This window comes from Schistocerca nitens, chromosome 6, assembly GCF_023898315.1.
Source record: "Schistocerca nitens isolate TAMUIC-IGC-003100 chromosome 6, iqSchNite1.1, whole genome shotgun sequence".
Lineage (NCBI taxonomy): Eukaryota > Metazoa > Arthropoda > Insecta > Orthoptera > Acrididae > Schistocerca > Schistocerca nitens.
In genome coordinates this window covers 715,553,135-715,625,223 of record NC_064619.1, presented here as the reverse complement: position 1 = coordinate 715,625,223, position 72,089 = coordinate 715,553,135, and the positions used below count along the sequence as shown (strand labels likewise).

General features: G+C 43.1%; 1 protein-coding gene across 1 annotated transcript; it reads left to right on the top strand.

The window, feature by feature from the left end:
* Positions 1-34,747: 34,747 nt before the first annotated feature.
* LOC126263587 (transcription factor MafA-like) lies at positions 34,748-63,865 on the top strand. Its single transcript, XM_049960680.1, has 3 exons — positions 34,748-34,835; positions 34,959-35,880; positions 63,760-63,865. The coding sequence occupies exons 1-3, from the start codon at positions 34,748-34,750 to the stop codon at positions 63,863-63,865; spliced, it is 1,116 nt and encodes a 371-aa protein (XP_049816637.1).
* The last annotated feature ends 8,224 nt before the right edge of the window (positions 63,866-72,089 follow it).

Sequence of the window (72,089 nt, the reverse complement as noted above, 5' to 3'; positions counted from 1 at the left end):
TGTTGTATAGCATTCTGAGAACGCACCATCCCTTAGGCACCCTATACGCGACGAGTGGACAGGAACCCACACAACTTTGGAGCACCGTTAACCTGAGAAACACTACAGCTGCTCGACGGTGGCATGAGCCCCCTCTCATATTTCTATCTTACTCTGAGTAATTTGATTTTCCTCTCTAATTGCATGCGGTGAAAAGTTGCTATTCCTTCTCACGCGGACTTCCCACACAGCGTCTCTCGCCACCCGGGTTGTCCGGTGACAGGCAGGTTCTGCTGATCTTGAAAGAGTTAAGCCAACAGGTGTGAGGGAGTCGATTGGATGCTTTCCAGACATTGTCATAAGAGCTGCGGCGACACGCCCACAGGGGCCTGACGGAGCGGCTGGGCTAGAGATTCAGTTACTTCGCAGAAACATAGTGGAAACACTTTCTGGCGGGCTACCAGCGAGGCGTGGGAATGACTTGTGTTCCCAGGCAGTCTTGGCGGTCAAATTCTCGCGTTTTCTGCAAAACCATAACTGTGATTGGCTTGCTTAGAGAACAGCTCCGTGACGTAGCGAAATCGGCGCAGAAATTGGCGCCAAGAATCTCCATTGGTGGAATGGTAGTGCTACGGCAATAGAGGGGAATTTTCCGCCGGTTTTCGAGTTGCTGATTGGAGCGTTTAACCACGACCACTGTCGTGGGGGCGGGAATGTTCTGTGTTCGGCTTGTACAGGTGCTCTTGAGTCGGCTCTCGGCTTTTCGGTCGGAGTAGGTTACAAGACTGAGCTCTCGCTGCTTTGGACACCTTGCATTCCGTTGGCTGTCTAATATACTTTCATTTAATTGTAACTGTTTGACGAAGTTGGTGAAGTTTCGACTTTAACGTAACTTTCCGAGTACAGTTGGCAATTGAGCGTTCTGCGTACAAGCAGCCTATGTTGTCCGCATTGAGCAGTTTTGGCTGAAGTTGACTGTACCGGAGTTACTGTGTGACTTCTCTTGTTAAAATCACTCACTGTACCGTCGCTGATAGTGTAACGAGCCTTCTTCGTCTCCCTCAGAGGCGTATTTGTGTTGCTACTAAGTCTTTAGTCTGGAACAACCAGACCAGGAGAATTTGTTTCGGGCTATACTCACGACATTATCATCACCACGACGGAACGTCAAAGCAACCAGCCATCGCCTCCGGTATGCCAGATCGTGTCCATGCAGTTAAGAAGACAGCTTGGTAATGTACGTCCGCAGCACCGGCAAATCAGCAAATTGTGCTAGGTGATAACCATAGATCAGCAGAGCGCGCCTGTTTGTCTTTTATAACTTTGTTCTGTCTTGGGTGTTCATTGTTTGAGTTATCACCACTGTAGCAGCAATTAATGTTGGGTTGGCTGGATGTTTCTACTAAGATTTGAGTTGCAAGGAATTGGCTCCACATACCACTTGGTCATAAATGTCACAATCTAGTTTATGGACAACTTCACCTTCACAGCATTTATTTGAGTATCCAATTTGATGTACTGTAAATGTTTCATGCGTTTTGTTTATTATTTTGAGTTTAGTCATAGTAAATCAAATTGTTATTTTGGACAGAACTTTCATTCCGTTAATCGGTAGAGCAACCCTTTCATTTCTCACTGCGTTAATGAAACTTTCCTTTATCTAATTAATTTATATCCAATTAAATTATTACAGGTGCCAAACTCTTTTCTCCTCCACTTGCAGGGTCGATTACAGTCAGTTCGCGTTTCCTCTTAATGCATGTGCAACAGCAAAAGTCGGAGTTAGAAAAGGGGGGGGGGGGGTTAGAGCATTATTTCCATATGAAGAATGGAGAAGAATTTAGTGCTAAATACACTGCTAGCCCCGGCACCTCGCAATGTTTCCAGGAGAAGTGTGTGCCATCCCACATGCATTACAGCCCTCACTGATGGAGAGATATGGAATCTGCGGCCAGATTTTCGTCCTGAAAAAGTCCACAGGTGCCATGTACTCTTTGTGGAACCCTGAGCGAACGAAGGTGAAGGTGAACCCCATACACAGTCTCACTGGAGTCAGCTGTGCCTATAGCTCAAATGCAGTGACTGCGAGTGACAGATTGTGCGGCAGGAGTCCATGTTGTCGGCATACAGGTGGAAAGTCTTGACAAGACTCTTTCGTCTTCAGTACCTACAAAACAGGCATCACAGAGAGAACGTGGCGCTCAAGGAAGAATTACAAGGTATGGTGGATGGCGCCTACCACTCGACCCACTGAAAAGTCAATCACAAAGTGCAAGTGGTCACTCGCTATCTTAGAAGCACGTCGCGAACTAAAACGTCCACATAGTCTGTTGTCCTTGAGAAATAACAATAAGGACAACAGTACGTATTACGCTCGTCTTCGCACTCTCCTGCTGAAATAAGCACGTTCATTTGTTACAGATGATATACGGTGGGCCCTAAAAGCAAAACAACGAAAGAAATAGCGTCCGTGAACTGTACACGAAAGAAGTTTCACTTTGCAGAGAAATTAAGAGGTAGAGATTATGACCCGAAACGTTTCAGACGTGAAAATCTGTGGAATTCCTTTATACTTCACAGAACTGGCAAAAAAGAAGAGAAGAATGTGATTTGTTGAAACGTTCAGTAGGCTTGAAATGCATTTTCAATCAGCGCAGGTGGCGGCGCATTGATCTGAGACGGCAGAGCACCGGATTCGAGCGTCGGTCAGGTCACAGTTTTAACTTCTCACTTACAAATATTTTTTGCCGAATCAGCGGATGGTGTGATTTTTTATATCTGCGCTGAAAATAAGTGACACTCTCTGTTTTCACCGCAGATGCTGAAGTACGGTAAAAGCTAAAGCTCCGTCTAGTGACTCTGTCACGGCATTTAATACCGCCGGCCGCCGTGTTCTCCTCTGCCACTGACGTCATTCGGAGCCGGTACGGAGGGACGCGTGGCTAGCGCACCGCCCTTTCACCCTTTGACAACTTCTCCGAACTTGGGACCGCTGTGTATCATCAGTTGGCCTCAATTCGCCACTGCTCCTACTAAGCCAAATTGCCTGACAGTACTGAAAATTTAACGCGGGACCTCCGCATAGCACAGAAGGACAATGATACCTTCCAAAATGTATGAAACGTACCTAAGGACAACTGTTGCTAAACCTCCGTAAGAGATCTCAGATTTTAACGTCACCCTCACTTTGTCAGATAGACGTGGGCAGATGTAGCAGCGTCCATGACTCTCATGGCAATTTACGCTCTCGTAATTTATACACAGCCTATTAATTGATTCTTCCGTCGCTTCTTGCTAGAACAACATAACTATAAATGAAAAGCACAATGTTGTTTGTGTTCTACGGGAAGAATTACCTGTGACATCATTGCAGTGAGACACTCTTGCACTCACTCAATAAACCTGCGATGACAAGTGCATTAAACGAACCTGCGACGAAACCTCGAACATTTCTTAAAACCTATTCTCTCTTCACTATTTAGACTGAAATGCGTCAGCCACTAATGTGACGACGTGTTTCATATTGTGACCCACATTCAGTCCCCATACCCTATGAAGGTAGTCGAGAGCTACATAAATGAGGAAATGACTGGTGTTTGATGGACTCGATGACGTGTTTCCCATTCTTCTTCATCTATCAATCTCGTAATAATGGTTGATTTCCTCGTTCAGCGACTTCTAGTAATCCTGCGAAGTCTTTCGAATGACCTGTGCAGTATATGTCTGCACGGACAAATCTGTGGACAGCGAAGTCTGAGAAACTTTAAAAGCTTTATCCTACCGAGGTTGGCAATAAACTGCAACATTAAAACTCTGTGTGGGCGGAAACGGACAGCGGAGGGGAAGAGAGCGCTCCAGCGGTCAAGTGTCACTTGTTTTCTAGCACAGTCTGGAAAGGACATATGGGGGTCAGGCCAGCAGAGGTATACATGAGAATCCGTGTGTCGTTGGCAGGTATGCTCTATACTTATATATTCCGTAACGATTTCTGAATATTTTAACGAGATCGTCGTTTCCTTCATGCACTGCAAGAGTGTTTTCCCTAACATTTTTCTCTAACTTAGCGATTTAGTTATCCGATATCATACACTTATTTGTGCACTGAACCACATGGCTGCAGATAATTTTAGTCATGCTATAAGACGAGCAATGGTTCCATAGTGCTCGTTTCACTGCTTAAGGGTATACGGAACGCACTATGCTTACAATGTTAAATTGAGCTAAAAGTTAGGAACATTTTCTCATTTGTTATTTGGACGATACTCTTGATTTTTTCACAGAACGCAGAGATATGTTCTGCTTTTATGCTGAATTATTAATTTTGAAAAAATATGTATAGTTTTTCAGATATTTTATTTTTTGTAAATGTTAAAAAAGTTATACATTTTAACAAGTATTTTAAAATTTACATCTATTAATACAAAATAATTCCACATATCTTTTAATTCAGATATATTAGAAGGTCTTAAGGAACAACTACAGAAAATTTCATCTTTCTACTATAAATAGGCCCTAAAAACTAAAACTAAAGTTACGGGAAATTAGCTTCAAAGTTTTTACTTCTGTACAAGCCTGCTCCATAGCTTGTATCATCAGAATCGTCCAACAGCTTCCTCTTGATGGCTCTGCTATGCTGTCTAGCCATCTTTGAATATACTTTTATGGCATTATCTGAAGACCTGAGCCGTTCCTTGTCCAAACTAAGCATAGCTGCGGCAGTTCGTAGTCCTACACAGAGCCCCAACTTCTGCAGAACTTTGCACTTTGTTACATTGCCCTGATTGAATGATGAAACAGCATCATAAACGCCAAAGTGAAGTGTGTTTATACCCACAAACACAGTTTTAGGTAGTCTATTCCATATCACATGGTTCACACACTCATTTGGATTTTGAGTCTGGCCATGAAGACATTTCTTTAGTAGACTAATATCTGCGAGGTCTCGGAATATTGGTTTTATTTCATCCATTATGGCAGGTGGCAGGTGATAAGGGTGATTGTATTGTTTCTTAGTTACCTTGCCTCTGTTGTACTTGCACCAACTATAGTCTCCTTTTGGACATAGCCCATGTTGGGGATTCTCATTGTTTGAAGCTGTATGAAAAAAACAGAGCCCAGACTGCTCTTCTCGTTAATTCTGCATCTGCTGTATTCTGTCTTATTGCTAGACCATACCACTTTTGATTATGATCTATTGTAGCATCTGTCAGTCTATTTGTCCCATCTAAAGTTTTTCCATCGCTCAATTTCTTGCCTTTCATGCTAGCCGCCGGCCGCGGTGGTCTCGCGGTTCTAGGCGCGCAGTCCGGAACCGCGCGACTGCTACGGTCGCAGGTTCGAATCCTGCCTCGGGCATGGATGTGTGTGATGTCCTTCGGTTAGTTAGGTTTAAGTAGTTCTAAGTTCTAGGGGACTGATGACCACAGCAGTTGAGTCCCATAGTGCTCAGAGCCATTTGAACCATTTTTTTTTTTTGCTAGCCTTGAGCCGTCGAAGTCTTGATCCCATCGTTTTCTGAACATGGCCAACACACTCCAGTTTGGAAATTTTCACATCGTTACCATAGGGTCTCAGTTCCTCAATTTCTTTGAAAGCCTTTGAGTCACCATCTCCAAGATAATTTATGTATCTAACGTTGTACCATTTTACTGAGCGTTGATAAATTCTTCTTACAACAGCAACTTCCATACCACCACTTGACCCATAGTAATTTGCCATGCACTCCTCTTCATGTTTATTTTTCATTTTCTTCTTGCATCTGCAATGCTTGGAAAGTATTGCCACATCAACTACCTTACCAGTGTCCACACTTGTAGCTGTTACTACACCATTCAGAGATGTGTGGCCTCTCTTCTGCCAGCTTCCATCAAAACCTATGGACAAATCTCTGCTATTATTATTTTCAACAACTGCTTCCTCAACAGCATCTTTCATGTTTCCCTGTACCACATCTTCTACAGCAGAGCCTATTGCAATTATGTGTTTGTTAAATTTTGAAGGTGGAGGAGGGAGGTTCATCACACCACACAACATGGCACCTGCAGCCCTGCCCTTTCCTATACACCGTAATCCATAAACCAGTCTAATGTTTATATCGTATAGTTTACCTGTCTCTGCAGTAACATGTGAGGAATTGAAGAAAGTAACACTGTGTTTGCAATAACTGCACATCAACTCTAATTCACAAGCAAGTCCTACATGTAAGTTTGTTTTCAATGAAACACCACATTTTCCACATTGTTTGCAGCACACATTGTTCTCCAAAACGTCTGATAATAAAGAGACGTTAATTACCTCATATGTTGTAGTCCCAGCATTTAGTTTCTTGTATTCTTCTTCAATTCCAGCTAGTTGGACATCAGATACTGATGAAGATGAGTCAGACGAATTTTTAGTACACTTTACTTTCTTGCGCCAATGTAGACGCTATCTAAATACCTTCAGACTAGGTCTTGGCATGTTGAAGGAAAGAAAACTCAATGACTTCTCCACATACGACTTTCACAACAATGACATGGATGTACTCACAAAGGAAACAATACAAATGGTGCAGAATCTATTGTCAACTGTCTAGCAGTGTAGCCAACAGAAAAGCTAACTCTCTTGTGCTCAATTATATCTCCGGCAAGGCTGACTATATCAGGTATATTTCGCGTCTCATATACAAGGTGCGGAACATCGTGTGTCGAAATTATTTTAAAAAATTACTTAAAATAGTTCTATTCATGTCATCCAAATATTTTATAAATGGTATTAAACGGGAGAGTCTAAATTTTTCGAAAATGCATTTACCCAAAAATCGATTTTTTTCATCGAAAAACTCATTCCGTATACCCTTAAAAAGTCACGAAGTGTTTGTCTATTGTTTTCCTACAAATTATTGGTTTAACAGTGGGCTTTCATTTCACTTTCTCTGTGTGCTCAACCACGTGGCCACAGGTTAATTTGGTTGTGTTACGGCGTAATTAAAGATTTTCGTAACCGCTGTGAAATACATTAACGCACTGTACTTATGGGTAATATGAAGTGTTCTGAACCGTCAATTTGGTGTAAATGGTGTGTTTATTAATTTTTTCAACATATATAGTATTATTAATTTCATGTTCCTTGTTTAATGCACCACAACATCAAAATATGGTGTGCGAGTTACCCATAGAATAAATGTTATTATAATCTTCAATGCTTTACTCGTTAACCAGTCACTACGGCACCATCCTGACAATGCTTAGGTGATCGGTTCTGATGAGGAACGAGATAATCAAAGGGATGAAATATACGAGGCGCGTTCAGTAAGTAATGCAGCACGTGTTTTTTCTCGGTCAGTTTCGGTTGTAAACACACGGAATTCATTGCAGGACACCGTGGAAAACTGATACTTCAGCCTCTGTAGTTTCAGAAGTTCCGATAGGCGGCTGCGCTATACGTAGCCTCCAAAATGGCGTCCGTAAAACAGTTTCTTTTGGCGGAAAACCAGAGAGGCGCAGATATTAATAGGCTCTTGCAGAAGATCAGTGGAGCCATGGCAGTGAACAAAAGCCCTGGTGAGTCATTGGGCGAGGCGTCTGTCATCTTCGCAATAAGGTCGCGCAGAACTGTCCGATCTTTTCCGCGTTCTAGCTGACCGTACACAGCTGTGAACCCTGTAATGTTCCAACGTGCAGGCACTCTCAGTCGAGGTGGTAGACGAATCACAATCAAACACCTCGTTGCTCAACTGGACGCCTCTGTTAGTACTGCTGGTACATTCGTCCACCAGTTGGCGTACTCAAAGGTGTGCCCCGGCTGGCTTTCCCGCCACCTAACAGAAGACCACAAGGAGCAACGAAGGCCATCTGTGCGGAATAGAAGGCTGATCGTGACAGTTTTTTGCTGTAAATCACATTCGATGGAACATGAGTTCATCACTTCGAGGCGGGAACAATACCTAACCCATGGAGGAAAGCCACATCATCACTCCTCCGAAGGAAAATGTTCATAGCCGCTCCCTCAGCCGCAAAAGTCATGGTGACTGTTTTCTGGGTCTCTGGAGGTTATTCTGTTCGATATACCCCTCATGGTGCAACCATTAACTCTGAAGTGTAACGTGCTACCTTCAGGTAATTGAAAAAACGACGGCAGCTTTTTCGTCGTCGCAAAAATTCAAACCAACGTCGCCCCTTTAACATCGCAAGGCCTCACACAAGTCTGCACATCTGAAAGGAACTCACAAAACTTCATTGGACTGTCCTTACTCGTCCACCGAACAGCCTGGATCTCGCACCTTTCGACTTCCATCCGTTTCGCCCAATGAAGGAAGCAGTCCGCGGGAAGCAATAACTGGATGATGGGGAGGCTATTGATGCAGCAAGGCGTTGGATCCGACGTCGACCAGTAGAGTGGTGCCATGCGGGCATGCAGGCCTTCTCAATCAGGTGGCTTAAGGCCGTCGTATTGAATGGAAATTATGTTGAAAATAGGGCTTTGTAGCCAGAAGAATGGGGAATAACATGGTGTATAGGAATCTTGAATAAAACCAACCTGCTTTCAGAAAAAAAAAATTGTTGCTTCACTTGTTGAACGCCCTCGTACTTGCTGTTAGCTCCATGCTTTAATTTAGAATTTATGTAGCGATCTCCCCTCCCCCCCCCCCAACCCCCCAACGTTGGAAAGTTTGTTTCAGTTAGCTGAATCGATAAGTGGCTTGCTTATCATCGCTGTTTGTCAAAACCTTCGCTAGTTAAATCAGCCTACTTGCAAGTCTATCTCTACATGGTTTCAGAAGGACACGCAGTTTTCAAGAATGGGACTGTCGATAGTTTCTGAAGCTATTTGATTAATGTGTGTGCTAAATTTCATTCTTACAGTAAATCTCAGTATGCCGTCTGCGTTTCTTACAACTATTTTTATATGTTCGCACCAGTAAGCACGGAACCTTATCCTTAGAAATACACTGCTGTAAATGTTCTCACTGATCAGTCGTCAATTTTGTAGTCATACGATTATGAGTATTTCGCTAATTTTCAAGCAATAGTTACATCTGTTTGAGCTGAGTGTCACTTACATATCACGTATCAGACGTTGACACTCTGCATTGTTCTAGCATTTCTTCTGTTGTTGATTTGTTTTCTAATCATCAATATTCCTACTGGTTTGATTCTGCTCACCACTCTTTCCTATATTGTGTCGACCTCTTCATGTCTCCATGACTGAACACGCGACATACTCTATAATCTCTTTTACCCACTCTTGTCTTTGTCTGCCCCTACTTCTCCATCTAGAGCCAAGGTAAGTACTCCTCAGTGCAGCAGCAGACGCCTCATAACTGATTCGTTCTTGCGATAACTGTTTTCAGTATCACTATGCTCTACCAGTAGAGTTTTATTGGAGAAAGCTCCCTTCACCTGTCGCTTCCTTGCTTCCGCCCTCCCGTGTAATCTTGCTTCCCACACACGATAAATCTTCAATTTCATCCACTACTGTGTCGTTCCAAATATTGATGTTAAGCACGTCGTTATCCTCCTTTCTACCACTCTTCATCACCTTCGCCTTTCCTCTGTTTGCCGTCTCAATTCCGTACTAAGGACATTTATATTTTCTTTCGGCGGGTCTAATCAGTCTCCCTCATCCCCAGCGAGAAGGGTCATGTCGTCTGCTAACCTCAGTATTGGTATCTGTTCCCCGCTACACGTTTATTCCCCTTCGTAATTTTCTTTCGGATTGTTAATTGCTCCTTGGATGTACAAGCTGAGTAACACTGGTGATAAGGTGCATCCCTACCGTACAACCTCCTTAACACGAACTTCTCTTTCTTCAGCTTGCAAGCCTTCTCCCTTCTTTACACTTTAAGCTGTTAGTTCATAAGAGATGTGACTCTGGTTTTTAATGCCCTGAAACATTACTCATTTAAATAAAATGTGGCTCATATGTGAATAAATACATTGGTGTTAAGTTTGTTAGTGGCAAGAACTTTCGGATAAGGTAACGGAATAGTTAAAGAGCGCTTTACCAACAAATAAACCTGCACTAAATCGAAACTATAACCCTTACAAGAGACCTCATGCAGCTACTCACCGTACACGTGTTCCAATTACATTTCACAGATGTACACTCCTGGCCATTAAAATTGCTACACCAAGAAGAAATGCAGATGATAAAAGAGTATTCATTGGACAAATATAATATACTAGAACTGAAATGTGATTAAATTGTCACGCAATTTGGGTCCATAGATCCTGAGAAATCAGTACCCAGAACAACCACGTCTGGCTCTAATAACGGCCTTGATACGTCTGGGCAATGAGTCTAACAGAGCTTGGATGGCGTGTACAGGTACAGCTGCCCATGCAGCTTCAACACGATACCACAGTTCTTCAAGAGTAGTGACTGGCGTATTGTGACGAGCCAGTTGCTCGGACACCATTGACCAGACGTTTTCAGTTGGTGAGAGATCTGGAGAATGTGCTGGCCAGAGTAGCAGTCGAACATTTTCTTTAGCCAGAAAGGCCCGTACAGGACCTGCAACATGCGGTCGTGCATTATCCTGCTGAAATGTAGGGTTTCGGAGGGATCAAATGAAGGGTATAGCCACGGGTCGTAATGCATCTGAAATGTAACGTCCACTGTTCAAAGTGCCGTCAATGCGAACAAGAGGTGACCGAGACGTGTAACCAGTGGCACCCCATACCATCACGCCAGGTGATACGCCAGTATGGCGATGACGAATACACGCTTCCAAAGTGCGTTCACCGCGGTGTCGCCAAACACGGATGCGAGCATCATGATGCTGTAAACAGAACATGGATACATCCGAAAAAATGACTTTTGCCATTCGTGCACCCAGGTTCGTCGTTGAGTACACCATCGCAGGCGCTCCTATCTGTGATGCAGCGTCAAGGGTAACCGCAGCGACGGTCGCCGAGCTGATAGTCCATGCTGCTGCAAACGTCGTCGAACTGTTCGTGCAGATGGTTATTGTCTTGCAAACGTCCCTATCTGTTGACTCAGGGATCGAGACGTGGCTGCACGATCCGTTACAGCCATGCGGATAAGATGCACTTGTCTTGATTTTCAGCAGCTACACGAACTTACCTACATACCAGAAAACTTCATTTAAAATAAAATGTCACACTGCTGAAGGCAGCTTATTCCCCCAGAGCTTTTAAATACCGCTAAAGCGAATGTAGTCCATTCCAGAACGTAGTTATCAAGTGAAGGCATGTGGAGATACGGAAAACGTGAAAAGTTAACATAAACAAAGACCAAACAAACTGAAAAATACATTTGAAAGAATCCCAAATGATATTCTCTCTCACGTGTCAGATACAAATTCCATTCAACGTACCAAGTGTCTCTACATGATCATCCATTAAGAATAGGCAAAACAAAATCACCAGATATTAACATTACCTTCCCCCCCCCCCCCCCTCGCCTTCCCCGAAATATTATTTGATGAATGGAAGACAAGTGAAATAAGCCACTTGTAGTCTGGGGCATCAAAGATATTGCATTAATTCTCTGTTAGCATAGGACGCTCTCGGACGAAATAGGAGCTGCGAGTACACCCACAGAAGCAGATGGACACACAACGGGAAGAGGGCTGACGCTGTGGCTCAATAAATCAGCTTGCATTACCAGACCGAAGTGTGCAGCAAGAAGATGTGTTAAAGATGGATCAATCAAAGGAAATTCATTTTTAATTTCTGGAGAATGAATAATCAGACAGATAAACCAAAACAAAGCGAAATAGATATAAAGAGACGGTGAGAAACGACGCAGGCTGTGATGGCGTGTAAATACTGCAGATCGATACACGCCAAAGTCTGTGGCGGGGCCTAAGTGGTATGCGAAACTTGTAAAAGTCCTTAACCGTGGTTCTCAATGGATAAAACTACAGAAACAGTGTAGAAAACAAATTTCTGCAAATGTTCGTACAGGCACAAGTGCTGTTGAAGTAAATGTGATTTCTGCATTCGAAAAATTAACAACGACTGGGTCAACACACTCGCAGATTCCCACAATTAATAGTCCACGGAGCTTAAGTTTAATTTGGAGGAATCGTCTGACGTGAACAGAAATAAAGGTCGGCAATAATTGCTAAAGAAGTTGCGTTTCTTCGATGTAATTGGAAAACATTAAACTATGTATTAGTTTACTTTAGATTTCATCACCACGTGTTTGTTTGTTAGCAAAGCCATACAATGAAGGCTTTCACGCGCGCTTGTCTTAGTAGCTGGCGAATTTTCGGAGTTCTACGGCGGTGGTCCGTGAAATTTCTTCGTTTCTTAAGTTTCGTCCAGTTCTGCATTGGGCATCTTCAAATGTTCTCCTGGCAAGACTCAGCGGAACCAGGAACATGTCTGAAGTTGTCCAACGCAGCACTGGAGGAAACTTCAGAAACGAAGAAATTTCATGGGCCACGACCGTACAGACCGGATGATTCACCAGGTCACTGTTACCAGCGCACTGTTATTATAAGTACTTTCTAGAATTTAATTACAGTTGTGACAATCTGTGGAAATTTACAAAGACTAGAGCGTTACCAAGATTCGTAACAGCCCGAGTCTGGCTACCAGAGTAAATATAGTATAAACACATAGGTTAAGGTTAAGACTCGAAATATTTCTGAGGCAGAAATTAAACTTTGAACTTGTGCTGAATAGAAGCAACTATGGGGTATTTAGATGGGGTTTACGATTCTTCATTTAGCTGGTGTGAAACGTCCCTTTCGTACTCTCTTGCAGCTTCCAAGTTGTCGCGAAAATCTCGACTCGTTACCGGAACCAAAATTCACACTTTCTGTTTCGCACTGTGCGGCCCGCAAGACAAACTGCGCGTTGGACATTGTAAGGAGCCGGGGGCAGGCGGTGTAATAACTGTTAGTGGTGACATAGTCCAGTACAGCAGCTACGTCTCGGAATATTTCTGTAGGCCGGTAACTAGAGTGCTTTATCTTCCGCTGCGGTGTCCGGCCATTAAACCCTCTCGGCCTCCGGCCAGCACTGCGCTTCTTGTCTACCAGCAAGCCAAATCCCTACTGGCTATCCCGCAATCACGCTAGGCCATGAAATTATTCTCCCAGCGCTACCAGTACCGCATATTACGTCACTAAATATTTGCATCTGTGTCTGCGCTCCTCAAACAACCTTTCAGTATGTGGTGGAGGGTATTTAGTGTGCCACTGTCACTTTCCCCCTCTCTTGTTCCACTCGCCAATGGTTCGCAGAAGGTCGATTGTTGGTAAGCCTCCATGTAAGCTTTCCAATACGTTGAATTTTACCTTCGCGGCCGTTTCACGATATGTATGTAGCAGGAGGCAATAAGTTGGTTGATTGATCTAGAAACATACCCTCTCGGCATTTTCACAGTAAACCACACTGTGTCCACAAGGTTCTGTCCAGGGGCCACCCTTTTGGGACGTTAACACAGAGCCTCTTGTAGACAACTTGAAGATTAGTGAGGATGTGATAGAGGCCATAATCTACGCAGACGACGTCCTCCTCCTGGTTGGCGGTCGTAGCCGCGTGGACCTTGAGTCAATAGTGGAAAGGGCTCCGTCAATATTGACAGCATGGTGCCGCGAAGCAAAGATGGCGGTAGCACCTAGCAAGTCCATCTATTTACTCCTGGGAGGGCTACTCACCAGAAATCCAACGGTAAGAATAGACGGTGCACCTGTCCCTCGCCGCGAGGCCCTATACTTGGGAGTAGTCGTCGACCAGAATTGGAGCTATGAGACGCATATCGACGCCATGACCCAGAGGTCGCTGGAAACACTCAACAATTTGATCGAAATTGGACACAGGCGTTTCCACCTACGAGCAGACCTGGTAAAGGTATACCACAACAGCGTCTTAACATCCATGTAGCGTACGGTTCGGGAGTCTGGGCACACAGGCTCACGAGGGTCACGGCTGCCATGGCCGCGAGAATGGTGAAGCTGTACATGCTCCTGTGCTCAGTAGGGGCATACAGAACGACTCCTGGGGGGAGGGGACTCTGTCAGTGTCAATGGAACTATGTCCTTTCGATATTAAGTATAGTACTGGTTAAAGAAAGACAACGGAGAGAAAATAATTGAAATGATGGGTGTCCAGGCAGGGGATAAAGCTGCAATGAGAAGAAGGGGTGAGGAAAAATGGCAGGAGCAGTGGGAAGGGGATGAAAATGGGTTCAGAACTCATGAGGCTCTGCAAAATATCAGGGAGTGCCTACAGCTGAGGTACTTCAAAACAACCAGAGAACTGCTACACTTTCTCACCGAACATGGACCGTATCCGGCATGTCTGTGCCGATTCGGGGAGCGGGCTACACCGTCGTGTGATTGTGGCGCCATGCGTTGTTCGAGTGCCCCTTTTTTGACGTTGCAGCATCTCGACTTAGGTAACCGTTAATAACTACACGCACCTCCTGCTCAAGTAACAAGACACATTCAAGATTCTCAACGAATTTGCAAATGAGACATCAAACAAAGTGTTAAAAGAGTTTCTAAGGAACAACCACGATTAGAATAATACACCGACCAGACAGAACGCACCCGTCCTGTACCGCCGGGGAGTGGACACGGCTAGCCGCCTTACCGCTGGGATCCACCACGTCTCGGAGTTCATAAGGAGGAGGGTGCATAAATCACTGACCAGACAACGCACTGATTTTGATAGTAGTATTAAGAATTTTACGTTAGACGTAAAGGTAGGATAAGCTAATAGTAAGTAACAGCAGCGAATTTCAAGATCTTGTGCCAGCCCGGTGCCAGGGCATGCCTATTGGGATTAGCTCAGAGGGTACGTCCAACAACGTGGGTTTCTATCACACCGGCACACCTGGAACGCTGCAGGTAGTGTAGACTAATTTCTTAAGTACTTGTGGAACGTAGCATATGATCAGATAATAGATACTAGCGCACCAACCATGTAGATAGCTTAGGAGTAAATGTAACAAGTAGAGTGAAGAACGAAGGACAAAACAAGAAATACGCTTAGTGGAACAATAACATAATAAGAATACACATCATGTAGTAAACATAAAGTAGCTGCAGTAATTGTAAACGTAGATCTAAAGCTAGAACCCACTAATGGGTGAGGTAGTAGGATGTTATGTACGACATTGTTGTTTGAAATAAAGAATTTAAAAAAAAAATAAGAGAAAAAAGACCCTGGTATTCACAACGCCACTCTTTTAGCGCCTGAAACTGAAGTTTGACGCAATATTTTATCGCTTATCGTCTTCTCAGTGTTCTCATGTGGCCCGCCACGAGTTCTCCTCTTGTGCCGCACTCTTCATCTCAGAGTACAATTTACATCCTACGTCCTCAGTTATTTGCTGGTTGTATGCCAGTCTCTGTCTTGGCCTGCAGTTTTAACCCTCTACACTTCCTCTAACAGCATACTAATTATTCCCTGATGTTTAACACATGTCCTATCATCCTGCCTCTACTTCTTCCCAGTGTTTTCCATACCGTCCTTTCTCTGCCGATTCTGAGGAAAACCTCAACATTCTTTATATTATCAATCCATCTAATTTTCAAAATCCTGTTACAGCACCACATCTGAGACGCTTCGATTCTTTCCTTTTCCGGTTTTCCCACTGTCCATGATTCACTAACATAGAATGCTGAGCTCCATGCTTACGTTCCCAGATATTTCTTCCTTAGATAAAGTCGCATGCTTACACCAGTAACTATCTACATACGTACACCGCAATCCACCATATGTTTCGTGACGCAGGGTACCTTCGCTGTTCCACTCGGAGATAGAGCGACTGCCTACATGTTTCACTACGAACCCTAATTTCTCTTTTCTTCGTGGTCCATAAGCAGCAGAAGAGTCTTTTAATAGATGCTTCAGATGCCAGTCCTCTAAATTTTCTCAATAGTGTCCCTCCAGGGATTTCCATTTGAGTTTCCGAAGCATCTGCGTACTATTCGTGTGTCGCTCAAACCTACCGGTAACAAATCTAAATTGCTTCGACGTATTTCTGTAATCGGACCTGGTAGGGATCCCAAACATTCGAGCAGTACTCAAGAATAGGTCGCACTATTCTACTACACGCGGTCACCCTTACAGATGAACCACATTTTCCTAAAACTGTTCCAAATGGTTCAGATGGCTCTAAGCACTATGGAACTTAACATCTGAGGTCATCAGTCCCCTAGGCTTAGAACTACGTAAACCTAACTAAGGACATCACACACATCCATGCCCGAGGCAGGATTTGAACCTGCGGCCGGAGCGGTCGCGTGGTTCCAGACTGAAGTGCCTAGATCCACTCTGCCACAACGGTCGGCTGACAAAAGTGTTCAATAAACCACAGTTGTACAGAAACTTCATGGGTTCCCTAAGAGACACGTAACAAAAAGGCAAAGGTTACCGTCATAAATATAATTTGTATTTAATCTTTAAATGACGGCAAACAGTTATGGACACCCTGTATTTAGTCAGTCAGGCAGAACTGTGGCATTTAGATCGCCGGAGCATCAGGGAGGCTAGAGACTATAAAAAAGGATTGATTCAACCTTTGCGCAACATCTTTTAACAGGAAGCCTCCTATATGACGCACAGTGAGACATTTTACATGCTCTTAAGGTAAGTAGAAAGTTCGCACAATTGGAAATACTTGACGTCTATAAACATATGACAATGAACGACAGGTTAATTTTAAATTGCCGATCACAATTTCCGTTTTTTTTTTTTTTGTTCTGTTCGATTAATTTTCCGTTTTGCAACCATGAACTCGACTTAATTACTTTTTTTTTTAATGTGAGAGTCCATTCACAGTCCAAAACAGTAAATACTTCATTTTGTGAACACCCTGTGACCGTATCAACAATGTCTCTGCAAGTTGCTCGTCGTTTTATCTGCGTTGCGACATTCAGCTGCCATCTTATGAAAATTCCAAGATGCTACTGCAGGCGGGTGTAAAGTGAATGTGCCCAATGGAAAATACTGAACGCGAAAATGAAGACTTGGCCCTGTCTGACTACCCCCTGAAGCAGATCTTATGATCTCTTAATGGTGATATTATTTCCTCCTTCTTACTCTTTAACACATAAATTACAACATAAAACATAAATGAATGATTAAGGGAACTAGTAACTATAAAATGACAAATGTTGTTTCAGCTTATACATTTATTGTAGATTAAAAACCCCTTATATATCACAAATGTTTTTATATCAATGTCCAATGGAAGCCGGCCGGAGTGGCCGAGCGGTTCTAGGCGCTACAGTCTGGAGCCGCGCGATCGCTACGGTCGCAGGTTCGAATCCTGCATCGGGCATGGATGTGTGTGATGTTCTTAGGTTAGTTAGGTTTAAGTAGTTCTAAGTTCTAGGAGACTGATGACCTCAGCAGTTAAGTCCCATAGTGCTCAGAGCCATTTGAACCATTTTTTGTCCAATGGACATAAGGAGATAGAAATGAATTTCCTAATATTACTGATCAATTGCCCAAATCTGCTCTATTTATGGCTACGCGATCTAATATAAATAACGCGAGATTACTGACATCACCTAGGTACCAAAAACTAGAAGACACTATTTTCAAAGATTATCTACAGTGGTGTGCAATCACAGTGGAAAATTGAACTTCTGTGTTTAGCAGCACTTCCAGTTGATTTCTATATCCCCATGAATATTTGCAAAACGTTGGTTTAAAATAAGCCAAAATCGTAATTAAGTAAACGTGTTTTGAAATGGTTTTCTTGGGAACTGTAGGTTACTTTACAGAATGTGTTACTTTTTTCACTGACGCCATATCAGTTGTGCACATCTTCCCATTTTGCCAATATAATTCGTTTTACGTTTTTTTGTCCTCGATTTTCTTTCTACTCATTAGTTTCACAGTATTTATACGATTTACCTAGATGTGTCTATAAAGGCGTTTTCAAAAGCGGAACTACTTAGTGCCAAAATTAGATTATATGAAATGACAACAGACTTGAGTATAACTGTATTAATTTCTCCTGAACATTTAAATTAAAACGACCTTGTAACATTACAGTAGGTACGTATGTCGTTCTGTTTAGAAGTTAAAAAATTTAATAATGCGTATAATTATTTCGTAAATAACTCAAAAAGCACAAAATAGAGCGCGTTATATAGCGACCATTACTATGAACTTCCCAACAACTCAACTTCTGTAGCAGAAGCTTCAAAATACTAATCTGAGGGTGTTTTTGTATTACTTCTTAATATGAATGGCAACTCCGGCTTCCACTTTACCTCTCGGACTAGTACGTGGTTACTGCTTAACAACGAGCTAGGTGGCGCAGTGGTTAGCACACTGGACACGCATTCGGAAGGACGACGGTTAAAACCCTCATCCGGCCACCCTGATTCAGGTTTTACGCATTTCGCTAAATTACTTTCGAAGATCGGGTGCTGATTTTCTTCCTCATCCTTCCCTAATTTCATGGGACCGACAACCTCGGTGTTTGGTCGGTGCACCCACAAATTAACCAACCAACGAACCTTGCGTAACTATAATTTCAATTGTAACTTTCTTACTCAAAATGTGCAAAGCGTAACGAAAAAGGACTGCACAACCACTCTTACTAAATACCGAAATGAGTCCAGCCACACCTCTATTAACCAGCCACGCAGCCATATTGCGTGCACGAATCGCTTGCTATCCATCAGATTGCCTGGGATTTCCCTGTGACCAGCAGTCAGTTACCGATCGCTGCAGTCGATTTACTCACGTACGTGAAATATCCGAAGCGATCGGTCGCCCATGTGGCGTCTCGCTGCGATCGGTCGCTCATATGTGTGGCCCTTGTATAGTTGCAAAACGAGCACGCTTAATGTTTTTCAGAAGTTTCTGGGCTGACCTAAACGGCAGAGGGTTTCTCACGATCTCAGTGGGAACTTTTCTGGACGCTGTTAAAAAAAAAAAAAAACGTTAAGAAGACGTACTGACAAAAATGCAGCAGTAATTAGTTTATTGCCGGATTCTGCAGAGCTGAAAGTCTTAAATGGTGACTCGTTTTTCATAATTAAAGATATAAATTCTTAAAAAAAAAAAAAAAAAAAAGAACACTCAAAAAACTTGCCACTACTGAAGGAAAGCATCATCCGCGTCTCACATTATATTAGTTATCGAAACACTGTTTACTTCTTTGGACTAGATTTTCCTCAACAGTTACAGCATCACCCATACCCCATTTCATTTGTGCTGGCCAGCCAATGTAAACGTAGAACCGCACAAGTAATTTTAATGGCTCAAAGACTCCTTACGACTGCGAGAGGCAGATTATCTCTGACTCGTGATATAAAATCTCTGTGGATATAATGTGGAACATTACTTGTACAAAGAACTTACGGACTTCTGTTTCAGAATTGCGGAGAGTAGGATCGCAGTGGAATTATAATTACCGCCTTTGCTGTAAGCTGCCATATTGAATGTAATATGATGAATTATGATATGATTTTATCTCGTATGAGAGGATGACGTATACTGAAATGTAGCTAGGAGATCATATGTGGAAAAATATAATTTCATGAAGGGAAAAGGTACGTTCAATTCTTTGGTTATTTTAAATTTTATCTTTTCTGTGACTGGCTTCATAATTTGCTGTTAAGTAACTCGTAGGGAACTTTGTCTCCTGGGGAACTTTGTATCCTGGGAGATCAGTAGAGCCTTCACCACAATCGTTGACGCTCTCTTTTAAGATATTAAATTCTGGACTTTATTGAAATTGGTACATAACTTACACACTGATCCAGAAGCTGCAGAGCGAGTACGATATAGCACACAAGATGGCTTCCCCACGGCGTACGATTGTGCCTCTGATCATTTTAAGGATTTTCAGATTCGACTATCTCCGGAAGAGAATTCAAAACAGTTACAAAATTTGTACCTGGAAATGCGGGAGATACTTGTGTAAAAATATTGGGGAAGCGACTTCTCTCGCCCAAAAGTTTCCATTCAAGTAATTAGATATTATTCAGTCATAATAATTTAACTTCAATTTCGGCCGTTATGAGTTGTTTCATTTGCCGGTAATGTGGAAGGAGCCGTGGGGGAGACTAAGTCGTTCTTTGTTTGTTGGTATTCGGTAGTAGCCACTTTCTTAGTTATAAATCTAACAGCGAGTTGGGGAAGACTGTCGAAAAAATAGCAAGACTGAGTTGGGGTACGTTAACGAGTCAATGGACTGTGTAGTTCCTGTGGAAACTAACATTTCACATTCATGAGAAGTAGTCATAAAGTGTTAATTATCATCGTGAAAAATAAAGTTAATTACTTTTTTGTTGGTATGCTGCTACACGTCTACAATCCTGCTACAAGTTGCAGTCCCCGAGCCACAGTGCAGCAGTCCTCCGCTAGAGGCGCAACATCAAAATGACATCTCCAGACTATCAGTGGGATATGACTGTAGCCTGTGCACGAGTAATTTAATGCTGTTTTGTTGGAGCAGCTAGCGATAATAAGGGCGAGTTTAGGTCCAGTTCAACCAAATAACTCAGTGCTCGGTATCAGCAATACATGAGTGCAGAGCACAACGTTATCATGTGGCGGGTGAACCAGTATTGACTGCTTCTTAAGCCGTTGCTCGATAATATGTTTATTTCATTTATTCTGCCCGCCCCCGGTAGCTGAATGGTCAGCGTGACAGACTGTCAATCCTAACGGCCCGGGTTCGATTCCCGGCTGGGTCGGAGATTTTCTCCGCTCAGGGGCTGGGTGTTGTGTTGTTCTAATCATCATCATTTCATCCCCATCGACGCGCAGGTCGCCGAAGTGGCGTCAAATCGAAAGACCTGCACCAGGCGAACGGTCTACCCGACGGGAGGCCCTAACCACACAACATTTCCATTTCCATTTCATTTATTCTTGGCATAAAATTTCGAAACGTGAAATATAAAACATTCTGCTCTATTCCTTTAACACAATAAGAACTTCTTCAGTTAGTTATAGTTCTAGCTCGGAAATAGCGATAGTATTACTAGCATCTTCTTAGGGCATTTCGAGAATCAGTTGTTCTTTCGTTATCGTCAGATTAATTCCATCACCCAATAATTGTAGATCGATAAGCGCGTATTATTCTCTCTCTATATTAATGAGTGGCAAGTAGTGAATTTGTGGTGCAGTGAAATCTTACCACTCCAGGAACAGGCGTCATTCTCACCATAGTGATAATACTTAAATGGTCTTGGATTGTAAAATGGATTTCAAATCTGCTACAGCTATTGTTGGCCACGAAATTGGAGTTGTTAGCAGAAGAATTTCGGTATCATTTGTAACGCATCGGCTTTCTTGTGCCAGTAAATCCACGCCTGCTACAGGTGGAGAATAATAACTTTGTTGGATGAAAAAAGAAGCCAGCGGCAACGTAATCTTTTTTATTTATTTTATTCAGAATTGTATTGACACTTATACACTGGGCATAAGCATACTAAGTCTCATTTAACACACATATTCATCTCTGACACTAGGGTTGAATCCCAATTTTAAAAGTATCATTAATCCTGTTTCTTTTTTGATATATACGAAACAGTTTTGTACGGCACAGTGCAATTCGATCAAGTTATCTACGCACAGAGTACTAACATCACATTAGGAGTCGCTTCGTGCTTTCAACTAAAGAGATTTCGGCCAGAACGAATGTCGACTGCAGCTAATCGTTATCGTGCTATTATTGTTTCCTGTTTTGTGTGATTCACTTCATATCATGACGGTAGGGATACGGGATGACTTTTCTGAATGGGGACAAGCTGCAGCTAACATCCGTCGATAAGGAGAAAAAAATCATATGGCTATATAGCCGGAAACGTTTTCCATGGGAGAAACACCCGCCTGCGGGTGGAGGTAGAAGATCGTTGACACTGACCCCGGTATCACCACCAGGCAGGTGGCTCGCGAGATGATCGTGCGGAACATTCTCCACGACAACTCATGCAGACCTTATTAGCTATTCTCTTCCGGAGATCCGCTGCGACGATTTTGTCGCTGGTTGGTCGCACAGGTCACCACGGTGCTGTGATTTCTGTCATCCATACCACTGACAGATGAGGCTGCCTTCGTAACACCAGTATGCGGGTTACGGAAAGTCTCCGTGGTATGGTGCCAGCGATCCATCAGCACAGGTTCAGCCTAGTTTGAGAGCGGGGATTATTGGCGACCACCTCGCCGGACGGTTCAGCCTACAACGCCTTACAGGCGAGGCATATCTACATTTCCAGTACCTCCCCTACTGAAAGAAGTGTCTTTGGTCGTACAATGGGTAATGTGGCCAGTACTTGATGCTGTTGCAGCTCACTGCTCTCTCGAGTGCAGAACCAAACCACTAATAGTGAGAGAACATTCCCAATTGCCCACTGCGTCCTTGTGCGTGCCTTCAATCGTTGACACCTATATTGTCAAAAAAGTCTCAGAAATCGTTTCCTGCAGTTTGTACCCATTTATCAAGTTCACCTTGTATAAACTGATGCAATTATCATATCAAGAGAATATTTGTCGAGAATTTGGCTAAACTGATATCTTTAAAGACCCAAATTAAACTGTTAAATGTTCAAAATATCGAAAAGAAAACATTTTCCTGTGTAAGATTAAAGGGTGCATCATACAGGACAGCTACTTTTTTTTTTATCTTCACTGCCCACTGCGCTTAAGCCCGTTCTACACGAGTGACTTTGTTGTCTCGATCGACTGCTCGTGGCAAGTGAGTCTAGTGCAACACCCCTGGTGTTTTACTCCTGTGCTAAGACTCGCCTGTCGAGATTCAAATGGTTCAAATGGCTCTGAGCACTATGGGACTTAACATCTGTGGTCATCAACCCCCTAGAACTTAGAACTACCTAAACCTAACTAACCTAAGGACATCACGCACATGCATGCCCGAGGCAGGATTCGAACCTGCGACCGTAGCAGTCGCGCGGTTCCGGACTGAGCGCCTAGAACCGCTAGACCACCGTGGCCGGCGCCTGTCGAGGAAGTCGTTTTTATTTACATGCAGGAACTAAATGGCGTCTGTTATGGGAGCTGCCTGTCGTGCCGTATGGCTCCCAAACGGTGAAAGTGAGGTTCTCAGGATCCGTGCTTGTTACAAATAGTAGATGTTCTCGATCAAGGTCGTATGGTATATTCTCTAACCTGGTCAGTACTGAAATAACTCAAGAAAATACATACGTACAAACACATCAAATAATATTCAGAAGGTAGAAAACAGAATCTTGTTACGTTATCCTTTGTACCTTGTTTCCTTTTAACTACCAAATACTGTCAAAAACTATTTGTCTCGTTCAACAGATCTTTTTCACTGTTGAAATGGTTTTCGTAAAAAAAACATTTTCATATAGGTTGACTTAGAAGATTACAGCAGCCAGCCACTTTTTACAATGCTAGTTCTTTATTTAAACAGCGCCGTTACCGGTTTCGAACCGACTGGTTCATCTTCATACGGCTACTTCACGTTTTATATTGGATTTCGCCTTTCTGATGTAACGGAAAACGCCTTTCTATTGTAAAACGTGAACTAGCCGTCTGAAGATGAACCTGTCGGTTCGAAACCGGTAACAGCGCTGTTTAAATACATAAATAGCATTGTAAAAAAGTGGCTAGTTGCTGTAATCTTCTGTGTAAGAGTCAACCTATATTTTGTGCACAGCCACGGGCTCAGAATGTCAGTTGTCGACAAAATAGCAAAACATTTTCAGTTTACCTTTTTATCTGTGCATCCTTTAGGCATTTTCTTTGAACATTTGTTGTAAAATCCAAATACCTTCCTGCTATCAATTTTATGTATCTTGTGGGAGAACACTAGTAGGAAAATGTCAGGTCTCAATGCAACCTTTGTAGCGTGTATTAAATACCAAGCAAAGAGTGAAGTAAAGAGTAGGTAGACACAAAAGCACAAAATCTATTACTGCAGCATGAGAGAGCGCGGCGAGAACAGCTTAACTTTGGTATTAGCGGACGTCACAGATCCCTGTTTGTGCACGTGTTCAGCCTGCAGTATACTCAAGATTTTCAGACTTCACACTCGACATAGTTAACTGACTACTGACGTCACTCGCGCACTTGCGACGTTGTTACCAGCAGATTTACACGCACGCACGAGTAGCCTATTTCGAGCGAAACGTGACTCAGAGGCAAGCAATGTAATTTTTTCTTAAGTTATACTGCGCAAGTTGTTTGCTTAGCAACATACACTAAGTGATGAACAGTATCCGGACTCCTATTAGTGGACATTAATGTGAGGCATGCCCACCCTTCACCTTTATGACGCCTTGAACTCTGCTGCCGATACATTCAGTGAGGTGTCTGAATGTTTGTGGACGAATGGCAGCCTATTCTTCCTCAAGCCCCAAAACCAAAGAAGGTAGTGATGTTGGTCACTGGGGCCTGGAGCAAAGACGAAGTATAAACTACTACTCATCCAAGAGGTGTTCCGTTGTGTTATGGTTCGATCTCTAGACAGGCCAGTCCATTTCTGGTAGTTTACTGTCCACAAGTCTTTGTCTCATAGATGCTTCTTTATGACAGGATGCAATGTCATGCTGATAAAAACAATCTTCACCTCCGAAATACACTGAAGCGCCAAAGAAACTAGTATAGGCATGCGAATTCAAATACAGAGACATGTAAACAGGCAGAATACGGCGCTACGATCGGCAACGCCTATTTAAGACAACAAGTGTCTTGCGCAGTTGTCAGAACCGTTACTGCTGCTACAGTGGCAGGTTATCAAGATTTAAGTGAGTTTGAACGTGGTGTTATAGTCGACGCACTAGCGATGGGACACAGCATTTCCAAGGTAGCGATAAAGTGGGGATTTTCCAGTACGACCACTTCACGAGTGTACCGCTGTGAATACCAGGGATCCGGTAAAACATCGAATATCCCACATCGCTGAGGCATAAAGATGATCCTGTAAAAACACGATCAACCGCAACTGAAGAGAATCGTTCAACGCGACAGAAGTGCAACCCTTCTGCAAATTGCTGCAGATTTCAATGCTGGGCCATCAGCAGGTGTCAGCGTGCGAACAATTCAACGAAACATCGTCGATATGAGCTTTCGGAACCGACGGCCCACTCGTGTACCCCTGATGCCTGCACAACACAAGGCTTTACTCCTCGCCTGGGCCCGTCAGTAGCGACACTGGACTGTTGATGACTGGAAACATGTTACATGGTCGGACGATTCTCATTTCAAATTGTATCGAGCGGATGTATGTGTATGGCTATGGAAATGTGCGTGTCAATTCCTAAGGAACCAAACTGCTGAGGTCATCGGTGTACGGCTTTGGAGACAACCTCATGAATCCATAGACCCTACATGTCAGTGGGGGACTGTTCAAGTTGGTGGAGGCTCTATAATGGTGTGCGGCGTGTTCAGTTGGACCGCTAGCTCTAGATCCGGCTCTGACAGGTAAGCATCCTGTCTGATCACATGCATCCATTCATGTCCGTTGTGGATCCCGACGGACTTGGGTAATTCCAACAGGACAATGCGACACCCCACACATTCAGAAGTACTACGGAGTGGCTCCAGGAACACTCTTCTGAGTTTAAACACTTCCGCTGGCCACCAAACTCCCCAGACGTGAACAATGTTGAACATATCTCATTGTTTGAGAATAAATTTGTAAAAAGCATGTAATTTTTCTGAGTAGTGTAATTTTAATTGTCAGATGTTTTGGAACGTCAAACTTAATTTCTAATATAATTTCACTACTGAAAATCAATGTTAGTAATTCACCCCATATTGATGGCTCCCTGTCCAGGCCACATGCTTTTCAAAGACATTGAATTTTTCTTAAATATTTGCATTTATCAGCCAAAAGAATTTCATGTACGTTTCAACGTAATACGGTCACCATTGCACACCGCTGAGCCTGTAGCTAGTATATTTTATTTTCTTATAAGAGACCCGAATATATCACGTTCCACGTTTGCTGCTTTAGAGGTAAGACAATTTAATTTATTTGTTATGTGCACAAGGACCGAAGTTATCAATTTTGAGCAGGGCCAGAGGATTCAGTACCTACGGGGCTGACTGTATTTTGTAGTGACTGTATTTCTTTATTGGTATTGGGTGTTGCATTGCCCAGTCAGTTCGTATAAAGTTTTTGCTAACAATAACACAGAGTAAGTACACCACGTGAGCTACGACACGCTACACAACTGCAGTTATGTATGCATTCACAGTTCAGGCTATCATTCAAAGTATTGCAAAGAAGAGATATTTTAAAGTACGTTACTAAGCAAAATCAGTTGCTCAAAATCTTCATTCTTTCATTCACTCAATATACTACAAAGCAGATTAATTTATAAAGAACGTTACACTTTCACCCAATGTAATCTAAAAGAAAATTATTTAAAGAGCGTTCCACTATCGTTCAACGTAACGGTAATCTAAAGATCGAATTTTAAAGAACGTTTCAATAGAGATGTGCTGCAATACTTCTGTCTAAGGCATCCCGCTCGTACTCGACGGGATGTGAGTGGTGGAAACTGGTCGTCCATGATAATCACACGTTCTATTAACAACCATGTCCTGCCTTTTGTAATGTTGAGATCATCATGAATCGCAGTGACTTCAATGTAATTATTGGCTTTGAACAAAAGTGTCATCTCTGTTCCTCTCATTTCGATTCTTCCAGCTGGCTTCTGTAATATACAAGCCTCGTTCAATAAGTAATGCCCCACATTTTTTTTTAAAGCCGTTAATACACACAGACAAACGTCCTTGTTGGTGCTTCACATTTGATGTTTGTTCTGTGTGCCGGTGAAGTTTCTAACCGTTCCGGCAGATGGCAGAGCCGTAGTGCAGCCTCAAAATGGCGTCTACATACCACTCACGTTACAAGCAGCGCGCTTGTTATTGAATTCTTGTGTGCAGAAAAAGGAACGGTGGTGAACATTCACAAACGTTTGTGTGCAGTGTATGGCGAAGCTGCAGCTGATAAGTGTACAGTTGGGAAATGGGTAAAGAAAGTTACAGCCTCAGGAAATGCAGAAACAGAGCTCCATGATCAGCCACGCTCGGGACGTCCTCTCACAGCCACTGCTCCAGACATGCTGAATCGTGCGGATGCCTTTACTGGTGCCGGCCAGCGCATCTCAACTCGACAATTGGCTCTACAGTTGTCGGTCAGCACTGGAAGTGCGCCTGCAATGATCGAGACTCCCGGATATTCAAAGAGGTGCTCACGATGGCTTCCACGAATGCTCACAGCGGACCACAAGACCCAAAGAAAGGCGATTGCATCTGAATTGTTGGAGCGTTTTGAAACCGACGAAGAGGACTTTCAGTCACAGATAGTTTGAAACACGTATGTATTCAGTGTATTCATTAACAGCGATGGCGAGGCATGACAGAATCTCTGACCAGAGAGTTATTTATCGTTGCTAGTCTGCGCTTGACCGCGCGAGTGTTCAGTTGCGAGCAGGCAGTTGCGTGTAGGGAGTCGCGAGGAACAGTTGCGAACAGGCTGTTGCGTGTAGCGAGTCGGCAGGAGCAGTAGCGAATGGACGGTTGTACTGAGCGGGCGTCGACATGGGTCTCTGGTCACGGTTCTGGACGAGGTATATTGTTATCGAAGGTAATGAAGCAGCATTGCGCTCAGCTAATAAAATATGTTAATTGTAATTAATTTGTTCAAGAATTGCCCCAATAATAATTTTCTTTTAAAGTAACTGTTTTAAACAAAAAGAATCATTTCAAGTTCAATATTTCCTATGCATTCCCTCCAAGAATCAAAATTAAACATGGGCCAGCATAGCACCGAGCTGTGCCGAAAAATACACTCCTGGAAATTGAAATAAGAACACCGTGAATTCATTGTCCCAGAAAGGGGAAACTTTATTGACACATTCCTGGGGTCAGATACATCACATGATCACACTGACAGAACCACAGGCACATAGAGATGCTGGATGTAGTCCTGTGGAACGGCTTGCCATGCCATTTCCACCTGGCGCCTCAGTTGCACCAGCGTTCGTGCTGGACGTGCAGACCGCGTGAGACGACGCTTCATCCAGTCCCAAACATGCTCAATGGGGGACAGATCCGGAGATCTTGCTGGCCAGGGTAGTTGACTTACACCTTCTAGAGCACGTTGAGTGGCACGGGATACATGCGGACGTGCATTGTCCTGTTGGAACAGCAAGTTCCCTTGCCGGTCTAGGAATGGTAGAACGATGGGTTCGATGACGCTTTGGATGTACCGTGCACTATTCAGTGTCCCCTCGACGATCACCAGTGGTGTACGGCCAGTGTAGGAGATCGCTCCCCACACCATGATGCCGGGTGTTGGCCCTGTGTGCCTCGGTCGTATGCAGTCCTGATTGTGGCGCTCACCTGCACGGCGCCAAACACGCATACGACCATCATTGGCACCAAGGCAGAAGCGACTCTCATCGCTGAAGACGACACGTCTCCATTCGTCCCTCCATTCACGCCTGTCGCGACACCACTGGAGGCGGGCTGCATAATGTTGGGGCGTGAGCGGAAGACGGCCTAACGGTGTGCGGGACCGTAGCCCAGCTTCATGGAGACGGTTGCGAATGGTCCTCGCCGATACCCCAGGAGCAACAGTGTCCCTAATTTGCTGGGAAGTGGCGGTGCGGTCCCCTACGGCACTGCGTAGGATCCTACGGTCTTGGCGTGCATCCGTGCGTCGCTGCGGTCCGGTCCCAGGTCGACGGGCACGTGCACCTTCCGCCGACCACTGGCGACAACATCGATGTACTGTGGAGACCTCACGCCCCACGTGTTGAGCAATTCGGCGGTACGTCCACCCGGCCTCCCGCATGCCCACTATACGCCCTCGCTCAAAGTCCGTCAACTGCACATACGGTTCACGTCCACGCTGTCGCGGTATGCTACCAGTGTTAAAGACTGCGATGGAGCTCCGTATGCCACGGCAAACTGGCTGACACTGACGGCGGCGGTGCACAAATGCTGCGCAGCTAGCGCCATTCGACGGCCAACACCGCGGTTCCTGGTGTGTCCGCTGTGCCGTGCGTGTGATCATTGCTTGTACAGTCCTCTCACAGTGTCCGGAACAAGTATGGTGGGTCTGACACACCGGTGTCAATGTGTTCTTTTTTCCATTTCCAGGAGTGTAAGAGCAGATGTAGATGCAGTAAAAATAAGAGCAGATGTAAATGCAGTTTACTGAGGTAAGAATTTTGGTTTTTGTGTTCAGGTTTAATTATTGCACAGGGCCGAAGGTCAGCGCAACTGCGCTTATAAAATTTATCAGGTTCATCTTAACGTTAATTTTCTGCGGACATAACATTTTTGCACATTTTATTATCATTGAGTTTTATTACTGTGGGAAGTTAACATTTGGCAATATTTGCATTATCATTAAAATCTTTTCATTTTTTAAAATTTATTTGCGGAGAGGTTACAAGTTACGGTGGACGAAAGATGGGTGCACCACTTTGGGCCCGAAACAAAGGGGCAATCCATGGAGTGGCATCATCCTCATTCACCACAAAAGAAGAAATTCAAGGCAACCTCCTTTTCTGGAAAAGTCATGATGACAGCCTTCTGGGACTGTGATGGCGTCATCCTCGTGGATGTGATGCCAAGAGGGTCATCCATCAATTCAGAGGCATACGTGAGACTCTGAATAAACTCAAGGACCGTTTCCGACGTGTTCAATCGGACAAAAATCCAGCAGATATCTTGCTCCAACACGATAATGCATGCCCACACGCAAGTCGGAGAACAAGGGAAAACATCGCCAAACTGGGATGGACATCACTGACTCATCCACCCTACAGTCCAGGCCTGGCACCATCGGACTTCCATCTCTTTGGACGGCTTAAAGATTCTCTACGGTGAACACACTTTGAAGATGACGAGAGTGTCAGTCATGCAGTGGAAACATGGCTACGCCTACGGGACAAGAGCTTTTTCCAGCAGGAAATACATGCTCTTCCACAACTTTGGCGTACGGCCACAGAACGTGATGGAGACTACGTAGAAAAAAAGGACATGGACAAGACATGTTGATGTATATTTTCACCAAATTCTGACTCTTAACAATAAGTATGTTCTGAGAAAAAAGTGTGGGGCATTACTTATTGAACGACCCTCTTACTCTAGCATTCTTTTTAAGGTCCAAGTTTCAAAAGCTACTTAAGTACTTGGCGGCGTCACATCACGCGAAAAGTTACAAAACGGTGTATACTATATATCATAGGTCATACACAAAGCAGCGACAATACATTTGCAGGCGAAAATACATCACAAGCAACGTAACAAATATGATTCTCATGTTAAAAGAATTTCGCAGCAGGAGGTAATCGTATACAGGGTGTCCCATGAGGAATGGTCAACACTCGGTGATGTGATGGATCGATTATTCAAAGCACAAAATCCAGTAAACGTGGGCTCACGCATACCTCAAGAGCTACTAACACTTCATCTTCGATAGTGTGAAACATCTCTCTGCTAGTGAACAAGTGCTCATAGCTCTTGAGGAATGCATTTTAGGGCCCATGTTTAGTAGACTTTTTTGCTTTGAATGATCTTTCCTCTCATATTGCTGAATGTTGAACATTCCTCCTGGAAAACCCTGCATGCAAGATTATGGAGACAAAAGCTACTCTAACATGCGTTTTTATTGTTCGTTTTCTACATTTGATCGCAATTTTTGTCATTCGTACCGAAGTTGGCATTCCGCACACGAGAAAATTGCCTCACTGAAGATTGTTAACCGGCAGTTTACCTAGGTATGTTATGCAACCAATCGCTTTGTACATCTGATACGATTTATTGTACCATTAACTGGTTTTGGTGCCACTACAGATTCGTTATCGGATGGATGTCTAACAGGAGCGTTATTGTCTGGGCCTAGGTTCTTGGTGCTGGTGCAGAAAACGGAAATCTAGGCGTGAGTTAAGGAAATGTTTAAAAAAATGGTTCAAATGGCTCTGAGCACTAAGGGACTTAACACCTGAGGTCATCAGTCCCCTAGAATGTAGAACTATTTAAACCTAACTAACCTAAGGACACCACACACATCCATGCCCGAGGCAGGATTCGAACATGCGACCGTAGCTGTCGCGCTGATCCAGACTGTAGCGCCTAGAACCGCTGGGCCATTCCGGCCGGTGGAAATGTTTAAGAAGATACTTATGTTTCTCATTTGCATAATGTATTTTTATCCAGCCTTTACACAGACACACACAATATTTTACGTTCAGTACCTGCTTACCACAAAACCAAAAACATCTAAATACTCTCCCTCTCTCTCTCTCTCTCTCTCTCTCTGTGTGTGTGTGTGTGTGTGTGTATGTTTGTCTGTGTGTGTCTGCGTGCGCGTGCATGCATGTAAGCTAGCTTAAACGTACATTGGCGAAATGAATTTCTCACGAATACCAAGACGCCGTGCCGTGTATATATCTTAAAACATTACGCTGTTTTCGTTTCGTAAACATTTCGTTGAGTTTTCCCTAAATTTCAGTCCTTTCTGCCAGCAGAATGACCGTAGAGTCAAACTGCGCGTAGTCCGGAAAGTAATGTTCATATAAAACATGGTGATGAGCCTGCAATAGTGTAGAATCTAGTTTATGGTACATTAAGTCGTTTCAAAGTCAAAGAGCGACTGTCTGCATTTAATACGAGGACTAGCACATCCGTAACTTGCGCAGCACATCTTAGGGCTCCACAGCAAATACACTTCGCTTATCAGCAGTTCGGTTCGTGTATTCGGTAGAGGAATTCTGCGCCCCTGTCCAGATTAATAGTCAGCTTACGAACAGGGTTAATACGGTACTAAATGTCAGTATGTGCAGTATCAGCGGCGCAATAAAATCCACCCCTGCCGCATGGCTGTCGTCCTTGAGCCATAGACGTCGTAAAACAGCTCTTCCAAGGAGCACCACAAGGTGCTCATACATAATGTCATAGCTGACCTGGATTGCTGAAGGCCAAAATCGAGAGAACAAGCACTGGTCGCAGCTAAAGAACTTATGAACTCAAACTTTGACGTTCACAGTGTCTGGAAACAGGAGAACCGCGCACCACAATGTTATAGGTTCAGGGTCACAAAGAAGCCAGCTGGTATCAAACAATCACGCAAAGTGTAGATGGTATTAAACCGAATACGCGCTGGTCATGGCGGAAGTGCCAACTACAAATGCAGAATTTGGCTACGGAGCAGAATGTCCAACATCCCGACTCATATTGGAAGCACGTCCACACTGGGTGTGGAAGCGACTATTAATCAATTTCCTTGCAGCAACAGATGAAGGGAGTGATTATATCAGTGGGTATTAATATGTATCTAAGTTTGTTACATAACGTGTATATGTGCACATGAAGTAGCCCATGCTGACGTAACTATTATACAAGTATGTATGTATTACGATGCACGCCATAGGACAAATGAATAAAAAAATACGTACGTAAATTGCCAATTGAAATCATAGTTGAACTTCGTCATCGACATGGGATATAGTGAATATTACATTCCGAATGTTTGTATTGCTTACTGTTCTGCAGCTACAAATTGCATAAAATGTATTTTGTTGATAGTTCATCAAAGCTGCTTTCTTATATGTTTTTTATTAATTGCTAGAGGTTTCACGCATGGCTCATTTTCAAGCTGTAAATCAATATAATCAATCTATTATCAGTACAATATGATGTAAGTTTGTTTTGTTGAATTTGTGTATGGTTGTTACATTGTCGACCTATGTGTCAGAGATATGATTTACTTTTAAATTTTTATCTTTGATGAAAATCGATTGATGTTGTAAAATTTAAAACTCTCTTTTGTTCTGAATTGTCTGTGACCTATAACAACTGTGTCGATGTTCTCAACTTTTTTTTTTTATTTCTGCGTACTGTTTGTTCGTTTGGAGTGACTTTTGAGTCTTTTTGCAAATGTATGTAGCTTTCTGTTTCCTAGATGATGCTCGTATACAATTAGCTTCCTTCTTCGGCTCGGTAAAGAACGGAAAGATCAGTGTGTAGAGTTTTGATTTTCTCTAAGCTCCATACTAAATGTGGATAGGTTTTTTCACTCCATTTTTCACATTTCTTTCTTTTTACTGTCGTGTAGTAGATTTTCTTCCTGTTTGTCTTGTGCAGAACATGGCACATTTGTTGCATTTCATTTTCTGTATTCCTGACTGGTCATATATCGGAGGTTTATTTTTTCCGCGTATTACCTTAGATCCTAGTTCAGCCTTTGTACAGAAACTAATTTTTGTAGTATTGCGAAATGTATAATTTATTTTACAAGAAATGTTTTCCATATATGGTAGTGTAAAAAATTTTTGTTTCTTCGTTCTATCTACTTTCGCTAATTTTACTTCTCATTTCCGTTTTTTATTAACTACATTAGGTTTGTAGCCATTATTTGGAGCTGCAGTTTTAACTGTATCTGATTGTGTCTTCTTGTTTTGTGTAGTGAGGGGAACTCCAATCATACGATATATCATAGCGTGAAAATATTCTGTTTTATGTGGCAGTGGGTGGCATGTGGAGTTGTGCATCATAAAGTCGCTTCTGTCTATTTTACGAAATACGTCAGATTTATGGATACCATTATCATTAGCCTTTTTTTATATCTAAGATGTTCATGCTATTGTCTCTTCCATATACAGTGGTAAATTTGACGCTATTATGCATGCTGTCCACATGTTGGACATTCTTGATTCCTTTACTATTTCCATTAAGGAGTAGGACGATATTATCAACATTCCTGTGGAGTAATTAAAGAGCATGTCATTAAACGTAGATATGAGGTGCGACAACAGTGTGTTCTCTCAGATAGCTGTAGGTGAGAAAATATGTCTAACTGTCCGTCCGAGGATTACACGAGCGCTCGTTGGTTGTAGTGGAAATCCACATCCTTTACAGAGCGTCCGCATGCACCTGTTCTCTGTAGATGGCGGTCGCGAACTGGTGATCGCGAAACGTACGGTCCCCGGGCGGAGGAAGCAAGCGGGTGTGAAGGGGCGCAAAAATCGTGGCTGTTGGATGTAATTTATTTCGTTCTATTTTTTCCGAGTATTTTGAAAGGAAGTGATGTCGGAGCGAGGCAGGGTCCGGCGCGCAGAATGTGGGCGGTCGCAGCGCGCGGCGGCTTCCGGCCGGCGGCGTCGGTGGTGGGGGGCCGTGGGCGTGGCCGCGGCGGATCCGGCCAAAGGGAGCGCGGGTCGCGCCCCCACCCCGCGCGGCGCGGCACGCGCATAAAACGGCGCGGCGGGCTGCGCGCGCGACCACGACGCCGAGGCGACGACGGCCGAGCAGCGCCGAGCAGACGCACCAGCAGTCGCCAGTCGCCGCCCGGCGGGACATGACGCAGGATACACGTAAGTCGCGGCTAGCCGGCGCGGACTGCCACTGGGGGTATGCCAACCGAGCGCGGCAGCGGGCTAAGTAGCGCGCGGGTTCTCGGCTAGGGTGACAGGGGCAGTGAAGCTGAAATTCTGGTAGTGTTCTCTACAGAAACCGTAGGGAGTGACCATGTAGCAGTTGAGGTGCACTTAAGACTTCAGAGTCGAGACGCTATTCGGGGCGATTTTGCAACGGAGTGGTCCTTTTATTGGCACCGGTTGGGGTCATCTTAGGTAGTCAGACCGTTTTTGGGGGTTCAGCCGCTACTGCCGCGTACGAGAGTGGTGGGTGGAAACTAAGGGGCAGACACGGTGCGGTACGCGAAAGAGGCGGCGGCCCTGCGCCGCGCCGACGCACACGCTGGGGAAGACTCGCGCCGCGAGCAGGTGGGGGCGGAGGTGGAGGCGGAGACGCAGCGCTCGCGTTCGCGGTCGCGCTCGCCTGAAGCCTTGGGCGGCGTGCTTGCAGGAGCAGCCATGGAGGCGGACGACTCGGACCTGGCGGGCCAGTACCTGCAGCAGTTCGAGCTGGACCGGCTGGAGGGCGCCGTGAAGCGCGAGCAGGGCGCGGGCGCCGAGACGCCGCCCCCGCCGCCCCCGCCGCCGCCGCAGCAGCAGCCGCAGCGCCTGCCGTCGATGCCGCTGCTGCAGCCGTCGCCGCCGCACCACCTGCTGACGCCGCCGGGAGAGGACGCGCACCCGCTGTACGGCGCGGGCCAGCAGCACGCCGGCGTGCTGGTGAAGGCGGTGGCGCAGCACGGCCACGGCGGCGAGCCGAGGCTGGTGGCGCTGCAGCACCCGGGCACGCCGCCCGACACGCCGCCCGTGAGCGCGTCGCCCCCGCACTACGCCGCCGCCGCCGCCGCCGCCGCCGTGGCCGCGGCCGGCGCGCTCGCCGACGACATGGGCTGGTTCCCGCAGTCGGCCGTGCGCTACCTGGCGCCCGAACCGCTCGACCTGCGGCCCAACTGCGCCGCCGACAACATGATGGAGCCGCAGGGCGCGCCGGTGGTCGCCGCCGCCGGCTGGGCGCCGGGCGCCACCTCCGTCATCGCGGACGGCTGCCGCAAGCTGCTGGCCGAGTACGCGCCGCACCACCACCACCACCACCACCACCACCACGGGCACCACCACGGCGAGGAGGAGGTGCCGGTGCGGCCGCTGGGCGCCGGCTCGGTGTCGCCCGCGGCGCACCACCACCACCAGCCGCAGCACCACCACCACCAGCAGCACCACCACGAGCTGGCGCCGCCGCCGCCGCCGCAGCACCAGTACGCCGCCTCCACCGCCTCCTCCACCGAGGATATCCTCAACGACGACGCGCTCATGTCGCTGTCGGTGCGCGAGCTCAACAAGAAGCTGCACGGCTACCCGCGCGAGGAGGTGGTGCGCCTCAAGCAGAAGCGGCGCACGCTCAAGAACCGCGGCTACGCGCAGAACTGCCGCAGCAAGCGGCTGCAGCAGCGCCAGGAGCTCGAGGTGACCAACCGCACGCTGGTGGCCGAGCTGCAGCGCCTCAAGGTGGAGCTGGCGCGCGTCACGCAGGAGCGAGACCTCTACAAGCAGCGCCTCGAGCAGCAGCTGCGCCACGCCGCCCCCGTGCCGCCCCCGCGCGCCGATGCCGCCTCCGCCGCCTCGCCGGCCGCCGCCGCCGCCGACTTCTACATGTGACGTCAGCGAGCGGCGCGGGCCGCCTGGTCCTGAGGCGCCGCCGCCACGACGCCGCCTCCCGACGCGTCTCTCCGTTAGGAGTGCCGGAAACGGTAAACAGTGGACTCCAGGTGTGGCCCCTACTTCTCTGCAGCCTCCGCGTTACTGAGGGCGGGACGGAGTTCCCAGTGGACGAGGTCGAGTGATCCCCTCTGCCGCTTCCCTGTCAGCTGCCGCGAGATTCACGCACCAAACCTCTCTGTCTGTGTAAGCAGTAGCTTGCCACCCCTCCAAAGCCGTAATTTCGGATACCCGTAAATTCTAAGTGTCTCGGCGTGACTGTCTAGACGCCACTCGAGCTGAGGCTTTCCACCCTGTGCACAATTGTTTGAAATCGGACCTAGTCCTCTTCGTGTCAGCCTCGCTGGAGTCCAGTGAGAAAGTATGGCCTGCTGTCGCACCACCAGATGAATTCGGCAACGATCGTTGTCGCAATATTGTGCGCAAAGTACGGGGTCGTCAAAGCGGTTAGGTCCTAAAACACGTACCGCCTACTTTTTACCATTCTCAGTACACGTGAGTAGTCGGCTCCTCGTCTCTGTCAGCCACGACTACGCCACCTCCGACGCGCCCCTGCGAGGTTGCTCTCGTAAGGTGTGCGCGACACGGTAAAGAGTAGTCTCCAGAAAGTATCCCCTCGTCTGTCCATAGGCCGCTCGCTCTGATATTCGCGCTTCCTCACGGAGGGCAGAAAACGGTTCTGACTGAACGACATCAACTGTGTCCCTCATCTCGGCTACTTCCCTGTGGCCTTGCCGAGAATTTCGTGCACCGTCAGCCCTCTCCAAAACTCTACCTACGTACACAACAGTTTTGCACCCCTCTAAAGCTGTGATTTCGGACAGCCATAACTTCCAAGTTTTCAATGATCTTCTCCATTACTCTAGAATAGGAACACTGCTTGCGGTCACGAAACTGATACAGCGTTTTGGAACAGAAGTTGTACCAGATCCCATTTTTTTCTATTTTATTTATTTATGTTTCATTTTTTCGCGACTAGTTTTCCGTGTCGCCGCAACGTCATCCTCAAGCACTCTTTCTTATACTCAGCCAAACTTTCGAGCGGCTCAACAATTTGGATGTATACGTGAATGAACACTTGAGAATGGGGTAGCTGTGACACCGAATCTGCTCGTGCAAGAAAACTTTAAGATAAATATATAGAAGCGAAATAAAGCTGCTGGAAGTTCCCGTTCGCAAATCATTTCCTTCGTAACTGGATGCTCAGATTCCCTCGGTGTGATAATCGACGTGTTCGTCTTGATGACGCTTATGTTTCGTCTGCGCAATGTTTTGAAAACAGTCTTCTTCTTAAGTTACAGTCCCGCTGCAGCCCGATCACGGCCGCCGCTCACACCATCAGATGGGGACGAGTAGGGCTGTTGTTGTTTGTTGATACGGCACCGTCAGAGCGGTTGGCTCCTAGAAGACATTGTGCCTAGATAGCAGGATTCTCAGTTCACGTGAGTAGTCGGCCTTTCGTCTCTGTTACTTCCTTGTCGGCTGCCCCAAGGATCATCCACGATTTACTTTCTTCATACTTCGGGCCCTGTGAAAAATGTTTTGTATTCCTCAAATTACATTTCTGCCTTCCACTGTATTTACTGACTGTTTTGCAGTATCGACTAATTTCGACTATTATGGCATTCCGAAGTGGCGGTCTGACGTGCCCACGCACATGCCAACAAGCTGATCAGACATATGGCGGGCAAACATGAAACTTACTTTTAGACAAATTATCTACATGACTACTTTTCGAAAGTGTTTTGTTGTATGCCATATAGCTGGAGAGCTTGGGGGCCTGCCCTAGCGTACGTCAACTGCCGCTTCGAAACGGCGAAACAGCCGATATTGGTCAACAGAGCAAAATAAACAGTAACTACAATCGAAAGCGGAAATTTTATTTGAAAAATTTTGCACAACTGTGGAACCTACGCGAAGGAAACTCATTATTTACATGCGAAAGTTGTTTGGATGTAATCCATGGCGTGATTGGTAGGCGGTGCGTCATGGGAAGACGGGAGTGAAGCACCCACCTGTCCGTACTCAGATCTGCTAAGACAGAATGGAGGGAAATCTGGTGAGATTGCTCTTGCAGTTTGTGAACATGGCAACGCAGCACTTCCCACCAGCTGCAGCCAACCTGGCGTGTCCTTTTACGCACTTCTTCTGACTTCTTCTTTACCAACAAATTTGTTCACAGTTTCCAAATACTTATCGATCATTACGCGCCGTAGTTATCCTTCTACCCACGTAGTCTCGCACGTGTTACACTGGACGCTTTCTGTTTTACTAATGAGAGAGAAGCAGCTATTCCAGAAACATTCGCTGGCGAGCATGGCAGCGCCACATAACACAATTCAGATGTCGTAAAACGAAATCAATGAGACACTAGAAAAGTGCCGAATGTTTCTTGGAAATAGTTATCTTACAACTAGACGTTACGTCAACATTCTCAGCGGCAGGCTTCATGGAAAAAAATTATTGTCTTTATCTCTTTGCGACTGTTGAAAAGCACGGAGTTCCAACGGGGAAAGAAGCTGAAAACATGAGACGACACGAAACAAAATTTTAGGCTGTAAGTAGTTACTGACACTCGGGGAAAGGGTGGAGAATTTGCTGTTAATAAGACTGCAACTGTTAAAATCAATATTTCACTTCTGCACACGATATTTCGACTAACTTACAAAAGTATTAAGGGCGGATGGGGGCCAACTTTGACCCAACAACTCTCACGGAACTATGGTGAAAACCGATGCTGAGCTTTCGGTGGAACTCGTATCCTGTTCTTTGCTAAGCTCGTAGCACCTGAAGAAAACATAGATAAGATTTATAAATACTGTGCACATAATTAGCATCGTCTACTAGATTGAACATCTGATAAGCAAGCATCTATTTACTTTGTCCACCATTTCAACAGATTTTTACGCAGCTAGCTCTTTGTAAATGCGCAGCATGGGCGATTGCCTTTATGTTTCGTCGTTCAATCATGTGCGTACCATATCGTATAAATAGCACATAACTATAGAGTGTAGTAACCTCCTGCAAGTCGTCGACAAATCTGTTGGCAAAGAAGAACTCGTTCGCATTCTGTGATATGGCCTCTGGAATTTCCGTCGCCTCAAAGCACTAAGTACATACTTGGCACTGAATATATTCTTGCTATTTGGCAAGAAGTGAAACAGAAACACGTGGAAGTCTTAACAGTCTTACAACATCTCAGAAGCTTCATACATAAAGAAACAGGTGAACAAATTTGTAAAGCGCGTGTTGTTTGCAGAGAGCCTCTCTTGTTAATAATAACAATAAAAAAGATAACAAACTTGCCAAATTCCACGTCAATTGTGGTCTCACTCCCGTCTCTGTCGTAAATTGATGACTTCACTCAAAATTTTCTTTCGGAAGAAAGCTACAGCCCCAAACCGGAGCTTTCGTGGAGAAACTCAAAATTTTTAGATTCTTTAGGACTTGAAAAAATTGGTATTATTATTACTTAAGAATTTTGTTGCTTTCGCTACGGCACAAAACCGCACGTGTTCTTCCCAGCGATACTGCTAGATTACGAAACAATTTCATTTCTCAATATACTCACGAGAGCAGCGGGGGGTCTTGATTGCCAACTTTCACACTCCTGTTCGTTAAGATCACTACTCATTTGTCAAGAGTCACAGCACAATCAAAGAAATTGAGAACGATTTTATAACTTTTTTTCTCTTTTTGTTCCGTGTGGTCTGTAGGCTTTCAGGCGTACAAAGCTGCAGGTGCTACGTAGCTCCTAAAGGCCACACTTTTTTCGGAAGTCATTGCAAACTGCAGTTATCCACCATGGAAACAAAATGCGATTATCCAATCTAGGTGAGACAGTTTCCTCTCTCTCTCATGTACTAGAGCCCACTACTCACGTGTCAAGAGTCAGCACTATAATAAAAGTGCTGCGGAAAATTTATTACGTTTCTTGTATCAGGGATTGGGAGCAACAAATGCAAGGAGCTTCTTAAAATTCGTACGTTTTCGGAAGTTGCTGGAATCTGCGCTGCCCACACTGAAAACAAACGACCTTTTTTCATCCCAGTTCTGGCGGACAGAATAAGAAAGGCAGCTATTACCCTACCATGAGAGGGGTGCGTGATTCTCGGGTCAGTTGTGTCTTCACACTTTGCATTCCGCCCCTCCCTCGTTGCGGGTTGTCTCGTAAGAGAGCCAGTGGTCACTGAGCCTTCGCGAACTGGAGGACTTTCACCCTGGGGACCGCCCGGTCGCTGATTTCAGTGACGGACATAGAGACACGGACGTGAGCGTGTGAAGTGACGCATCTCACCACTGACGGTGAACGAGGACTTTGAGACACAGTGTATATCAGATATTACGGGTTCGAACATTTCTACTACTGGAACTTGTTTAGATTTTTAAAGAGGCAGTATCTTGAACTGTATTTTTAACACACACTGCTTTATCCCTGTGAGAGAATAATGTACTTAATTTCCAGTTGCAATAGGTGTTGCGATTTCAAGTCCAAAACTCACTTCTTCCTTTACTTAGACGGGTTTAGCTACAATATCTTTGTTCGACGTCTGTTTGCTTAGTTCAGAGAGATTATACGGATGTAGATCTCGTTAATGGAGTACTTGTGACCGAATGAGTGTATCAGTATATGATTTGAGACCTTGAGAACTGGAACGTACTTTGTAGATTCTAAGGCGCTACATAATAACGTGATAGTTGTCGGCATGCACTTTTCATTGTCTGATTACTGGAGTAAGTAATATAATGAGTCACATCTACAAAGTTATCCACTTTTACAATCCCTAGATATAGTGTAAGGAATCGAACACATCTTTCCTTTGTAATCGACAGATATTTACTTTACGATGCGATTTTGAAAAATGCAACTGTACTGAAAAGAAAACTTTTTATTTAAGACTTGCAGTAATTTTCAGCTGAATGGTGTAGAAGAAGTACGTAGGCAAAAATTAAGTTGTTCTGTGAACTTTGTGTTTCTTTTTGCTCAGTTTTGAAGCATTATCGCTCTGATTTTTCAGGCTGTCTCCAAACAGCAAAATCATTTAAACAATATTTTCAGTATCGTTTTTGAAATACAGAAGTTACCAATATCGGTTCCATATTCCATTTTTGTGCGATTGAACTGTGTCCTTAATACTAGAGTTCGGGAAAGACTGTGCCCCCTGCATACATCTTCTGGAAGACAACATTCCGGACCACGGATGTGAGTGAGGGTGCTTAATCTTGTACATATGAGATCATGGTTGTGTTTCAAATTATTATATGTTAAATACCTTGAGAATGATCTAATGTAAATACAAAGTAATAAAAGTATTTGCTTAAAATACAAGCGTCTTCCTTGTAGTGGCTCACTTCCGCTACTGCACCACTGCTTCTCAACACTACAAGTCCGTCGCATATGGAATTCGCCGAAATGATAAATTGCCGGGCAAGAAACAATAGTCCTTGAGAAATGGTCTGGGTGAAAAATACTAGTATTGGCTGTCATATTTCTACCTGTATGCACACAGGATTTTCAGTACTGTACATAAATTAGGCTACTTTCGTTGTCTCGTGGCAAGTGTATAAATGTTAACGCCTTCTTCGATGCCATCGACTTTGTACACCTTGAGTCACTACTGACTGTATTACAGCTTCTGTTACTGCCAAACTATAGAGCTCGCTTTGGTACCGTCAGTCGCTTGCCTTGAGGTTCCAGCGCTTCATGTTTACGGCGTTTTGTGCCGCCACTGGAAACATTTCCTGTTTGTTCCTTTGTCGCGCGACCTGGAAACACGTTCTCCCGGCTGCCTTGAGGCCGATTGTCGGTGGCTTTTATTCCTCCAGGTTTACGTTCAGCATTACCACTAATAGTCTACCTTATTTATCAGCAAGTAGGCTACGCAGTAATGCCAAAACATGATTTTATTCGGTCTACCTATCGAAATATTGCGTTTGTCACGTAGCCACTGCTATCTGCGCATACGTACAGTCAATGTTTCACCGACAGAACATGTTTAGTCTACCGTGGTTCTGCACTGGAAACTTAGCAAATATGATCATATAGCACTTTCACAGAAGTAACGTAACAACCATTTTCATCATCTTTAGTGTTTTCTAATTCACTGTTTTGTTGTGGTTTTACGTTAGCGAGATTTGTGGCGACGACAAATCCAAGAATCCAGAGGCTACCGACTTCTAATGCTTTATTTCAGCAGTTCTAAGTATTTTTCGCTGATATAAAAATAGGCTAGCTACTTTTAAAATAAAGCAGGAAGTTATTTTTCTAACAACTATTATACTCGTATTTTCTTGCATTAACGATGTTTAGCTAAATATTTTCTTTTCCTCTCACACAGTCAGTTACCTAACTAGCACTATGCGACTACAGACGAATTCAGTTTTATTTATGTTACTAAATTAACCATTTACTAACTAGGTTAACTGGCCTGTCTTTAATCACTGCTGTGGGTACAGACCGAGATATACACAAATGCAAGTGTTAATAAAAATAATAATTGCTTTTAGTGTTGCATTCAGCATATCGTTCTTCTGAAAACTACAGGTTAACTGTAAAAAGTCGCACTTTATTTTATTTCCTCCACTCGTTTCATGAGCACGATTTACGTGAAGTAATCAGTCGTATGTATGTTGAGTGTACGACTTTGGTGTAGACTGCCGCACAGTTCAACAGTAGAAGACAATTATGTTGGAGATTTAAAACTCTGAAACGGGTAGTCGAAATAAAATAAATTGTGACTGTTAACAGTAGTTTAAAATGATATCAGTAACAGTCACGTTAAAATATAAGCTAAAACGTTCCCATTAAACTTAAAAATATCGACCCTGCTTGTTTCTGTGTTGTTGCTGTGGCCTTCAATTCGATGGCTGATTCGATGCACCTCTCCGAGCGAGTCTATCCTGTGCAAATCTCTGCATCTCTTAATAACAGCTGTATCCTACATCTATTGGAACCTGCTTACTGTATCATGCCTTGATCTCCCTTTACTATTTTCATCCCCTTGACTTCCCTCCATTGCCAAACCGATAGTACTTCTGGGTGCGGCCTATCAGCTTCCTTCCTTTAGTTAAGTTGAGCCACAAATTTCTTTTTTCAATAATTCGATTTAGTACCTCCTCAATAATTATTCTATCTACCAACCTAATCTTCAACATTAGTCTGTAGCGTCGTATACCAAAACCTTGTATTCTCTTCTCCCTTAATCAAAATGGCTCAAATGGCTCTGAGCACCATGGGACTTCACTTCGGAGGTCATAAGTCCCCTAGAACTTAGAACTACTTAAACCTAACTAACCTAAGGACATCACACACATCCATGCCCGAGGCAGGATTCGAACCTGCGACCGTAGCGGCATGTTTTGGTTTTCTTGATGTTCATCACACAACTTCTTCTCAAGACACTGTCCATTCCGTTCAGCCGCTTTTCCAGTTTCACCACCGTCTCTGACAAATTACAATTTCATCGTTGAATCTCAAGGTTTTTATCTCTCCTTTCAAATCTCAATTTGGTTTCCTTTACTACTTGCTCAAGGTACAGACTGAAACGCATGGCGAAATGTTACAGCCCTGCCTCACTCCCTTCTCATCGGTGGCTTCAGGTTTCTCAAACCTGCAATCTAGTTTCAATACAAGTTGTTAATAACCTTTCTGTCCCTCTTCAGAATTTCAGAGAGTGTAATCTAGACAGCACTCTAAAGCTTTCTCTAACTCTACTAATCCTGTAGACGTAGGTTTGCCTTTTTTCAGCCTATCTTCTAGGTGAGTCATAGACTCAGCATTGCCTCCCGCGTGCCTACATTTCTCCCTAACCCAAACTGATGCTATCCGAGGCCGGCTTCTAGCGGTTCTTCTATTATTCTGTAAATAATTCTTGGAAATATTTTGCGTCCATGACTTATTATACTGATAGTCTGATAATATTCACAGCTGTCAGCATCTGCCTTCTTCGGAATGGGAATTATTATATTCTTCTTACATTCTGAAGGTATTTCCCCTCTCATATATCTTGTACATGAAATAATTTTGTAGTGGCTGGATCTCCCAAGGATATAAATAATTCAGAGCTGATGTCGTCTACTCCAGGTGATTTGCTTCCACTTGAGACTTTCAGTGCTCTGTCAAATTATTCTCGCAGTACCATATCTCGTATCTCATGTTCAGCTATCCCTCTTCTCTTTCTGTATTACTGTTCTCAAGTCTGTTACCCTTATAAGGATCCTCTATGTGCTCTTCCACCTTTAAACTTTCCCATACTTGCTTAGTACTGGTTTTCCGTATGAGATCTCGATATTTCTATGTTACTAGAATGTTATGTCTTATAGAGGACGTGAGAGTAGGAATGGAAAAGTTTCACATTTTTTGCTGGTCGATATTTGTAGGTTGGTCGCCCTTTGACTCATCCATGTCTATTTCTGCTTCTTCGTATCGCCACGTGGGCAGTGACAGGTCTTTGGATGGTCTTGTCTCACAAATCTCTTATTTTTCGTGTATCTCACTTACATACAATAATTGCTCACATCCTAGTAATATAGAGTTATAGAATGACTCCTCTTGTTCTAATACGTGGTAAAAAAGGCGCACTATAACGCTACTGACGAATTTTAAAAAATTACATTTTTGTAAGCAAACGAGTACAAAAAAAATAGCAGTTCCATGCAAACTGTTTTCGTAACTTCACCAAGGGAAGGAGTGATATTTGAAGATATGTACACAAACAAAGAAGTTACATTTTTTCTCGTACAAAGTAGGAAAAATTGCGTCCACTATGGACTGTATCGTAATAACTATGATTGATAACAACACCGGAAAAAATAACGTAATTACGCGCGAGTTACTGACGTCAGAAACTTATTAGAATTAACGTTTTTGTATCAAGTAGCTAAAATTCCAGGGTGACATGTTATACCGGGATCGGCCGATCCCAAGAGAAAGGTATCCTCTTATTTGATGACTTGGCCAAAATTACTTTTATTGGCAATATACGACAGTGAAATGAAGGGTAAATCAATGATGAAATCAGCCTGATATCGTTAAAGTAACTTATTTTAAGACCCAATATACTTTTTGAAGCGTAAATTCATCTTGGCTGTATTGATGCTAACAACACAGAAATGGGTATATGTCTACTGAGAATTTTTTAGAAAGGAAAATTGAAGAAAGTACAGCTGAATATGGAGGACAATTTCTTCATTTAAAATTCTCTGTAAATGCCCACAAATATGTTTTTCTGTCGCTTTGACGTCGCAATGAAGGTCATTCAAAAGCCAGCTGAAACCCTGGAGATGAAGCAATGCTACAAAATGTAGATAGGATAATAACATAATCTATCGAAATGATTTTAGGCGAATTTTAATATTAATGTTCTAGGAATTAATTTAGTTGGAGAATGACAATTCCACTTTCTAATTCAATTGAAAGAGGTGCCCAGGAGTAATTCACACTGTCACTGTATTTTTACCTTTGCGACTATTACTTTGTATAATCAGCTGCTGTGTATGAATATTGACCTTGTCTTCAGTGACTACTTCTCTTCTACTGAGGGGCTGGTAGCATCAACTGTAGTTTTGTGTTGCGTGTAGATTATTCCTACCTGTGATAATAAACGACACGTTTAGGGCTTAATAGGCTGTCATTTTGACTAAAGTAACAGTTCAACTATTGCTTCGTAGTTTAGGTTAAATATGAAATGTATGCTGAGCCCTAAAATGTTTTTTTTTTCCTTTGCTTCAAGTACACATAACAACATAATATTAAAAATTTGTGCGTTTGTCGTACGAGCCGGTTTTTGAGACGTTGCAGGCGAATTGTCCCAAAAACTTCTTACACAGTTTCAACATTTACCATTTTTGTTTTTGCGATACGCAGCTGTTTGCTTTGTGGCTTCCACATATTACTTATTGGTGTTGTTGTGGTCTTCAGTTAGAAGAATTTCATGTAGCTCTACAGGTTTGTCTGTTCTTCATCTCTGAGTTATTATAATCATCTCTTACGAATTTGATCGTTTTGGTAACGGTAAACCACAGTACGAAACGTTAACTTCGTAAAAGACAATACAGAATGCTTTCTGAATTAATCTATTACACGAGTACGGACAACAAAAGAAAAGTTTGGCCTTAAACTACTGGTATCTGAGAACAGAACAGAGTATTCTAATCAAGGTTATACCGAAAATAAATCATATTCTCCAGTATATGGTGCATTGCACCTTCACGTTTAACCAACACTTTCCCAAGGAGCACATCCTCTGCGAAACACTTCATTTTATGCTAAGCGTGTTGACTGACGTTTTAAGTCACCTGCACTGTATATTCAAGGGACGTTGTACCTGTGCAAGTAGTCATTGTCAAACCTTCATACATCAGACGTATTAACTCTCCAAGAATATTAAAGTCAAAGTTTGGTACCAAGTACTGTGGTTTATAATACGTTCTAGCCATTCATTTTGTTCCCTGTAGCATTTTATAACTGCCATTTTTCGTTTAATAATATACATGCCAGTCGTTAACAGGTACCTCTACGTTGTATTGTGCATACATGACAGCTGTTTCTGTACTCACATACACGTACCACTCCTGGTCATGGCGAGGCCATCAGAAAATGTACGTAACAGGATAGAGAAAAAAAACTAAAAGTGAATCGTTGCACGCCTAACTCTATACTTATAGAAATAAAAGAAATTTGCTTGTACACATGGTATTTATCATTTACACAGTAAGTAAGGTGTGTAGGATCTCATCTTCCTGTTCTTTTCTTTAGTAAACTGCTGCGAGTATAGCATTTCTTAATTTATTTGTTTAAATATTTATGTGTTCAGAACATCACTGGTTGGTCGAAAGCGGTACACGACAACGGAAATACCTTCCAGGAAAATATGAAACGCTCCCTAGGAACACGCAGTATCGGTCGGTAGGGAGAAGGGTGACTGGTACAGTGACATTGTTTCATTCACTAGCAAACACGGGTAAAAGCGTCACTGCCCCTGTACACACCACTGATCGAGCCTGAACTGTGACGAAAGTTGTAAATCTTGGTACACTGAAGTGTATAAAACAAAGTTACTATGACTGGCATCGTTGGTACATCTTCAAAAATGCCTGTTATGAAACAATTCACTTCAGGAATTAATAAAATTAGCATTTAAACTTCGTTTCCAATGAGTTTATACTCAACTTTTTTGTTAATGTAACCATAGTTTAACACTGTGTGCTCATCATGGACGGTTTGACATGCAGAGCTGCAGTAGATGGGGAAATGTGCAATATTTCAAAAGAACTCACAGTGCCATGGTGTTTCCTGTCCGCGACGAAAGGGGCAGCTGGGTAATATACAGTATGAAGAAGGGAAAAATTCTGCTGACCGGGCATGTTCTTTTGACTTTATATCTGATTCTGTGAAGGTGATTATAGGGCGACTTCGTATTTTGTCGCAGACTTCAGTGGTCCGAGACGGATCGCAAGCATTTCTGTCAGGCAAGTTGGTTGCACTCTGTTGTTCTGTCCGATATGTAAAATCGTGTTTTACAGGTTTTGCTATCGAAAGTTTTCTTCTTATCAATTCCTTTCGTAAAAGAAAAAAAAAGTATTCGGACATCTATTGTGATACGGCAGTAATTGTGTGATTATTAAAAAAAGTATTTCCTTCTATTAATTTCGATTCCACCATACTCGTAGTCACATGGAGCGTAGGTGTACACAGTACCCGATTACTTCATTTCGGTTTTTTATTCTAAATTTGCCTCCTGTGAAGTATCTCCATAAAAAGTTGTAGCTTTTGTAAAGAACTTTCTCGAGGAGCATTTAAGAGAAGAACATTATACAGCTAGACTGTTAGGCCCCTCACCGACAGTAATTTACATTGATGCCGTTTTTACTAACGAAAGTCCGCCCCCCGGTAGCTGAGTGGTCAGCGCGACAGACTGTCAATCCTAAGGGCCCGGGTTCGACTCCCGGCTGGATCAGGGACTGGGTGTTGTGTTGTCCTAATCATCGTCATTTCATCCCCATAGACGCGCAAGTCGCCGAAGTGGCGTCAAAACGAAAGACTTGCAGCAGGCGAGCGGTCTACCCGACGGGAGGCCCTCGTCACACGCCATTATTATTATTATTTACTAACGAAAAAAAAGAGATTCTATACATTCGAGGCTAACACTGTCATAAAAAATGTGTAGGCTGTATTAAAATTTGCCTGCTTAATCTCCGTAAAGGTTTTTTAGGCATATATGGAAAAGTCTCACCAACAGTCCCTTCAGGAGAAATCATTGCAGTTCTTCCCTCCGTCCTTTCTCATCAGGTACGTTTCCAGTAACAAAGCCACGAAAGAAAGCTAGGTGGTCTCAGACTGGGATCTTTATCATTTCATTGGCCAAATAACACAACATTTGCATCACATTTTGTTTTACATCGAATATGTGTGTTTCACATCCAATTTTGCGCAGCTTCTGAATCTAGCCGCCAGCAATTCTTTGCAGGTAAGTGCTAGCGCGCGTTGCTTCGCCCGAAATCCTAGATGAATTCCGTGTTTGTATTCGATTTCGCTTATGCAATGCTATGTTTTCAAAACCAGCCCACGGGAAACGAGATAAACAAAATGCCTGCGTACTTAAACAGAATTAAAGAGTTATCCGTCCGGATACGTGAGGTTGCTGTTAGATTTTACCGACAAAAGTTCCGTTGTCTTTCACTCTGTGTGTGATTGCTGGTTTGGTATCCTTAATAGCTTTCTGTGGTTTTTCAGAATACTGACAGGATACAACAAAAGATTCTCCATACCTGTGACTAAATGATAAAATGAAAGTGAAATATAATCTCTGTGCTAATTGTTGCATGGTGTCTCATAAGATTTTATAACACGCGATTGTTGGGCAACTTGTTCATAATCATGGCCCTGCAGATTTAAGAGGGTCTCCTGAAAAGCCTGTATTCAGAACTTCAACAACAGTATGGGGAAGCTATTCATTTTACCGTATTATCAGTTTGACTATTCAGAATGAAAGTAAATTGCTATGCTTTTTTCGTACTTTGAGTCTTTGCTAACAGTTGGATGGTAGCTGTATACGTCTGAGGGAACGGAAATATTTCCATTTATAATTTTAGAACAGAAATCACAAGTATCTTTAAGTATGAAGAGTTCCAGCCGCCAGCTACAACAGGTGTAAACGCATGGTGTGTAAATGGGGATACGCTTTGTGCGTGCATTTACTTATTGCATGCTTCGCCGTACTCACTGTACTAGCTAGAATCCTTTTATAATAATCTGTACGTTTCGTAGTGATTTCTCGTCTTTACCTTCACGTCACGAAATTAAAGAAGTACAAGACTCTACAGGTTTTCTTCACGAGGCACACAAGTGTTTTCTAGCCTGTTAATTTCCCAGATCTCTTAGCTTCTAGGGTAATTCGGAGTATAACGTGTCACGGAGAGTCCTATAAGTACTTGGCGTGATTTTAGTATGGACAGGGCGAGTGAACAGCGTTCATGTCACCAAGTCACCAGTTACCAATATGAACGGAGGGGCAGCTTTTTTATCTGTGCATTTGTTTCTGATGCAGGTGTCAATATCACAGCATTTGAAACGTACCAAGGCTGGCCCTGCCCACCTTGAAGCGTTGCACTACTTCCTATAGTATATGGTAGTTGTTTTTTTTCTTTATTTTATTAATAATGAGACGTAAACTTCAGTAGTTTATCGCAAAATCAGTTACCTGTTATAAATGTTAGCTTTTATACTTTGTGAAGTAACGTCTATGACTCGTGGTGTATCGTAAACTCTGTGATTGTTACACGGGTAACACTCGTTTCATAAAACTTCCCGCAAACGTGACGTTACTTTGATATCACACACAATGTCGACGACCGCATAATTGGCTATCGACTTTAGTTAGTGTTCCATACGCGCCTCTCAAAGAGTCCATGCTCGCGTACTGGAGATTTACAAAAACATTTGATTCTAGGACTGATTCATTATAATTATTGCTATAATAAAAAGTCACATAATTATTTGTCGACGGTTAATGCCTTCATATAAGAGTGCTCTCTCATGAGTGAATTTTCATCGTCAATAATTTATAAATGAAGCATGTAACACGCTTGTTTGGTAATTTGCAGTAAGCAGCTTCAAAGTAAAGAGCACTGAAAATTTATCACAAACACGTCACCATTAAATGTCACTGAATGACGCATCAACAATGTAAGCCTTCAGGAGAGAGTGTGATATCCAAGACAAGAAATAAATAACGCATAGTTAAGTGGTAGCGTAATGGACATCGTTGTGCGGAGAGTTGTGAATTCGCATCCCGTCACATGCAATTTTTTTTGTGTCATTGTTGTCAACAAGTCCTGGGACTTTCGTATGAACGTAATACAAGTATGCTTTGCAGTATTCGATATTATTTACATTCAGTTTGATCTGAGAACGAAGGATGAAATAAATATTAAGCGATTTCCGAATACGTGTTAGGCAGGAACGTAAGAGTACAGCTTAAATTGTTGCGACTGAAACGAACAACAATAAAATGCATGTTTTTCCTTCTCTCAAATATTTGGCTTTTTTTTACGATTATGTACGGCTTTCGAGTTTGTGGTTAGGCAGGAACCTATGAGGACAGTTTAAATTGTTGCAAGTTAATCGAGGAGCAATAACATTTATATCCTTCCTTATCGCAAAGTCAATAGAGGATCATGCGGTCATTGATACTGCGCCTTGACGTCAAAATGACGTCACGTTTGCAGAAAATGTAGTGAAACGAGCGTTATGCTTGTTATACTGAGGAGTTAGAGTTTTGTTCTGTGAGATTTTGTAAGTTTAATTTTGCTAGAAGCAGTTCACCTGCAATCCTATTTCCATTGTATTTGGAGTGAGGGGGAAATGTGAAAATATAAATTGTCGAAACAAAGTATTAGTACCTTTTGACTAAGACATTCATCTGGAGTCGGGAATCGTTTTTATTTTTTGATAAGTACAGTCACATCTGAAAAAGTATTTGTATCGGTAAAATAAGATTTATTAATGAGCAAGCATTCCACCAACCGAAAGCAGTTGTAGACCTTGATGGTAAGAATTTTCAACGTCCGCGTGTCGAGGGCGAGCTGTAATACTAATAATATAATAGGGAAAAGCCGCTTTGTCACAAACTGTTCATAAAATCGCCAAGTGTCACTATATGATAGTAATAATCAACTAGGCATATTTAGTTGCCGAGACGTCTTAAGTCTTGGCAGCAATAGAACGCCTACAAAACGAGTTTCCACAGCTTCTTTGGTTACGTGATCAGAGTAATGCTCCGGGAAGAACGGAAATTTAGCAGCCTACAAAATACCACACAGGTCTCGTGAAGAATACATGGAGGTCTCTGTAAGTGTCCTGATTTCGTATACAGTGTTAAAGTTGAGCAGCCACAGTTTTAGCTTTTGCTGTAACATGTTGCTGTGGGCGGAAAAGGAACGTTTGGATAACTAAACACAGCTATTTTTGTTAAAGAAATGGTAAACCTGCTGGTTGGTTTGAACACTGCAGTGCTTTACAAGGCATGGTACCATTACAGCTGACCTGCAAGTTAACGTGCGCTCTGAACCAAGATTTAACTTGGCTTTTTATGCGTTAATGAGTCACTGCCAGGGAGAAAGAAAGGTGCATGTAACAGAACAAATTTCAGGAGCGACAGGGAAGCGAGTCACAGAACGCTGGATTTGCTGTGAGACACAAACCTTCTTAGATATTGAGGCTCACTTGTCTTTCACCTCTGCCAACGATTCGTTAATAGAAAAAATTTCAGCCAGAATCGTGATTAGGGGCTCACGTTAAACTAAATCCCCACCAATCTTGTAAATGTCTGGCCGAGTCAGTTCAAACGTGGGAGGAAGATAGGGGCATTATACATCCAATAGGGTGACATTTCCATATTCCATCCTGGCTCTTATACAGCTAACTTCAGCTGTTTGCCATTTTCAAGCGCGTACTATATTCGTGAATTTACACTGTCACCCTTTGCGAGTGTATATAAAGGTATACTAGACATTTTAGTACGTAACCGCTGAAAACAAAAGTTAAAACAACGTTCCATATTCGTCAACGCCTTAAAATAACATTACTATCAGGGTGGCATAGGTTCGTAAACATAAAAGCTCATAATATGTCGCACAGAACATAGATCTACGCAGGTCGATTCGGCTCTGTCCAGTTTACAGTAAACAGCTATTCAAAGATATAACGACAAACAGTGGCCGCAGCCCAGCTCATGGTACCTGTCAATATGTGCCGGGGTTATGGTGCCTCTCCATTATATATGTTTTATCGGTACACTTAAAATTGCTGTCATACACTTGTGCCACGTGGCACACAGAAATACGTTCATGCTTACGTCATGTCATGTAGTAAATGCTTGTATAAAATGAAGTCAAACTATAAAAAGATTTTCGAGAATCTAAATTTAAAAAATTCACGTATTTGCCGAAATAGTAACATGTCACATACAGTAATAACAAAAATGTAATTGCAGAGTGTTTGGATAACATTTATGCCGTTTCATTTCATCATATACTCGGCTAAAATTCTGTAAAAATCTCGTGCTATATAATCCTGACTCTTCCTTCAATATCTTGTCCCGCTATTGTGAGGGTATGAGATTTATCAGATGTTTTGTGGCCAAAGTTTTTGAAAATGAATCATTTCGTTGACTGATGGGGATATCTCGTGCCAATTTTCGAAAATACTTATAGATGAACTGGCTCTATTAGCAGAATATCTGTTGACTTGTTCATCTGGAAAAATTGTACGAAGGTTAAAAGTTCAGTTATTGTCTGGGAAGATTTGGTAAAGTTCTGGTCTTGTTCCGCGTGTTTTGTTACTTTTTTTGGTCTGAGGTACTCCGCATGAGCTTCGTGCCATCCAACGATGATTGGCGGGATGACGTGGTGATTGATGAGAGGCGGCAAAGAATCTTCTGCATAAAGCATGACGTCTTGGAACTCCAATTCCCGGAAGATTAATAATGTAAATGCTGATGTATATACTCTTGTTTTCGACTTCGGAAGTTTGGAGTTTCTTCAAACGAGATGTACCTAACTAGTTAATTTCATATCATGCTTGTAATCAAACGCATAATAAAAGGCTTCATACATATTAGAGTAGCTGCGTACTACAGACCTAAGATGAGTTTATCCACGACTCGGAGGTTCACAGACTTCTCGGAGCTGAAGACAAGCGAAGAGATAATTTATAAACAAAATGAACGCTCGCACTCTCTTTTAGCAAGCGTGTATATTTACAATTCCTCGAGTGTATCCATGACTCTTCGTTTCTTGCTTATTACATGTAGTATTTGTAGGGTTCTGATGGCCCTTGAAATAGTGTGGGCGGATTCTTTAAAACCAGTAGTATCACGTCTGATAAAGCACTGCTTTGATGAAACCAAACTACCGGCGAGGACAATCTTGCCTTCCCACTTATAGCTGTTATTGTGTGTAAAACCGAAAAACGTGATGCAATTTTAATTTTTTTACATTTACTACAACCATTTAAAAAACATTCGATTGGGTCTCTATTAAAAATGCTTGTAAGCAGTTTTTCAGTGTGGAGCCTTTAAGCATCTGTCATTAGACATTGTTCTTGTTGTTAGCTCCAGTTTCCTCGTCTGCCACTGGAGTCTGTCTCGCCCTATCGTTGGCGACACAAATTCCTCGTACGTATCCAGAAAATCCGCTTCCTTCTCTCTTCCTACTTTGCTTGGTCACCAATTTTAAGATTCGTTTGCTTCACCTCTTAAATTATCTTCGTGCGAAATATCCTATCCATCGAAACTTCAGTGTTCTGTTAGCTCGCCTTTACGCCATACTGAAACTCGTTACCGTCATTGTCCGTTTCGCCTTATATTCTGCTGGCCACTTTTTAATTGCTACGATATCCATCTAATTTTCTTTTCTGCCTTATTTAGATAGATGTTCGTTCTATATGTAAAGCTGAAGCAGATAGGGCCTACAGACTTTTCATTTGCTTTTCAAGCAGAAGTTTGGGGCCTCCTCATAAAATCCTAAACTACTGTTCTAATTTTTCGGGTGTTCTTTATATCAGTTTTCAGTCAATGACTGAAACTGGGTGATAAAGCCTGTCTGACGTATACAAGAGTGCGTCGAGAATAGAACGCAGCACTAAGCGAGCTCTTAGTTTATATAAAAATAACAACAAAAAATAATGTATCCGAATATACGTAGTATGTAATTCGAACCACGTATGCTTTACTCTCGCGATATGCTGCATTATACGTATACTTCCTGATCGCACTAACGACACACCACATACAGTCTGTCTAAGGCTGCACTGCAAGAACGCTGAAGTTTCTGCGCTTTTCAACGTGCTTGTTCGTGAGCACCTTAATATTTCTTATCCTGTTCAGTCGGCAGATGAGAGAATTTGTTTGCTTCTACGATCGTCCGGTTCAAATGGTTCAAATGGCTCTGAGCACTATGGGACTTAGCTTCTGAGGTCATCAGTTCCCTAGAACTTAGAACTACTTAAACCTAACTAACCTAAGGACATCACACACATCCATGCCCGAGGCAGGATTCGAACCTGCGACCGTAGCGGTCGCGCGGTTCCAGACTGTAGCGCCTAGAACCGCCGGCGATCATCCGGCTTAAGGTCACTGACCTTATTTCCGCATAGTGCTGTCAGGTCGTCGATTGGCACAACGCCTGTCAATCATAAAAACAATGGTGTTGTATGCAAGTTGTGGAAACATGCGAGGTATCTTTCTCCACACCAGGTGTTCTCTTGTGTCTTCGTTACTCATTGTGGCAGCGAAATAAAAATAAGTCGCATATTAACGTTTTGTGATACGGATGGTAAGCATGTCCGGTCCCATATCGGTGCAATGGTTTCTTCTTATTTTTAACCGAGGGACGCGAATGTTAAGTATTGTCCGCTAATTTCTGTAGACCATGCATTAAGTTCGTGTGCTTCCAATCGAGCTCGCATTGCGAAGGACGGCTGTTCAAGGTCTGTAGACTCTGCTCAGTTATCTATAGCTTCCTTAAATAGCTGGAGAAAAATGCCGGGATGGTTCCTTTGAAAAAGTCGCTTTGAGAAAGTCACTCCCCTGCCGTTCCCCAATTTAGGCCTGTGGTCCGTCCCTAATGACTTCAACGTCGTATGATGTTTAACCCTAATCTTCCTTCCCTTTATAGAATCGAATATGTCTTTAATTTTGTCACTAGTTGTTCCGCACCATTTGCATGAGTTTCGCTTTTAGGAGAACAACATGCAGGATTTTGCGGTTTCTCCTCCTGTATAGTTTTACCATTGCCTTTTACACCTCACATAGTCTAGAGCTACACTTACCACCGCTATTTTCAGGCCTCAGTCGGTAACACACTTTACTTCAGTATACACCATCTTTGTTGTCTCAGGATACAGTCGCTTCGATGAATGTTCTGTAGTCGATGTAAATTACATTTCTGGATTGACTCCCCTTCTTGTGTTAACATTTTCAATTAGTACTTCTTATTTTAATGTCGGAGGTGTTACAATTGTTGCTACCTTTGATAAGTCTAATGGGTCTTGTTGATGTGCTTTTGAGGCTTCAAAAGTCGTTTTATGGAACAGAGAATCAAATAATGTTGTTTGACGGATGAAAATTTTAGAAAGCGTTACAGACTAATCATGATACCTCACCCTTAATTGATTCATACTAAACACGTGACCAGTTATCGGAAAGTCATTTCCCTGGGTTCTATTACACAGACTCCTTTTTTTTTTTAATTCCACATATTTCAGCATCTGTACATGTACGAAACAGTACAGTTCTTCTCCGATAATCTATAGCGCAGGCTGCCACCGCTCTTACAGTTCCATGAAACATGGTTTTTCAACTGATAAAGTTTCTCAAGGATCGGCGTTTCGATACGGAGGTCTGCTAAAGGTTATGAAGTTTATGTTAAAACTTCATCTTTCTTCACGGCATGCAAAACATTCGAAAGTTTTCCGAAAGGTTGTAATACAATATCTCAAATGAAATAACCAAATATCCGTAAACAGTTTCTTGACTTGCGTTTATAGTAGCATTCTGGTGAGTTAAGTTAAAATTAACTTAAAATACATATAAATTTTTGTACAGACTGTTTTTGTGGGCGTCCTATGTCACTGCGTGGGAGAAAAAGAGTTTCATTTTACAGGAAACAGGACCATAAAAACTTTCAGACGTGTTATGCTATTTTACGAAGACGTTTCTCCATCATACGCTTCACCCTTAAAAAGATACAGATATTGGAATGTCGGAGATATTACGAATTAGAAAGTGACATGCATAGCTGCCAAAATACCTCCTCAGATACTGTTCAAATGTCTCTGAGCACTATGGGACTGAACATCTGAGGTCATCAGTCCCCTAGACTTAGAACTAATTAAACCTAACTAACCTAAGGACATCACACACATCCATGCCCAAAGCAGGATTCGAAGCTGCGACCGTAGCAGCAGCGCGGTTCCGGACCGAAGCGCCTAGAACCGCTCGGCCAAAGAGGCCGGCAGATACTGTTCCTTAACTATTATAAAGATCGTCTAGAAACGAGAACAGCTCTAGATTAGGTTTCTTCTTGGTACGCATTTTTAGTGCTCCATGTATCCCACAACGGGGTTGCGAGTGTATTGGATCTGGTATTTCCATACCTGAAAATTCTAATCAGCGCATTTGGCAGACAAATTCATTAGAAAGTTTACATTTTTGATGATCCGTCAGTTCAGCGCGAAATCGTCATGACATATATTATAAACCCATAATCTGAGTATCTTCCACAGTAGAAACATGCTGCAGTCATGATTTGGGACCTATTTGCTCTGTCAGGTACCGTGGGTGACTGCTGGCTTTGTGTTTCTCGATGAGGAGCAGCGTTATGCCGGGAAAGTGCGTGGCCAATGCAGCCATTGGCCTGCACCGTTTCCCGGTCACTGTATCAGATACACACGGACCGCGAATGTTTTCCCACGAGCTCAGCTGCTTTGGCACTGAACGTGAACGGAACGGGATGCCACATGATTACTTCTAGTGCATATCTGCAATTTCCCACGCTAATATTAGGCTGCCTAAAAATGTATGTTTCTATTGTAGTTCTCGCGAACTTAAGAATAAAACAAAATCATTCTATAATTTTACTTTATCTTTCTGTTGATTACCCACATGAAATTCACAATTAATAAACATGAATAAGAAAATACGCAAAAACACAGCACAACAAAGAGAATAGGAATACTTGGTGATTTTTCTTTATGTGTGGATCCAAGGCACATTTATCTGCCTAACGTTTCGTCTTCCATTGTTGGAGACATCATCAGAGGCTATGACGACTTAGAACACAGTTATAATCTCCGACAAGTTCAGGAAGTCGAACTGCTTATACATACAAAATGGCTCTGAGCACTATGGGACTTAAGATCTGAGGTCATCAGTCCCCTAGAACTTAGAACTAGTTACACCTAACTAACCTAAGGACATCACACACATCCATGCCCGAGGCAGGATTCAAACCTGCGACCGTAGCGGTGCTTACACATACAGGTACTTAGAAAGCCCGACGTAACTTTAAGACACGAGGTCTTCAGAAAGCCCACTCACACGGTTGGATACCCTCACAGAAATTTCGATCATCTTACCGAGTAGAAAAAACCATTGGTGGCCCGTGCTAGAAGATCCTGTGAACCACAGTAGTGGAGAACGACGTCGGTCATTTAAGTACTGCCCTCAGAAGAAACTACTACTCCGACAACGAGATAGGCAAAGCACTACACCATAAAATATATGCAGCTTTTAATGAAAAAGAACCATCTAAAGGGAAATTTTTTCTCCCATTGTAAAAACAGTCACAGATTGCATCAGCAGAGTACTCAAAAGACTCGATATGACTGTTTAAATCAAGAAAAAACCACGGATGTTTTAATGCTGCAAAGAATCTGCGCCCATCTCCTGGTGCAGCAGAAGTTATATTAAATCCAATGTATATGCGGCCAAGTGTACATCTTACATTGTGTACGTGCCTTTGTATCTATGTTCCACGTCTCCTACTAAACCACTGGACCGATGTAAACTAAACTTAATATGCTTATTCCTTATTGTCAGGCAACAATCACTGTCGGGATAAGTACCACGTAGCTACAATAGTTCAAGAGATTTGACATTATATAAAGAATGAGATCCATAAAAACTTCTGTACTACTAACTCCATTCGCCACAAATTTCGCAGCCAGAATCCAAACATGCCGCTTAAACGCACCTACAAAATTATATCATGATACTAAACATAGCGCCGGCCGCTCTGGCCGAGCGGTTCTAGGCGCTTCATTTCGGAACAGCGCTGCCGCTACGGTCACAGGTTCGAATCCTGCCTTGGGCATGGATGTGTGTGATGTCCTTAGGTTAGTTAGGTTTAAGTAGTTCTAAGTTCTAGAGGGCTGATCACCTCAGAAGTTAAGTCCCATAGTGCTTAGAGCCAGTTTTGAACTAAACATAGCTCAGAACATATGACATCATAAACACTGCGATGCGTGAAAAACTGTAGTATTGTGCATCTCTTTTAAATTCATTACTTCTTTGTTACTAACTCTGTTCGCAACACATTTTGCATCCACATACGCCGCTGATTGAACCTATCCAAATATATCATTGTATGACACATAGTTCAAGAGCTATGACTTCATAATCACTGAGATTTTTGAGGTTTTAATACATTTATTCTTCATTACTAAGGCACTCCTACAGTCAACTGAAGGAAACCCCTGAACCTGGCAGCACTTTTGACAGGTTTCTATTGCGAAGCGCAACACGTTCACAAATCGCTGTGTGGACACGCGAAGCAGCTGCTACCAGCGTACTGAAACTATTGTTTTTTTACTTTTAGACACTTTACTTATAAAATTATTCACTGTGCATATTTTCTTACGCGACTGCTTGATAATTCCAAAGGTTTTTTTCACGAATACATGCAACTCAGATTTTCCATATTGCACTGCAAACACGGTTAATTTTTGGTTTTCGTTTTTATAGAAAACTGTCAAAATGAATAACCGGTCAGTCCGGGTTTGTCAGCTAGTAGGATTACCATCCACCTTAAGGATCACAAGAGCAACAGTAGTCTGGGCAACATGAATAAAGCAATAGCAGTAGCTGAGGTCATAGAAATTCAAAACACAAAAACAATTTCAACAGAAAGAAAATGGTCTGGAATAAGACAAGTTGTGCGACTTAGTGCTAAACAAAACGAGCAGGAGCTACACCTCCCCACTCCCAAGTCTCGTCGGCACGTCCTGGTAACCTTTGTCAGCCGTCTGATGCCGTCGCGAACTGCCAGTTGCATGGATACGTGTAAAGAGTTCGGCTCACTGAGATTGTCAGAGACTGTAACTGCTTTCTAAGTCGTTAAAGCTTGTGACGATGTCTCGACCAATGGGAGGCTGAACGTTAGGCAAATAAAATATTTCTCGGACGACGGCCTAATTCGCATAAAATTAGTATCGGCAATAGCTGAAATACTAGCCTGTAGTTTAGAATTCGGTCACTACTCTATAAATGAATACTGGCTTGTGGTTATAAAAATGCGTCTTTTAAGACGTCTTTCTTCTAATTATTTCTCATGAAATCTCATCCACATTTTCCGAACTGTGTTTATTTACTGTCTTCATGTATTCGGGCAGAATTCTGGGCTATTCGTAGCCCTAATTTCCTGCTTAGTTTTTCTTATGATGTCTTCTTTCGTACTTCTTTACGCTAGTGTTTGTCCCGTTTAGTACTGGGTACCCGCTTACTCAGGATTTGATCAGTTAGCCTGAGGGCGAGCAGACGTGTGCGCCATCTGTCTGTGAGTCGCGCAGACTTCTTCCTTTCTTTGCGTGTTATATTTTTCAAGGCATAACTTTGTGGCCAGACGAGCATTTGCCTAAACGGGAGAGTAAAAATGCCTAAAACGCACACTCAGGCTGATCCTTGTACCAGACAACGATCGATAATCTGCCACGCAGATTCAATCTGCGTCTAGCTCAGCCGCCAGTCTCGCTAACTAGCGCGGTGCGCGTTACGCTACACGAGCAATCCTTTTTTGTATGATAAAACGGTCACTTAACACATTCTTCTGACCATGTTGCCAGAAGAAATGACATGCTGGTATTGGACATATGTTTCAACACATGCAATATACGTAGGTTGGAACTTAAATAGTGGAGAAACTATGCAATGGAATCTACTACTGTCGCTGATAGCACACGTTGTTGACATAGCTACCTTACCTCCGAGAAAATGGACTCGCCCGCCCACGTTACCGGCGTGCGCACAAGCGACGGAAACACAGTCATTCCTGAGAGAGGTTTGACGTATCACTGTGTTTTCGAAACAGGAACAGAGGAGTTGGATCAAGAGTGAATGTGCACAGAGGTCGTACAGCACGACAGTGTCATCAAGGTCTTCAAGATGCGTGCTGGGAATCGACATTGCCGTACAGAACAGTGGCACGTTGGGTGAAAGCCTTCAACGAAGGTCGGCAAACTGTGGCAGACATGCATCGAGCAGGTCGTCCTAGGGTCTCTGAAGAAGTGCATGCTGTTACCGCGGTAGTGGACAGTGATCGACGCCATCCGGTTCGTGAGCTCGCTCACGAAACCGGATTAGCGCATACGACTGTGCTTCGCATCCTGAAGGAACGCCTGGACATGAGAAAAATTGCATCACTATGCGTTCCGCATGACTTGACGGAAATGCAGAAATGGATGCGTTACGACGCTGTTCAGACGCTCTTGGAGCGCTATGAGTGAGAAGGAGAGGCTTTCTTACGCCGTATAGTTAACACTGGATGAGACTTGGACCACATCGTACGAGCCACAACTGAAACGCCAATACAACGAATGGCGTCATTATGGGTCGCCGCGAAAGTCGCAAGTGCGTCAGATCCCCAGGATAACACCATCACAGTCGTACACGAGATGATTCTCGTGTACGACTGTCATGGTGTTGTCCTAACGCATTACGTTCCTCCACGGCAGACCGTCAGTGCACAGTATTACTGTTCGTTTTTGGAGCATCGCCTGCGACCAGCTTTGCGAAAGAAGCGGCGACACTTTCTGCGCAACCCACGCATCATTTTGCACGACAATGCGCGGGCGCATATAGCGCAAGCTGTGGCTGCTCTGTTTAGCCGATGGAACTGGGAAGTACTGTACCATCCACCATACTCCCCGGACTTAAGTCCTTGTGACTTTGATTTGATTCCGAGGATCAAGGAACCACTTCGTGGCATTCGCTTTAGAACTGTTCCAGAGATTCGACAGGCAGTAGACCGCTCCATTCGCACCATCAACAGAACAGGCTCTGCTAACGGTATACTACGCCATTCGCTCCAGGTTGAAGATACCAGTTTGGTGAAACACCGTATGATGCTGTGTGAAGAAGTTCGTAACTGCCCGCTGCACATCTTCACTCGACGGTGATCGTCGACCTCTCAACGCCTTTTATAAGGGACCAAAGGCATAATAAACGCGTGGGGAGAGATCAGGACCGTAGGCGGGTCCTCGAGTGTCTCCCAATTGAGTTGGATTGACTTCTGCGTTACGACATTTGCATATATGCGGACGTGCATTATCAACAAGCAGCTGCCCCCCTTTGTCCACAACGGTGGTTTTCGAGAGACGTGCTGCACCATACACGTTCATAATTCTCTAATGGATGCCTGCTGGTGTTTGTCCTTCGGCAGCCAAGAGAAGAATAACAGCACGGAAATTTTTTTATCGCTCCTTATATTTTTTCTTCATCTCTTTTTATCGATTGGACACTCACTTGAGCAGTGACACATCTGCTGCCGAGTGTTTTTCATTTCTTTCGAAATAAGTGAAAGGTTAAGGTCGTTCGTATTCATCTCACAACTATTGTACCCAGTAGATTCAACAGAGGCTTTCTATCAGAAATCGTTGAATATACGTGGCAGGCACAGTCAAATTTGTCGTTGTCCACACTATTTCAAGAACATCGTATTTGATGCTATCTCTCTTTAAGTTCAGCAACCAGAAGACAGAGAAGTGTGTTGAACAAGCAAGATCTCTGGTCTGATATTTGAGAGAGATTTTTTGTTTTGTTTTGTATTGTAAGCATTACCAGTTTCGTCCTTGCTTTGGAGAATTTAACGTCGGTCTGACATCCAGTTCTTAATAATTCTGTGTAAACACTCTATTAAAACTGCGAAGTAATTGTCTTTTGAAACACTGTCGACAACAAACATAAGGTGACGCACGTCAGACGAAAACACACAAGTACGTAGTATTAAACCACCGCCACGATGCTTTACTGTGGGTTGTATAGATTATTATTACATTTACATTCCTTCACATAGCTTCTTTGCAGATTCAGACCGTCCGCAGCTTTTATACAAAAATTAACTTCAAAGCAACGCATAGATCCGTTAGAATTTGCATCTTGCATATACTCGTATTGTTATTGCACTTAAAACCAAAATAACACAGTTAGGTCACTAATAATAAAAATATAAAGCTGATGAAGTTTTCCAGAATATGACGACAGTGCGAACAACACTGACGCAAAAATCGTTGCTGTTATAGTTTCGCTGTACATCAAGTGGTATAAAAATATTTTTTAAAACTATTCATGAAGCGAGATTTATTAATTACAAATAGGAATCCTTAAAAGACATACCATGAAGACACTAGGAACTTTCGAATCTCTGAGGTTCGTTTACCATATTTCACGAAGCATGTACCTAGTGCCCACGCAAACAGAGGCAGGGACACATAAGGTGGTAATTTAAATTTACTGGTATCGCGCTGGAGTTATTTCCGAGTTACCAGTTTAACAGATTCGAGACTGGTCTGGACGGAGTGACTGGACTGCTGTTATAAACACATTCCTCTAGAATTATCACTTTGTAATTGTGAATGCCATAAATGTGTACGATACTTCATTTGAAAAGATGCTTTGTTTATGCAATCTTAAAAATCTTATTGTATGAAATATTACAATTAGCAGACATTTATTTTGCGGAGTTATGTTTTTATACTGAAGAAAACCTTGTGCATGCCGTTATTACACATAATTTGCCTCAGTGTAGCATCTTTTGAAAAATTCAGCCACACAGAAAACTGCATCACAGTTTGCACACCACGAGGATGACTTGTTTCGGCACGTTTTTCCCTACTGCCTTTTGTTGATATCGGAACGTACTTTACATACGCGTGTTTGATGTGGTTTTTATGATATTTTTTACTACCAGAGTTGTATTACATACGTTCGTTTAGTCGAGGCAATACTTCAGACGCTTCATCTTCATTACTTGCTTTTATTTACTACTTACTTGAGCATACAGAAATCTGGATCAGTGACAGAATCATCAACTTTCGCTTCTGAACTGAATTCGCCGATTTCTTTTTCCAGGTTAGTGAAAACTATCTTCGAAGTATCTAATGCCAAAACTATACAGAATGCGAGCAGCGGCCAACAAAGACGAAGGAAGGAGGAGATTCAACACAGAGCAGTCATATAACGCGCTTTTGCGGAGTACTGACAGTTCAGAATCCGAAAGCCATCTCGCAGGACAGTGCAGAGTCCCTTCCTCGAGCAGTCTACGTGGCTACCAACAGCGGGCAGTAGGCCCAATGTGAGCTACGAATCTTTGCGCACAGCACGAGCAAGACTCGGCCGCCGTCCGCCTAACTGCCGCTGGTCGAATGCTGCGTGGGCTTGGTCCAGATTATGTTAAAGATAAAATAAATTTTTAATTTTTTTTAGGTTATCAGGTGCCTTTACTGCTCATGTTAAACCAGCTGCTGTCCCGACTTCGAGGATGGCATCTCAGGATATGGCTGCGAGAAGAAAAACAAAATTAGCCTACTGAGCGAACGAAGTGTTCTACTGATCTCACCCTGTTAAACTGTTAATAATTCTTGGCGCTGTACATGTGACACATAACGAATATGAAACGCTTACCATTGTGAGATTAGAAAGACTAATTAAATCGTACTGTTACATGCAACAAGACGAATATTTCATTACGCAGTTTGATATACCGGAATAGATTCAGAATATCATCTGATTTATAAAGTGGTGTTTGCCGTGGGTAGGAATAACATTTTTATGTATGACTACCACAGAGCAACTACTTAACGACAGTACTTCATCATTATTCTATAACTGCAATACCACATCGGAAAAGTCCAGTGTCTCGGCTTTACGTCTGCGTAACACTAAACCTTTCTCTACCGCCTTCTCCATTTCACACACACGACTCTGCAATAAACGACCCTGTAACCTGCTGCTTATCAATAACTACTCTGCATTCAAAAGGCGATTAAAGCGTAATCTGTGCTCATCGGCGTAGCTTCCCTCTCGGCATTTCCCAGCTGTTTTCTTTCCGTCCAACAGGTAACCAGTATCTCTGTGACACTCTAAACTACCCAAGCGTTCCTCATCCCTTTCTACTTCTCTTTCCTTCATTCCATCTCATCTGATAATCTTACCTTGTAATTTCTACCTTTTCCCCTTCTTCTCATTGATTCTTCAGTACTGCTGCCACACATTTTTGTTAAATGTCATGCCCGACAAGGACGTAATGAGGAAATTGCTTAAAATTGACTCTTCTTAAATTTCAAACAGTCATTACTATATTATTATTATTATTACATTGGTCATCTACTATACAAATTGTAGTGTCGATTCACTAAGGACGTCTGGTTAGGCGGGAGAGCGGGTCAGACAACCATAATCTTGTCAGCTGAAATAAATGCAGAAATAAATAAAATAAATAAATCTCTGTCAGGCTTTAGAATTCTAAATATCTATTATGTAGGACACACTGTCGGAAGTATTTGCAGAACAATAAAGATTTTAACAGCTTTGTTGTAGTAATAGTAAAAATATCGTTTCTAAAAGCTGTGCAGCGCAACTTAAAGAAGATTTTATAAAATCTTATAATTGATGTCATTGTTATCACATAAAAAGAAACAAGATTGATGTGCGGAATTCCACTTATTGTTACCTAAGATACTGGACCATTCTCATACTTACTGCCTTCCAGAATTATGTGGCTAAAATCGGCTACTCGACATGCCTCTGAGAGGCAACAAGAGTCCTCCTTAACTTTTATCCTACGGAGATGAGTCGGTTATATGGCTTGCTCTAACCGCATCCCCATAAAGTCATGGCTTGTGTGGGGTGATAAATCAAACTTGCGTATCAAATCGTCCTCTGCCGTTCTGTTTTATCGCCTAATAGCTGGATCACTCCTATTGAAAACATTTTCTTAAACGAAGCAATGAAATCAGTATAGAATTGAACATCATTGTTCAACTGACTCTTTACAGTAATCCCGTTGCTATGGCATCAACTTGGCCGTTATGGCGAGTGCCAACAAAAGTCTTGATCCACATTAAATTTATTTATTTTTGCTTTTACTTGGGAAGCCATACTTCACCCAGAATATCTATTTCATTTTTATTATTTTCGCTTGGGTGGTTCTGTTGACACTCCTTCTTTAACACACATTTACAGCTTGTTGGCCCTTTGACTTTTTTGAAAATTCTGACATCCCGTAATTCACAGCCTTTTTTTAGGAAGATCTTAGCTATCTCTCGGGATGTCTCTGCAATGGACAGTTTCGCCATTCACGTCAGACTCATCTTACGTGTTAAGAATTGGTTCTCAGATATGCTGACCTTCCAGTAAGCGTTGTTACCCACCTGATAAAATTCGGCATCAAATAAATATGCTACGATGACTTTGACGCCATCGTTAAAAAAGTAAAAATGTGATAAGTATGATATGAAAGTAATGGGCTGAAATGTCTGTTGGAATGTTCAAGACTCTATGCCCACGCCGGCCGCTGTGGCCGAGCGGTTCTAGGCGCTTCACTCTGGAACCGCGCGACCACTACGGTCGCAGGTTCGAATTCTGCCTCGGGCATGGATGTGTGTGATGTCCTTACGTTAGCTAGGTTTAAGTAGAGCTAAATTCTAGGAGACTGATGACCTCAGATGTTAAGTCCCACAGTGCTCAGAGCCATTTTTTTCTACGCCCACGAATTGGCGATCAATTTCAGTTACAAGAACAGTCGTGCAAGTTGCAGGAGAAACAGGGCACCTGTACGCGTACAAGAAGATCGGCTTTCGGAAGAGAGGCGAAGAAAACTATTGATAAATGTGAGACTGTACTTTCTCAAAGATATTGGTATCCAGTGAAATTTAAGAACTGAATGTAAGAAGTGATTTTTCAGAAAGGTGGTCACGGCATTGTTTCGCTGTTTATGGATCCTTAAGGTAAGTATCGACTGATAAACAGTACACCAATAGATCTCTAAGCAGTTATTCTCCTGCACTCTATCCGCGAGTGACATTGGAAGAAACTCTCAACAGCTATTGCCTTGGAGTGACTAACAGAGCATAGGTGCACCAGTTCATGTGTGTGTGTGTGTGTGTGTGTGTGTGTGTGTGTGGATTCCTCCTGGTGATACGATAGTAGACGTCAGTGTTCAGAATGACAGGTCACAGTTTCAAAGAACACTCTGTCCGCACATTCACTAACAAATCAGATTGAGAAACGTAGCAAGTTGAATGGCCTGCAATCTGAAACACGCTGCGCAGTTCGTCGAAACGCTCTCGACTTGCTTTGTTCAAATTGCTGTCCGGCCATCCACATGTAGGTTCTGTGGTCTCTCTAAACAGCTGAAGACAAATGTCGGGATAGCTCATTGCGAAGTATTCGAGACGTTTTCAGATTTTAGTGTTTTTGGCTAGCAAGTTTCATTGCCAAGCATATATTCTTTATCATCGCTGACGCATATCTGCAATCCAATGAACAAGAAATAAACTCAAGAGTTTGAAGAATTTAGCAATGTGCGTATGTTTCAGGCTAAATAACAAGCTCGTATCCAAGGATTTTGAGAGCGATGTTCTCTCATTACCTACAATTTTGACAATTTCTTAAGGGATGTCATTTTTTATTCAAGCACGTTTGACAATATTATGCAATCATGAATGGATCCTTTTGATTTTTGCCGTTTATATTTTAGCGGTTCTTATGGAAATGGCGGGGAGGCCCCTTGCGTGGCAACCGGTTCTTATGTTTTCATAATATTGCTTTTCTACGATATCATTTCGGACCTACGTGTCATACTGGATGGCCATACTTAACTGCTTTTTGATCTCAAGTGCTAGAGTAAAAAGAAATCGAACAAAAGTTTGCTATCGATATCGTTTTGTTGCATGTGTGCATGGTGTTCATATAAAATCAGGGGAATTCATTCTTTTCAGATTTTCGAAACACTAATGAAACACATAAAATTTCGACCATGTGTCATAACTGACCAGTTACGAGCTTGGAATGAAAATTGCTACACAAGCAGAACGCCTCGTTGGAGATATGGAGTCATTTGTAGACCAAGAAAAAATATCTTGATATTTAGTACCCCAAGAGAGTATAAAAACAGTATTCCAATTCAGATTAAAGGCTGACTTGCACTCTTTTTACGTACTGTACAAACTTTGCAACAAGCACCGTATTGCATTAGTAGTAATACATCTGCTAACTGAAACACAATTTCTGTACGGATGTACACAGCACATATAGCTGTTAACAGATCCCAATAATACATCATGGTCACGTGAAATAAACATAAATTATACATTACTGAACAAGGAAAATGTACAGAGCACATCAAATGCTCTGGCTTGTTTCGTAGTGACACTGCGACATAACTTACCGGATTGCGGTGACTGTAACGTCACGGTTGTTTTCAGATAAGACGCAGATACCTGAGAGGGAGTTTTATCTCACTATGTTTAGAGTAAAATCACGTTGCTGTTGAAAAAACATTAGCCTTGTCCTAAGCAACAAACACTAATTTACTGAAATGTAAATTTGTGCTCTTCACGAAACTTTATAGTAACGAGGTGAGTCAGTCATGCCATACAAAATACTCCGCAGTTGTAGCAAAAGGAAGTGTAGGGTATCTAAAACTGAAGTTTGTCTATTAGGAGCAGTTAAATGAAAACGAGACAGATGAAAAAAGTGAGTAAACTGTTTATAATTTCAAAAGTAATCGTCCTGTTAATACATTTATCACACTGTAAGAAAAGACCGGCGATGACTTATGGAAAAATGTTTGCGGTTGCATACGGACGCATGATTGTGCGCAGACGTGCAGCTCTTTGTCCGAAGCTAATCTGTGGCCAGGATGTCTTTCTTCAGGGCTCCAAATATGCTCTGATCAGTGAGAACATAATGACCACCTATCTAACAGCCGATATGTCTCCCATTGGCACGCATAACGGCGACGACGCGTCGTGGGATAGAAACAGTGCGGCCATGGTGGGTCGCTGGAGGCAGTTGGCACCACATCTGCGCACAAGGATCATCTAATTCCCATGAAGTCAAGGGGGGGGGGGGGGACAATAAGCTCTGATGCCACGTTCTACCACATCCCAGATGTGTTCGATCGGATTCAGATCTGACGGGTTGGGGGGGGGGGGGGGCAGCAAATCAATTAGAAATCGTCGCTGGCTTCCTCGAACCACTCCATCACACTCCAGCTCTTGTGACATGCCACATACCTTGCTGAGAAATGTCATTGGCGTCGGGAAACATGATCGTCGAGAAGGTATATGCGTGATCTGCAACCAGTGTACAATACTCCTTGGCCTGCACGACCTCCATTGGACCAATGGACGTCCATGTGAATGTCCCCCAGAGCATAATGGACCGTCGCCAGCTTGTCTTCGGCCCCCGTGGTATAGGTGTCAAGGAACCCTCTCATCGGCGTGATGAAGAAGATATCGCGAATCATCAGTTGTGACGTTAACATAGACACATGCATGGGTTGTCGGCTGCGGAGGCCCTTCCTTAGGAGTATTCAGTGCATTGTGTCTCCAGACACACTTTGCCCAGCATTAAAACTGGACGTGCTCTCACCTTGGTTTCACCACGTGCCCAGTCCATGCACGCCCTATCGATATGTAATTTTTCTGTGCTGGATGTCACATTGTCAGAGCCACACAATTTGTACAGTAATAAGCGCTTTTCACAGACGGTAGCATAGCCTCAGATTACGTAACAACCAACATGAGCGACAGCTTCCTTTGGTTGGGAACATCCACTAGGTGTCGACAGCGTCACGACCTTAACTTGTATAAACTGCCACTAGCTGGCACTCCGTTCGCTGAAGTCTGTCCGAGAGCGAGCTGCTCCGAGTGGTTTTTCATTCTCGCGTCAGCAAAGCGTACGTGTTTCCGATTATAAGATCACGCTGCTAGTAAAGTGAAACGTCATGTTGAGCGGCGGCGAATGCATCAGCTGTGGAAAAACAAGCCCTGAACTAAAAAGTTCAGATTTCCCGTCAGAGATAAGGAACGATTACGGGAATAGATTTTGAATTAAGATACATACATCGGAGCGAACGGAAAGGAAGACGACAAAACGAGCGTATCCTTAGTTACGAGCAATATCCAATAAAGGACACTAAGGGCTCGATTCTCTCTAAAGTCTCTCCATTTTGCTCATTGATATCTGGCAACATCCGCGCTTTCTGCGCAATAACCGTATGATCATTTGTTTGTTCTAAAGCGTCGTGTGTGCTAGAGCAAAAACGGATTCTAACCTGATGAACGAGTGTAAGTGAAATATTCTTTCGTGACCCCTTTCATTCGCTTCAAATGCTTTGTGTCTGTTCCGCGTGCATTTCATCACGCGAACCCTGCCGAACAGCTGGCCGGTGTGGCCGAGCGGTTCTAGGCGCTTCAGTCTGGAACCACGCAACTGCTACTGTCGCAGGTTCGAATCCTGCCTCGGGCATGGATGTGTGTGATGTCCTTAGGTTAGTTAGGTTTAAGTAGTTCTAAGTTCTAGGGGACTGATGACCTCAGATATTGAGTCCCATAGTGCTCAGAGCCAGCCAGCTGACGAACATTGAGAGTATGCATTCAGTGCTCTTCTTTCTCGCTACGAGAATGCTAAGCAGCGCAAAGCAAACGACATTAGAAAATGCAAGCCGAATTTGATTCACTTATCGAAGCAAGTACAGTCAACTTAGAAGAAGATATCAGAAAACTTGGTTTTCTTCATGTCTGCAGGAATATCGGTGGGACGATGGAAAATGAATGACCACCAAACACGAGGGAATGCTGTTTGCTCACATGCACATGCCGTTTACATCTGAAAGAATGCCGTTTCCTCTTATGTTTATTCGTTCAGTGTTAAGCCTGACTTACAAAGCGACCAACACAAGCGAACGAGCAACAACGAACGAGAATTCCGTGTGGTGAAAACGGTACATAAGTTCAAGCAAATTGCATTCGGTCGTGTTCGGTTGACATTCGCTAGCGTTCGTTCATATTACGCTTGCTGTTCTAGCGAACCATCGTAGGAAGTTCACGTTCTTCCCGCTTCAACACTAGGAGTAAAGAAAGATTTTATCTTCTATATTGTCTACTTCTGTTATTGACGTGAATTTCGTGGGTGATGAATTAGTGTGAAGACAATATAATGCTGCTGATAGAATATAGATGTCTTACAGGCTTCTGGGGTACAAGAGATCCACAACACAAATGGCGAAGGAAAAGAAATGTAAGACAATATGTACAGTCTGTCAAGTAAGAGCGTAGTCAGCATTAGACAGCAGAAGGTAAAAGATATCGCCTTAGTTTTTTCACAGTGCAATAGAGGGGATCTTTAGCCTTCATGCAATGTGCATAGAGCATTAGTTTGAATTCGTGACTGAGGTACACAAGAAGAGACCAGAGCGCACCTTACACAACGTATTTTGACGTTGTGTTTCTCCGTAGCCACCCTAAAGGTTCAAAAATGAGTCATGCCAGGGCGTCTAAGGATATGGTAAAATCAAAGACATTTGTACAAAAGTAGATAACACGCTATAAATTGGTTAAATACGTGGATAGCTTTGAAAAACGTGGCTCATTCGGTAAAGTGACCCCAAAAGTGGACAATTGATTAATAAATAATATTTTTCAGGGAAACCCATTCTTAACACTGTATCAAGCGCAAGCAAAACTAAAGAAAAGGATTACGATGATGCGAAGCACCGCAGAAGGCTTTGCAGCGACTGGAAAAAGGAGAAAGGATTGGCCCTGACAGTCGCCTAAACCTAACCCCACAGAAACTGTATGGTCTGACATAAAAAAAAAGTTGCAGGGGAAAAAGATCTGCACTTTGAAACCGGTGTCAACGCATTTTCGACGCATTTGGGTGTCTCTTCCATGTGAATACGTGGAAAACTTGGTTTCAAGCATGCCTAGGAGATGCCAAGGAATTATGGACGCTGCGGGTGACTGGATATATTATTCATTGTAATTGCGTTTTTCTTTTGTTGATATATGATGTAAATATAAGTTTTAGTCTGTTGTCAAATACGATTTTCTAATGATTGACCCGACCACGATGTTACTTAACAGACTGTATCTATTACGCTGATCAGAATTAAAATGTATGAAAGACCTTATCATTCTCGCTGGTTACGTTCATTGGATCTGTAATTGCATTACTGATGTATTGCAGTTATTTTAGGGATTTTTGACGATGAAGGAAAACGGCTTACCCAAGATCACCCCATCTGCCGTCTAGCAAAGTATATAGAAGATTTTGTTAATCATATCATTTCATTCATCATATTATATTGACATCATATTCCGTACATGGAGACCAATAAAATCGTCGACGTGCTTCGCATATTTCAGTGCAGATATCTAATTCTGCTTGACAGACAGCAACTATTGACATGGGAAACTGTCGCTAAAGTAAACGTCTCCAGTCGTTAATAATCAGAGTGTAAATGCTAGACCTACTTCAGGTCATGTTGACCGTTGGTAATTAATGTCCTGCTTCTAAATTTCCTCCTTATATCTAATGAGAGGCAAGCGAAAAGCGTCAGTCGACACGTGTGCGAAGTTGTGGCCTAACGACAAGGAAAGCTGGAACTGGAGCTCAGCGTTGAGTGAACTGCTCGTACGCATTTCACGGTCACGCACAATTTCAGACACTTAAACTCTTCTTTTCCCACCACTTTTAGCTTACTTCGCCGAAAACACTGCGCCAGTCCCTACGTCACAAAATACTTT

Coding starts and splice junctions, on each gene's coding strand:
- LOC126263587 (XM_049960680.1), top strand. CDS start 34,748: ATGGAGGCGGACGACTCGGACCTGGCGGGCCAGTACCTGCAGCAGTTC. Junction 34,836..34,958: donor CGCCGTGAAGCGCGAGCAGG/GCGCGGGCGCCG, acceptor CGCCGCCGGGAG/AGGACGCGCACCCGCTGTAC. Junction 35,881..63,759: donor GCCGCCCCCGTGCCGCCCCC/GCGCGCCGATGC, acceptor AATTTTTTTTAG/GTTATCAGGTGCCTTTACTG.